The sequence below is a fragment of the Heterodontus francisci genome, chromosome 35 (assembly GCF_036365525.1).
Source record: "Heterodontus francisci isolate sHetFra1 chromosome 35, sHetFra1.hap1, whole genome shotgun sequence".
Classification (NCBI taxonomy): Eukaryota; Metazoa; Chordata; class Chondrichthyes; order Heterodontiformes; family Heterodontidae; genus Heterodontus; species Heterodontus francisci.
The window spans coordinates 16904383-16966979 of record NC_090405.1 but is presented as its reverse complement, the minus strand read 5'-3'; the positions used below and the strand labels follow the sequence as shown (position 1 = coordinate 16966979).

General features: G+C 46.0%; 1 protein-coding gene and 4 non-coding genes across 5 annotated transcripts; 2 read left to right on the top strand and 3 right to left on the bottom strand.

Moving 5' to 3' along the window:
- Positions 1 to 7199: 7199 nt before the first annotated feature.
- On the top strand, positions 7200 to 7288 carry trnar-ucg (transfer RNA arginine (anticodon UCG)). The gene is given in 2 exon segments: positions 7200 to 7236; positions 7253 to 7288. It is a non-coding gene; the product is annotated as a tRNA-Arg (tRNA).
- A 17427-nt stretch (positions 7289 to 24715) lies between these two features.
- On the bottom strand, positions 24716 to 24789 carry trnat-agu (transfer RNA threonine (anticodon AGU)). The gene has a single exon. It is a non-coding gene; the product is annotated as a tRNA-Thr (tRNA).
- Positions 24790 to 56854: 32065 nt separating this feature from the next.
- trnal-cag (transfer RNA leucine (anticodon CAG)) lies at positions 56855 to 56937 on the bottom strand. The gene has a single exon. It is a non-coding gene; the product is annotated as a tRNA-Leu (tRNA).
- Positions 56938 to 57008: 71 nt separating this feature from the next.
- LOC137350516 (histone H2A-like) lies at positions 57009 to 57398 on the top strand. Its single transcript, XM_068015178.1, has one exon. The coding sequence runs from the start codon at positions 57009 to 57011 to the stop codon at positions 57396 to 57398; it is 390 nt and encodes a 129-aa protein (XP_067871279.1).
- Positions 57399 to 61319: 3921 nt separating this feature from the next.
- trnal-uaa (transfer RNA leucine (anticodon UAA)) lies at positions 61320 to 61402 on the bottom strand. Its single transcript has one exon. It is a non-coding gene; the product is annotated as a tRNA-Leu (tRNA).
- Positions 61403 to 62597: the final 1195 nt, after the last annotated feature.

Sequence of the window (62597 nt, the reverse complement as noted above, 5' to 3'; positions counted from 1 at the left end):
GCCGCGGAACGCACCATGCTGTTGGGCGGCGCCGTACCACCTATCCTTCGTGGAGCAGTTTCTGCGGAAAAACACCTTTGACCACCGGTCCATCAGGCAGTGGTCTGCACGGAATGTCCTCAAGGCCCTACGGGAAAAGGAAACGGTGGATCATGTCGGATCGTTCCCCGAGCAGACCGTCAAAGTCATTTGGCGGAATGCCTCATCACCAGAACTTTCAAACAAGCACCAAGACGTAGCTTGGCTGGTGGTGAGAATTGCCCTCCCCATCAGATCCTTCATGCACACCCGAAGTCTCGCCCCCTCCGCACAGTGCCCCCGCGTTGGCTGTGGTGGGGAAGAGACGGTCGCCCACCTCCACCTGGAATGTGCCTTTGCAAAGCAGGTGTGGAAAGAGATGCAGTGGTTTTTGTCAAGGTTCATCCCAAGCAGCTCTGTAACACAGGAGTCTGTGCTCTACGGGCTGTTCCCAGGGACGCACACCGAGACAAACATCAACTGCTGCTGGAGGACTATCAATTCGGTGAAAGACGCCCTTTGGTCTGCCCGAAACTTGCTGGTCTTCCAGCGCAAAGAGTTGTCCACCACCGAATGTTGCAGACTGGCACATTCCAAGGTCCAGGACTACGTGCTGAGGGACGCACTAAAGCTTGGGGCAGCCGCAGCAAAGGCTCAATGGGGAAAGACCACAGTGTAAGGTTCCCCCACCAAGATGGACTGAGGGGCTGGATCCATGGGAAACCCCTCGAACTGTATCGTTAATATTCTGAATTGCTGTAAATGTAAAACTGTAATTGACATGACAATTGTGAAACAGAAGGGTTGGGAAGAAACTCATGACAGTATTAAAGGAAACTGATCTCCCTTGCAATGTTTGTATTTTTTGGTGCTGTTTGGAAACTGTTTGGCAATGTAATTTTTACAGATGTTTATGAATAAAGTATATTTTGGAAATAAAAAAAAAGGTGTTCAGAAGGCGAGAGAGAGAGACAGAGGGAAGTGTCCCGACTCCAGAAAATTATGCAAATTCTACTCCGGTTGCAGTCAATGGGGGTCGAGGTCAAGGAGGACCTCCAAGAGGTGAAGAGCCAGCAGGCCTCGCTCTTTGCCAAGGAGGCCTCCAAGATCATCTTCCGTTCCAGAGTCCGCTCCATCGAGCAGGATGAGACGTGCTCGCGTTACTTCTTCCAAAAGGTACACAGAGAGAGCTCTGTTATCAGCAGCCTGAAGGAAGAAGATGGCTCGGTAACGTCTTCGCAGCCCGACATACTCAGGATCAGCAAATCCTTTTATGCTGGGCTGTATGACGCGAAGCCCACAGACAGCAGAGCCTCCCAGTCCTTCCTGTCATCTATCACAGAGGTCTTAGATGACAGCAGGAGGGAGGGACTGGACAAGCCGCTAACTCTGGACGAGCTGACAAAGGCCGTCGAGTCTTTCGAGACGAGTAAAACTCCCGGGAGCGACGGCTTACCGGTCGAGTTGTACTCGGCCCTGTGGGACTGGGTCGGCCCGGACCTGCTGGAAGTATACGAGAGTATGCTCCTGGCCGGCAGCATGTCAGAATCCATGAGAAAAGGCATCATCACCCTCATTTACAAGCAGAAGGGGGAGAGGGCAGAAATCAGAAATTGGCGGCCCATCTCACTGCTTAATGTTGATTACAAGATTCTGTCCAAAGTCATAGCCAGTCGAGTCAAGTCTGCTCTGGAGTTGGTGATTCACCCCGATCAGACCTGTACTGTACCAGGCAGGAAGATCTCTGATAGTCTCGCGCTTCTCAGGGATACGATCGCCTACGTACGGGACAGGAGGGTGGACACCTGCCTCATCAGCCTGGACCAGGAGAAGGCTTTTGACAGGATATCGCACACCTACATGATGGACGTGCTTTCCAAAATGGGGTTTGGGGAGGGAATCTGCAATTGGATCCAACCGCTCTACACAAACATCAGTAGCGCAGTGTCAATCAACGGGTGGGAATCGGAAAGTTTCCCGATCAAATCTGGAGTCAGACAGGGCTGCCCTCTGTCCCCGGTCTTGTTTGTTTGCTGTATTGAACCCTTTGCTGAGTCTATTAGGAAGGATGCGAGCATAAGAGGGGTGACAATCCCAGGCAGCGGAGGCACTCAGGTGAAAACCTCCCTGTACATTGATGACGTCGCCGTTTTCTGCTCGGATCTGCTGTCCGTGCGCAGACTGATGAGCATCTGCGACCAGTTCGAACTGGCCTCGGGAGCCAAAGTTAACCACGGCAAGAGCGAGGCCATGTTCTTTGGCAACTGGGCTGACCGATCCTTTGTCCCCTTCACTGTCAGGTCAGACTACCTGGAGGTGCTGGGGATATGGTTCGGAAGGGCCGGGGCGTGCACCAAAACATGGGAGGAGCGAGTAGCCAAGGTACGACAAAAGTTGGGCATGTGGGGGCAGCGATCTCTCTCCATTGTGGGTAAGAACCTGGTCATCAGGTGCGAGGTGCTCACGTTGTTGCTCTACGTGGCGCAGGTCTGGCCCATACCCCACTCCTCTGCTGTGGCGATCACCCGAGCCATTTCCCGCTTTATCTGAAGACGCAAAATGGACAGGGTCCGGAGGGACACGATGTTCAAACCTCTGGATAAAGGCGAAAAAATGTACTCAACATCGCCCTCAACCTGATGGCCACCTTAGTATGTGGCTGCATCAAGCTGTGCGTCGAGCCCCAGTATGCAAACACCAAGTGTCACTACGTGCTGAGGTTCTATCTGACCCCGGTGTTGCGAAGGATGGATCTGGCACATTGCCACGGAACGCTCCATCCAGTTGGACTGTGCGTTCGTGGAAATGTTTGTGTGGAAAAACACCTTTGACCACCAATCCATCAGGCAGTGGTCTGCACAGAATGTCTTCAAGTATATTTTTGGAAAAGAAAAGTCTGGAAGAGGAAAGACCGGCGGGAAAGATCGGTCCAAGGCCAAGTCTCGCTCCTCCCGGGCTGGACTGCAGTTCCCGGTGGGCCATGTTCACAGGCTCCTGAGAAAGGGCAACTATGCTGAGCGTGTGGGTGCCGGAGCCCCGGTGTATCTGGCTGCTGTGCTCGAGTATCTGACCGCTGAAATCCTCGAGCTGGCTGGCAACGTGGCCCAGGACAACAAGAAGACCCGCAACATCCTCAGACACCTACAGCTGGCTGTCCAGAATGACAAGGAGCTCACCAAGCTGCTGGGAGGGGTGACCATCACTCAGGGCAGGGTGCTGCCTAATATCTAGGCCATGCTGCTGCCCAGGAAAACCAGCGCTCCGGGCACCAAAACCAAGGCAATCTGCCAGGATTTTATCAAATACCCAAAGGTTCTTTTCAGAGCCACCCACAGTATCATTCTTGTAAATCTCCTCTGTACTCTCTACACAACAATTATGTCCTTTCTGTAATGTGATGACCAGAACTGTACGCAATACTCCAGCTGTGGCCAAACCACCATTTTAAACAGTTCTCTTTTTTTTTATTTCCAAAATATACTTTATTCATAAAAATCTGTGAAAATTACATTGCCAAACAGTTTCCAAACAGCACCAAAAAATACAAACATTGCAAGGGAGATCAGTTTCCTTCAATACTGTCATGAGTTTCTTCCCAACCCTTCTGTTTCACAATTGTCATGTCAATTACAGTTTTACATTTACAGCAATTGAGAATATTAATGATACAGTTCGAGGGGTTTCCCATTGATCCAGCCCCTCAGTCCAGCTTGGTGGGGGAACCTTACACTGTGGTCTTTCCCCATTGAGCCTTTGCTGCGGCTGCCCCAAGCTTTAGTGCGTCCCTCAGCACGTAGTCCTGGACCTTGGAATGTGCCAGTCTGCAACATTCGGTGGTGGACAACTCTTTGCGTTGGAAGACCAGCAAGTTTCGGGCAGACCAAAGGGCGTCTTTCACCGAATTGATAGTCCTCCAGCAGCAGTTGATGTTTGTCTCGGTGTGCGTCCCTGGGAACAGCCCGCAGAGCACAGACTCCTGTGTTACAGAGCTGCTTGGGATGAACCTTGACAAAAACCACTGCATCTCTTTCCACACCTGCTTTGCAAAGGCACATTCCAGGAGGAGGTGGGCGACCGTCTCTTCCCCACCACAGCCAACGCGGGGGCACTGTGCGGAGGAGGCGAGACTTCAGGTGTGCATGAAGGATCTGACGGGGAGGGCACAGTTCTCGCATTACATCCCTGCTTTTGTCGACCAAGAAAGGAAAGCATTCCATATGCCTTCTTCACCACTCTATCTACCTATCCTGTCACTTTCAGGGACTTGTGGACATGCACTCCAAAGTCTCTCACTTCTTCTCCCCATCTCAATATCTTCCCGTTTATTGTGTATTCCCTTGTTTTGTTTGCCCTCCCCAAATGCATTACCTCACACTTCTCCAGATTGAATTCCATTTGCCACTTTTCCGCCCACTCAATTAATCCATTCATATCATTCTTAAGTCGACAGCCATCCTCCTCACTATCAATTACACGGCCAATTTTTGTGTCATCAGCAAATTTCCCAATCATAGCTCCCACATTTAATTCCAAAGAATTAATTTTTTTTTAAAGAGATACAGCACTGAAACAGGCCCTTCGGCCCACCGAGTCTGTGCCGACCATCAACCATCCATGTTATACTAATCCGACACTAATTCCATATTCCTACCACATCCCCACCTGTCCCTATATTTCCCTACCACCTACCTATACTAGGGACAATTTTTAATGGCCAATTAACCTATCAACCAGCAAGTCTTTGGCATGTGGGAGGAAACTGGAGCACCCGGAGGAAACACACGCAGACACAGGGAGAAGTTGCATACTCCACACAGGCAGTACCCAGAATTGAACCCGGGTCGCTGGAGCTGTGAGGCTGCGGTGCTAACCGCTGTACCACTGTGCCGCCCGTGTGGTAACACACACCACAAACAGCAAGGGACCCAACACTGAGCCCTGTGGAACGCCACTGAAAACTGCTTTCCATTCGCAAAAACATCCGTTGACTACTATCCTTTGTTTCCTGCCACTGAGTCAATTTTGGATCCAACCTGCCACATTCCCCTGTATCCCATGTGCTTTCATTTTACTGACCAGACTGCCATGTGGGACCTTATCAAATGCCTTACTAAAATCCATGTAAACCACATCCACCGCACTATCCTCATCAATGCTCCTTGTTACTTCCTCAAAAAACTCAATCAAGTCAGTGAGACATGACCTTCCCTTAACAAATCCATGCTGACTATCCCTGATTAATCCATGACTTTCCAAGTGGTAGTTTATCCTGTCCCTCAGAATTGATTCGAATAATTTACCCACCACTGAGGTCAGACTTACCACATCCTTTTAAAATAATAGTACAACGTTCGCAGACCTCCAATCCTCCGGCACCTCCCCCATATCCAGTGAGGATTTGAAGATGATCCTCAGCGCATCCACTATTTACTCCTTGGCTTCCTTTAACAACCTCAGATGCAAACCATCTGGCCCTGGTGATTTATTCATTTTCAAGGATGTCAGACCCTCTAGTACTTCCACTCTCATTATGCTTATCGTATCTAATATTTCACACTCCTCTTCTTTTACTACAATGTCTGCATCATCCCTCTCCTTTGTGAAGGCAGAGACAAAAAACTCATTAAGAACCCCGCCCACATCTTCTGGATCCACACAGAAGTTCCCTTGTACATCTCTGATAGGCCATACCCTTTCCTTAGTTATCCGCTTGCTCTTAATGGACTGATAAAACATCTTTGGGGTTTCCTTCAAGTAGTTGTATCCAGTCCACATCCACCAAATCACCTCTCAGTTTTGTAAAATTTGCCTTCCCCCAATTTCGAACTTTTACTTTTCGAGCTGCCCTGCCATTACTTAGCTTTACAAACTCATTATTGCTCGTGTAATAATTGTAATAAGTAGAATAATTTACCAGTTACTCACCGATCAGCTTCTTCCCCTGTACCATGGAGGCTGAAAAGGCAGAAAAGAAAAGAGAGACCAAAGAGCACCTCCTTCCCCGAGTCAGTGAAGTCCCTCACACATCAACTCACAGCTTTACACTCTGTCCAAACAGCACTTTCTAATTAGTAATTATTCATAAATTACACTAACTAAAACATTAGTAACCTGACCAATTACAAGGTAGCTATATGAGGGTTTTTAAACAAAGAGCTTTTTTCCCTATCCCAAAGGCTCTTTTCAGATCCACCCACAGTATCTGAAAGGGCTGATTACTGTCTGAAGTCTGCTGTACCCACACCTCTGTCTATCCCTCTTCATCTAGAACAACCAGCGTCATCTTCCATTCCTTTCACCATCATGTGTTTAACTCGCTTCTCCTTATAGACAGTCAGATATCAATGGAATAATGAAATGATCTGTGTCAGTGCTGGCCATTTCCCTGTCCTGATTTCAGACCCCACTCTGGACACTTGTTTCCCATTCCAGGACCTTCTTGTATTAATATTCAGCACCACCTGTCACTCAGAAACTTGTCTCAATGAACCGATCCTTTTACTGAACTTCCAACTGCTGCTGTCTATTTCTCGAGGGAAAGAGCTGCTCACTGTGTAAGGATGTGAGGGGAATGTAACCCGGCTGCTGGTGAGAAGGTCCCGTCTTCTCAATCAAAAGCCTTTTATTTTACTACAGTGATTCCCAGATTCCCAGCTGGTCCGTTGAGGATTTTGTTTTCACAGAAATAACTTGTTAAATACAAATCTGATTCCAACATGTCAGTAACAGGACAGAATGGGAACCTTTTAAAAGGATGAAGCAACTATTTCAGTGGCTTCTCACTGTCCCCCTGAAGCCTGTGTGAAGGGGAATTACCAATAGTCTGTAATTTATTACTTCCACACTGAGTTTGAGTTATTTGTCGTGTGAAAGATTGCTGAACGGAGTCTTTTACTGTCAGTTACGGATGAGAAGTTGACAAAAATTGGCAAAATAAAGCTGTTCATAAAATAGCACCAGCAATTTGAGTCGGTAAAAGCAAAATTGTGTTTTAAAAGTTTATTTAAACCGCTACGGGAAAATAGATTTTTATGTACTTTTCCAGTCGATCACTTCTTTTCCAAAGTGAAATTGGCGGCTTTCACAAATTCAAATATTCTGCCAGGTTGACAGGTTCAACCAATGATTTTTTGTATTTTGTGCTTCGAGATTCTCTGATTGAATCATTCCTGAGAACTAATGGCTGTGTGGCCTAATGGATAAGGCGTCTGACTTCGGTGTATTCTATGATGTTATCAGAAGATTGCAGGTTCGAGTCCTGCCACGGTTATTTTGACCCAAAGGGATTATGCAGGGATTTGGGGATCAAGTCGGGGACTGAACAGATTGGAAACCCGACATGGACTTGATGGGGCGAATGGCCTCCTCATGTTCTGTCACTGACTTCATGAGAAGAGGGTGACCAATCAGAAGTGGGCTGGGGTGACAGTGGGCTCAAACTGCAGGAATTCCAGGTCCCTGAATGACTGAGCTGAAACTGATCAGTTTCACTGCAGGAAACACCGTCTCGGGGGAAATAACTTCACAAATAATTCCATTTTGCTAATTATTCAATTATAAAACAATGGGCAGATGTGAAGGTGTGATGTTACTTTTCACTGTGAGGGGAGAATCCGCCATCTGGGTAAATCAGCAACTTTATAACATCGTCTGTACGTTTAGAAAAGAAACGATGAAAACTCTCCCCATAACCCTGGTGCGGTGGAAAGGCTCAATTCAGAGATTGGAATATAACGAGAGCACAACATAAATCATTAACTGATATTTCCGGCATAAAACACACCCCAGCTCCCGTTCCCATGTCACTGCTGTCCCTATGAGGCGGTGGGTGACTCTGAAAAGAGACTTTGTTTTGTGTTTCTGCAGGAAAACCACAAAGATCCTCCCAGGCAGTGAAACTTATCTTCCCAGAATCTCCATACCAGATTGAAACAGAAAACACAAAGACAGTGAGAAAGTTCCAGAGAGTTACTGAGCATTAAAACCAATGAAATAAACCAATTCCAGAGAGATGTTGGTGCAGCTTTTTCAGAGAGATTGTGGGTGACTCTAAAAAGAGCCGTTGTGTTTCGAGTGTTTTCACTACATGGTGGAGTTTTACTTGGAGTTGATGTACTTGGTCACTCACTTTGTCCCTTCTCACATTCCGAGCGCTTTATTGGGTGGAAATATTTATTTAGGCAGTTTCAACAGCTCAGAGCCGACATTGAGTCAGAAACCAGAAATGGGAGTACGGGACACAGACAAGGAATTGAGGCTGAACCTTTATAAATCTCACTGGTTATAGGCCTCAGCTAGAGCATTGTGTCTAATTCCATGATCCACACTTTAGCAGGAATGTCAAGGCCTCAGAGAGGGCGCAGAGGAGATTTACTAGAATGTATCAGAGATGCAAGAATTCAGCTAATGTGGAAAGAATAGGGGTCTGGGGTGTGTGAAGCTGGGGTCCTTCTTCTTCGAGCAGAGATGTTAATGAGGTAGTTAATAGTTGTGTTCAACATTGTGAAGAGTTTTTATAAGAATAAAGAAGTTTGACTGCAATTAGACAGAGCCTTGGTGAGATCACACCTGGAGCACTGTGTACAGTTTTGGTTCCCCTTACCTAAGGAAGGATATACTTGCCTTAAAGGAAGTGTATCAAAGTGTCACTCGATTGCTTCCTGGGATGAGGGGATTGTCCTATGAGAAGAGATTGAGTCGACGAGGCCGATATTCCTCAGAATCAACGGGTGGAAATCGGAAAGTTTCCCGATCCAATCTGGAGTCAGACAGGGCTGCCCTCTCTCCCCTGTCTTGTTTGTTTGCTGTATTGAACCCTTTGCTGAGTCTATAAGGAAGGATGCGAGCATAAGAGGGGTAACAATCCCAGGCAGCAGAGGCACTCAGGTTAAAACCTCCCTGCACATGGATGACGTCGCCGTCTTCTGTTCGGATCCGCTGTCCGTGCGCAGACTGATGAGCATCTGCGACCAGTTCGAACTGGCCTTGGGAGCCAAAGTTAACCACGGCAAGAGCGAGGCCATGTTCTTTGGGAACTGGGCTGACCGATCCTTTGTCCCCTTCACCGTCAGGTCAGATTACCTGAAGGTGCTGGGGATATGGTTCGGAAGGGCCGGGGCGTGCACCAAAACCTGGGAGGAGCGAGTAGCCAAGGTACGACAAATATTGGGCATGTGGGGGCAGCGATCTGTCTCCATTGTGGGTAAGAACCTGGTCATCAGCTGCGAGGCGCTCACGTTGTTGCTCTACGTGACGCAGGTCTGGCCCATACCCCACTCCTGCGCTGTGGCAGTCACCCGAGCCATTTTCTGCTTCATCTGGGGATCTAAAATGGACCGGGTCCGGAGGGACACGATGTTCAAATCTCTGGACAAGGGCAGGAAAAATGTACCCAAGTGGCCCTCATCCTGATGACCATCTTCGTGTGCGGCTGCATCAAGCTGTGTGTGGACCTCCAGTACACAAACTCCAAGTGTCACTGCGTGCTGAGATTCTATCTGTCCCCGGTGTTGCGAAGAATGGGCCTGGTCACATTGCCGCGGAACGCTCCATGCAGTTGGGCCGTGCCATACCACCTGTCCTTTGTGGAGCAGTTTCTGCGGGAAAACACCTTTGACCACCGGTCCATCAGGCAGTGGTCTGCACGGAATGTCCTCAAGGCCCTACGGGAAAAGGAGATGGTGGATCCTGTTGGATGGGTCCCCGAGCAGACCGTCAAAGTCATTTGGCAGAATGCCTCATCACCAGAACTTTCAAACAAGCACCAAGACGTAGCTTGGCTGGTGGTGAGAAGGGCCCTCCCCGTCAGATCTTTCATGCACACCCGAAGTCTCGCCCCCTCCGCACAGTGCCCCCGCGTTGGCTGTGGTGGGGAAGAGACGGTCGCCCACCTCCTCCTGGAATGTGCCTTTGCAAAGCACGTGTGGAAAGAGATGCAGTGGTTTTTGTCAAGGTTCATCCCAAGCAGCTCTGTAACACAGGAGTCTGTGCTCTACAGGCTGTTCCCAGGGACGCACACCGAGACAAACATCAGCTGCTGCTGGAGGACTATCAATTCGGTGAAAGACGCCCTTTTGTCTGCCCGAAACTTGCTGGTCTTCCAGCGCAAAGAGTTGTCCACCACCGAATGTTGCAGACTGGCACATTCCAAGGTCCAGGACGACGTGCTGAGGGACGCACTGAAGCTTGGGGCAGCCGCAGCAAAGGCTCAATGGGGAAAGACCACAGTGTAAGGTCCCCCCACCAAGCTGGACTGAGGGGCTGGATCCATGGGAAACCCCTCGAACTGTATCGTTAATATTCTCAATTGATGTAAAAATAAAACTGTAATTGGCATGACAATTGTGAAACGGAAGGGTTGTGAAGAAACTCATGACAGTATTGAAGGAAACTGATCTCCCTTGCAATGTTTGTATTTTTTGGTGCTGTTTTGAAACTGTTTGGCAATGTAATTTTTACAGATTTTTATGAATAAAGTATATTTTGGAAATTAAAAAAAAATATTCCTCAGAATTTAGAAGAGTGAGAGGTAATCTTACTGGCACCTAAAAATCTTAAGGGATTTAACAGGGTAAATGCTGGGAGGATGTTTCCTCTGGCTGGGGAGTCTAGAACTAGGGATCACAGTCTCAGTATAAATGGCTCAATCATTTAGGACTGAGAAGAGGAGAATTTTTTTTCACTCAAAGCATTATGAATCTTTGGAATTCTCTACGCACAGTGGTTAGCACCGCAGCCTCACAGCTCCTGTGACCTCGGTTCCGTTCAGGGTATTGCCTGTGCGGAGTTTGCAAGTTCTCTCTGTGACCGCGTGAGTTTCCGCCGGGTGCTCCAGTTTCCTCCCACAGCCAAAGTCTTGCAGATTGATAGGTAAATTGGCCATTGTAAATTGCCCCTAGTGTAGATAGGTGGTAGGAGAATGGTGGGAATGTGGTAGGGAATATGGGATGAATGGAGGATTAGTATAAATGGGTGGTTGTTGGTCGGCACAGACTCGGTGGGCTGAAGGGCCTGTTTCAGTGCTGTATCTCTCTGTGACTGTAGAGCTGTGGATGCTCAATCATTGGGTATATCCAAGAGAGAGATCGATAGGTTTTTGGATACTAAGGGAATCAAGGGATCTGTGCTAGTGTGGTAAGATGGAGTTGATGAAGGAGATCAGCTGTGATCTTATTGAATGGCAGAGCTATTTCGATGGGCCGAATGGCCTACTCCTATTTTTTATGTAAAGTTCCATTCCTCTCAGGGAATATTTTATTTTCAAAAAGAGAAATACTGCACACACTGGAAATCTGAATAATAACAGAAGATTCTGGAAACACTCAGCAGTTCCAGTAGTATCTGTGGAGAGAGGAAGGTAGGAGCAATGTTTCAGGTCTATAGAAGGGTCACAGAACTGGACCACTAACCCGAGCTTCTCTTCTCCACAGTTGTTTCCGGACTGGCTGAGTGTTTTCAGTATTTTAGGCTTTTTCTTTCTGTATTTCATCCTTTTCCCATTTGACTATTTGCTGTGAAACTTTCAGCGTTGTGCTCAATTCTTTGTGTCGTTGTGTTTTCTTTATTTGAAGTAATGTAAATAGTATCCTGAAATGAATTTGACAAATGGTTGGGCAAATTGTTACAACCAGTTTTTGAGCAAGTTCTCCACATGCACAGTGAAGGATTCCTTCACATTTGCGAAGACCATACAGGACTTGCATATCGATAGCAATGCCGTGTCCATGTGTTCATTTGACATTGCTAGCCTATTCACCAATGTACCACTTCAGGAAGCCATAGATATTTGCACTGCAGTGCTATATCATGGTGATCTAGACCCGTCACCATTGTGTGAATCCGTATTCATTGAACTTATGAACTCGGCAACTTGCACAGTTCAGTTCAGTTTTATTGACACCATGTATCGCTGGTGTTGCCATGGGATCCCCTCTAGGCCCAGCTCTCACAAACATCTTTGTTGGATTCCATGACAAACCTGTTTTTAAGGGAATGACACCTAACCTCCGACCTCTTGCATATTTCCAATATGGAGATGATACGTTTGCTATATTTGAATCCGCAGCTGCATGAAATAATTTCCTTGCACGTCTTCATGGGCTCCATCCTACACTCAAATTCACCTTTAGAATGGAGCAGTCAAATGAGCTCCCTTTCCTTGATGTACTAATTGAGAAATCTGCTAAGTGGTTTTCTACCACGGTCTACCGCAAACCTACCTTCACTGGTCAATACACACGTTGGGATTATTACAGTTCCACGCGCTATAAGATTGGTCTTATCGACAACCTCATAAATAGGGCTGAGCCATTTGCTCACCATGCAAGCTTGATGCTGAAATAGGGCGAATCAAAGACATCCTGCATTACAATGGCTACACTGATCAGATCATTTCTCACTGTATATCACACAAACTTATAAACGGGCTGAAGGACGTCATTTTGAGCCCTGAAAAGTGCCCAGTCTCCCTCAAATTACCCTGGAAGGGTAATATATCCCCAGTATTTGAGTAACAGGTGAAGCGAGCTGTTTCCTACTGTTCCTATGCAGGAGCAACAAGTGTGGTGTTCGCCACTAACAGGATGCTGCTGTCAAGCAAAAGAGACGTCCTGCCTATCACACAAATAAGTAACGTGATATATGAATTTCAATACCAGTGTGATGCTAGGTTTCTAGACCGTACATCCCAAAACTGGCGGATTGTATCAAATAACATGTCCCTTCTGCTGTTCGCAATGGGCCCTACCCAACCAACCCGTGCTTGCAAAACTCAAAACACAGTATCCAACATGAGATGTGATTCCACAATAGGACAACATTTGATAAATAATTCTCAGTGTGCTAAGAATTACACTGACAACCGATTTAAGACTGTCAGTAGGGCTCGCAGTGTGGTGCATTGGTGTGTACTGTAAACTACATGTATTAATACACAGGGCCCTGTTCTTTGCAGACAGAAAGAACATGCACACACATTGTGCCAGTTTCAGCTAAACAAAATAAGTGACAGCCATTCACTGGCTCATTCCACAGGGCAATGCCTTGACCAATCAGAGTCAAGCTGCCTGGTTTAAATTTCAAACAAAGCTGGGCAGTTATCTGTCAGTTACCATAAACTGATGCATTCTGAATGGCAATGCCTCGACCAATCAGAGCTCATTTGCCAACCAATCAGCACTCTCTTCTCATACAGAAGAAAGTTGTTGTTTTCCTTTAAATTGGTATTCTTGTGGATAGCCCTGCTGAGTGCAAGACGAAAACAACTGGCTACCAAAGTCTGGACAACATGTCACTATTTTCTCGAAATGATTACTTTTATTTTCAATATAAAAATAAAAAGCAATATGAGTGTAACATTTACAGACAAATTCTATTACCTCAAATTGCCTGATTCTTTCACACTGACAGACTATGTGAACTACTGTCCCGATTTTGCAGTTCTCACTTCCAGTTAGCAAATGTCAGCAATCTGTGATACAGTGCAGTTTACAGACCAGACCGTCAATCACAACATGCAATAATTGTTCAGCTTCTGTTGGACTGGTGGGATTTAGAAATACTAGGAATGAGATGAGCTGTTATTGTATTTAATTATTTCTTTCATGGGATGTGGACGTCGCCAGCCAGGCCAGCATTTATTGTCCATCCCTAATTGCCCATGAGAAGGTGGTGGTGAGCTTCCTTCTTGAACCACTGCAGTCCATGTGGGGTAGGTACATCCACAGTGCTATTAGGAAGGGAGTTCCAGGATTTTGACCCAGCGACAGTGAAGGAATGGCGATATAGTTCCAAGTCAGGATGATGTGTAGCTTGGAGGAGAACTTTCAGGTGGTGGTGTTCCCATGCATCTGCTGCCCTTGTCCTTCTAGGCAATAGAGGATGCAGGTTTGGAAGGTGCTGCCTGAGTAGCCTTGGTGCATTGTTGCAGTGCATCTTGTAGATGGTACACACTGCTGCCACTGTACGTCAGTGGTGGAGGGAGTGAATGTTGTGGATGGGGTGCCAATCAAGCGTGTTGCTTTGTCCTGGATGGTGTCGAGCTTCTTGAATGTTGTTGGAGCTGCACCCATCCAGGCAAGTGGAGAGTATTCCATCACACTCCAGACTTGTGCCTTGTAAATGGTGGACAGGCTTTGGGGAGTCAGGAGGTGAGTTACTCACCGCATGGTTCCTATCCTCTGACCAGCTCATGTAGTCACACTATTTATAAGGCTACTCCAGTTCAGTTTCTGGTCAATGGGAACCCCCAGGAAGTTGATAGTGGGGGATTCAGCGATCGTAATGCCGTTGAATGTCAATGGGAGATCGTTAGATTCTCTTTTGTTCGAGATGGCCATTGCCTGGCACTTGTGTGGCGCGAATGTTACTTGCCACTTATCAGCCCAAGCCTGGATATTGTCCAGGTCTTGCTGCATTTCTACATGGACTGCTTCAGTATCTGAGGAGTCGCGAATGGTGCTCAATTTTGCAATCATCAGTGAACATCCCCATTTCTGACCTTATGATTGAAGGAAGGTCACTGATGAAGTAGTGAAGAAGGTTGGGCCGAGGATACTACCCTGAGGAACTCCAGCAGTATGTCCTGGAGCTGAGATGATTGACCTCCAACAATCACAACCATTTTCTTTTGTGCTAGGTACGATTCCAACCAGTGGAGAGTTTTCCTCTTGATTCCCATTGACTCCAGTTTTACTCTGGCTCCTTGATGCCATACTCAGTCAAATGCTACCTTGATGTCAAGGGCAGACACTCTCACCTCACCTCTTGAGTTCAGCTCTTTTGTCCTTGTTTGAACCAAGGCTGTAATCAGGTCAGGAGCTGAATGGCCCTGGCGGAACCCAACTGAGCATCACTGAACAGGTTATTGCAAAGCAAGTGCTCCGTCGATGACATCTTCCATCACTATACTGATGATTGAGAGTAGACTGATGAGGCAGCAATTGGCTGGGTTGGATTTGTCCCGCTATTTGTGTACAGGCCATACCTGGGCAATTTTCCACATTGCCGGGTAGATGCCAGTGTTGTAGCTGTACTGGAACAGCTTGGCTAGGGGCACGGCAAGTTCTGGAGCACAGGTCTTCAGTACTATTACCGGAATATTGTCAGGGCCTGTAGCCTTTGCTGTATCCAGTGCCTTCGGTCGTTTCTTGATATCACGTTGAGTGAATCGAATTGGCTGAAGACTGGCATCTGTGATGCTGGGGACTTCAGAAGGAGGCCGAGATGGATCATCAACCTGGCACTTCTGGCTGCAGATTGTTTCAAATTCTTCATCCTTATCTTTTGCACTGATGTGCTGGGCTCCCCCAGCATTGAGGTTGGGGATATTTGTGGAGCCACCTCCTCCTGTTGGTTGTTTAATTGTCCACCACCATTCATCATTGGATGTGGCAGGGTGTAGATCTGATCCGTTGGTTGTGGGATCACTTAGCCCTGTCTATTACATGCTGCTTCTGCTGTTTGGCATGAAAGTAGTCCTGGGCTGTAGCTTCATCAGGCTGATGCCTCATTTCAAGGTATGCCTGGTGCTACTCCTGGCATGCCCTCCTGCACTCTTCATTGAATTAGGGTTGATCCCCCAGCTTGTTGGTAATGTTAGAGTGGGGGAATATGCCGGGCCATGAGGTTATAGAATGTGGTTGAGTACAATTCTGCTGCTGCTAATGGTCCACAGCACCTCATGGATGCCCAGTTATACATTGCTAGATCTGTTCAAAATCTATCCCATTTAGCACAGTGGTAGTGGCACACAACACAATGCAGGGTATCCTCAATGTGAAGACGGGACATCATCTCCACAAGGACTGTGCAGTGGTCACTCCAACCAATACTGTCATGGACTGATGCATCTGCGGCAGGCAGATTGGTGAGGATGAGGTCAAGTATGTTTTTCCCTCTTGTTAGTTCCCTCACCACCTCCCGCAGACACAATCGAGCAGCTATGTCCGTTAGGACTCGGCCAGCATGGTCAGTAGTGGTGCTACCGAGCCACTCATGGTGATGGACATTGAAATCCCTCAGCCAGACTACATTCTGTGCCGTTGCCACCCTCAGTGCTCCCTCCAAGTGGTGTTCATCAGTCTCTCGCTGTCTCTTGCTGGTTTGCTCAGTGACTTTGTCTGTTCATTTCTGGGTCCTGATAATCTCTTCCTGGTTTTCTGTGTGTCTTTCTCTGTCTGCCTCATTGTCGGTGCTGTTACTCCGTGTCCTTGTGTCATTGTGCAGTGAGGGCGAGTCCGTCAGCACGTGTGTTGCTGAGTCCGGGATTCTTGAGAAATCCGACTACAATCCTATTTTGATAAAAACATTGGGGAAATGAACATATTTAACTAACAGGCAGCTGAAATCCAACATAGCAGTTAGCAAAGTGGCGCAGCGGAATTGTGCTGGGCCCATAACCCAGAGGTCGATGGATCAAAACCATTTTCTGCTATTTATGTTTGGTAATAACACAAACAGTTCACTTTCAAAACATCAAGTATTTCCCCATAATAACACGATGCTTCCAAAGGCACTCTATTGCAATCAGCTTCTTCCTTCTAGTGAACACATCAATCATCAACAAATCGCTTTTGCTCACACGAACACAAGCTGCAAACACGGACCAGCCGAGTCTCTCCCTCTTTGTCAACCCCTTCCTGCAGAGCCTCCTCTCCACCACCAGATGGTGATGTTGGCCACAATAAAACCAGGACAAATGGTCACAGTGAGGAGACGGTCAGTAACAGAAAATAAAACAATAACAGGGAAAACCTTTACACAACAACAGGGTACATCTTTACACAACAGAAAACATATTTACACACCAGGAAATACCTTTGGACAACGGAGAATACAATCATACAAATGCCTTGTGTTTCCATCTCAGTCTCGTTGTCTCTCTCTCTGTCCCTCACTTTTGCTTCCTCACAGTCTATTCTTGGTTTTCTGTGTGTTTTTCTCTCTGTCCCGTTGTCGATGGTGTTACTCAGCGTCCTTGTAACATTGTGTAGCCAGGCTGAGCCTCCCAACACCTGTGTTGCTGTAATAAAGACAGAAAATGCTGGAAATGCTCAGCAGGTCTGGCAGCATCTGTGCAGAGAGAAACAGTTAACAGTTCAGATCTGTTTCCTTAGCTCACATTAACTTTGTTTCTTTCTCCACAGATGCTGCCAAACCTGCTGAGCATTTCAAGCATTTTCTGTTTATATTTCAGATTTCCAGCATCCGCAGTATTTTGCTTTTGTATGTGTGTTGCTATGTCTGGGACTGTTTGAGTGCAATGCTATTGCTTTATAAACAGCGTTGAAACAAACATTTATCTAGTTAACACACAACACCAAAACACAGCTGGATATAAACAGCAGCCTGCAGCAGAGGGCGCAGTGGAAGTTTATTAACACAAATAATTCACCAACAATATATTTACTGCTATCCACAATCACACCACGCTTCATCTTAACACGTTTTACTCTTTATTTACATCAACTTCTTGCTTCCAATAAACACTTCAATTTGGAACACAGCTTCCAAATCACCTTTATTCACAAACCCGAACACAAGCTGCAAATGCTGCAAACACACACCAGCCCAGACTTTCCCCTTTCTGTCAACCCATTCCTGCATCACTGCCTCTCCACCAACAGTTGTTGCTCGAATCATACAATCATAGAATGGCTAAAGCACAGAAGGAGGCCATTCGGCCTGACGAACCCATGCTGGCTCTCTGCTAAAGCAACTCACCTCGTCTCACTCCCCAGTCAGTTCAATTTCGGTGGTGGGAAAACTTCTCGAAAGAATAATTCGGGACAAAATTAATAGTCCCATGGACAAATGTGGGTTAATTCAGGAAAGACAGCATGGATTTCTTCAGGGAAAATCATGTTTAACTGTCCTGCTGGAGTTTTTTGATGAGGTAACAGAGAGGGATGATGAGGGCAATGCTGTTGATGTGGTGTACATGGACTTTCAAAAGGTCTGGCAGCATCTGAAAGGTCACTGACCTGAAACATTAACTCTGTTTCTCTCTCTACAGATGCTGCCAGACCTGCTGAGTATTTCCAGCACTTTTTGTTTATATTTCAGATTTCTAGCATCTGCAGTATTTTGCTTTTATTGACTTTCAAAAGGAGTTTGATACAGTGCAACACAACAGACTTGTGAGCAAAGTTATAACTCATGGAATAAAAGGGACAGTAGTAACATGGATATGGAATTGGCTGAGTGACAGGAAACAAAGAGTAGTGAGCAATGGATGTTCTTCGGGCTAGAGGAAGGTTTGTAGTGGAGTTCCCCAGGAGTCAGTGTTGGGACCCTTGCCTTTCCTGATATATATTAATGACCTAGACCTTGGTGTACAGGGCAGAATTTCAAAGTTTATGGATGATACGAAAATTGGAAGCATTGTGAACTGTAAGGATGATAGTGTAGAACTTCAAAAGGACATAGACAAGTTGGTGGAATGGGAGGACAGATGACAGGTGAAGTTCAATGCTGAGAAATGTGAATTGATTCATTTCGGTAGGAAGAACATGGAGAGACAATATAGAATAAAGGGTACAATTCTAAAGGGGGTGCAGGAGCAGTGGGACTGGGGTTATATGTCATTGGTTGAGAGAGTGGTTAATAAAGCATACAGTATCCTCGGCTTTAGTAATAGAGGCATAGAGTACAAGAACAAGGAGGTCATGTTGAACTTGTATAAGACACTAGCCTCAGCTGAAGTACTGCATCCAGTTCTGGGTGCCACACTTTAGGAAAGATGTGAAGGCATTGGAGAGATTATGGAAAAGATTCACGGGAATGGTTCCAGGGATGAGGGACTTCAGTTATGAAGATAGATTGGAGAAGTTAGGACTGTTTTCCTTGGAGAAAAGAAGGCTAAGAGGAGATTTCATAGTGGTATTCAAAATGATGAGGGGTGTGGACAGAGTGGATAGGGAGAAACTGTTCCCACTTGTGAAAGGATCGAGAATGAGAGGGCACAGATTTAAAGTAATTGGTAAAAGAAGCAAAAGCGACATGAGGAAAAACTTTTTCACACAGCGAGTGGTTAAAGTATGAACTGCCTGAAAATTTGATGGAGGCAGGTTTAATTGAAGAATTCAAAGGGGAATTAGACTGTTATCTGAAAAGGAAGAATGTGCAGGATTATGGGGAGAAGACGGGGAAGTGACATGAGGTGAATTGCTCATTTGGAGAGTCAGTGCAGAGACGATGGGCCAAATGGCCTCCTTCTGGGCAGTAACAATTCTGTGATTTTGTGATTCCACTATTCAAGTCATTTCTATATTTGGTGGTCCTGACACTGACCCTTGTGGACATCACTGTTCACCATCTTCCATTCTGAAAAACAACCAAATACCACAACTCGCTTTTCTTGATATTTCATCCATTTTTAAATCCAAGCAGATATTGACCCTCCTATTCCAGGAGCCTCAGTTTTGTTACCCAACCTTTTATGTGGTAGTTTGTCAAACGCTTTCTGAAAATCCATATAGACAACATCCATTGCTTTTCCTTCATCAACCTTTTCTGTTACTTCATCAAAAAAATCAGTTATATTAGTGAAGAAGTGGAAAGGTGCTGAACCTCTCAGTTTTCGGTCCACCCAAACCAAGTTCAAGGCCTGAATAATGAACCGATTGCCTCATTAGTTCTGTGAATAATACAATGATTTAATAGACAAAGTTTTGAAACATTCCTGCCCATAAATCTTGGTAACAGAGAGTGTGTGGATCTCCTGACTCAGAATGTTTAATGGATACAGTCCTCAGATCCGACAAGGAACCCCGGAACATCCACAGTAAAGACAGTGTGGATGAGGAAATGTAAGAGCTGGGAGCTGAAACTCAGGGACGGCCGAGCTCTCCTGTCATTGAGCTTGTGTGTCTGCTCTGCTCGCCGCACTTCCGGCTCTACTTTGTTTCCAATGAAAAGATGAAAAGGGCCGTTCGGTTTCCCTCTCACTGACAGCGTGTTTCACTCGGGTTAATATAACCCGGGACTTTTGCTGCTGAAATGAATTCTGCAAGGTCCCAGCAAACACACCGGCTCCCTCCTTTCTCCCCTCCTTCTATCGGATTGTTTTACCAGGAGGGGCTCAATAATAACAAACCCCCTGCAGGGAATGACCGCAAATTGAGCATCTAAATGGGGCAAGTGGGCAGCTTTCTGGGTTCTAGGTTCCCCCTACCCCGCCCCTCCCTCCCTCCAGTCCAAGCCCCTCTTCACTTTCTTTGGGACTTTGATGAGGGTGAAATGGGGAAAGTTCCCATTGATGTTTGAATGCTGAATTGCTGCAGGGATCTGCGCACGCGCGACATAGCCCCGCCCCCCAGTGTGACGTCACAATGAGGAGTGGAGCGCATGCGCAGTCTTTCCCCAACCCAGTCTGTGAGGCCATTCACTCAATCAGGGGAAGATGCTTGAAATCAGCTGCTAGTGGAGACTTCCCGGGCCCGGGGGAAGGGAACAAACAGCATCTGCTTCCAGCAGCCACTGCTTTGGGAGCGTGTCCGCAGATGTGCTCAGAGATTAGCATTGAGTGGTGGGAAGTTGAGGGGGAGTCGGGGAGTGTTTGTAACAGACACTGTGGAGCAGGAGCTGCTCCCGGAACATGGAGTGAGCCGGGGACACGGGGAAGGGAGAGTTCATTCTCGGACAGTGTCTGTACAGGCTCAGGGAGACACAATGGGAAGAAATCACTATTGAAAATCACTGACAATTTCACCACCCAAAGGAGAGGGAATTTTCCTGCTTTAGTTCCAGTCTCTCACTGTTTGTTGGATCGTGAACAGTGGGGGGAAAATAGCCGCAAAATAACGATGTGGACAGTTAGACAAAGAGCATTTATTGCAGACACCAGGTGAGAAGTGTGAAAGGCACATTTTAAATAGTGGCTGCTTGTTTTCCGTTGAAATAGAAATGTGACTGTGTAAAGGTCACTGCTCTATCGGACAGTCCCAGTCATTGAGCAGTGCAGGGCTTGTGTTGTTTCTGAATGTCACAAACTTGTTGTAAAACCACTGCCAACACCTGGTAAACAGAAGCTGAATACTGCAGTACTGCAGTGGACTCAGACACTGACACTGTTTGTGTTCCTGGTTTTCATTTTGTGATTGTTCATAATGATTATTATTGGGACAATTACATTGATCGCTTTTGTATCTTCTACCTCACCAGTTCTTTCATTCCTGCAGGAAAATACATGAAGGAACCTGAATGGATGTGGTGATTCTGGGACGCAAGGAAAAGTGCAGTGATCTCGTTCCAACACACAGTCGGTACAGGATCACTCCCAAAGCACAGAGATACTGCCAGCTCATCAGTTCCACTGGAACAAACAAAAGAAGTAGTCAGACAGACACTGATCCCAAAGTCAAGAGACACATTTTCAATCCAACAGTCAAACAACAGCATGAGAGACAGAAGTTGTTTCTATTTCACTCCAATTCAATACAACTGACAGGTTGATACATCAATCACAGTCCAAAAACAAACTCACTATCAGATCTAAATAAACTCTGTCACCATGGTCACATTTTAACTATAAAATCTGAAATAGAACAGACAAAATTTACAGAATTGAAAGGTACAGAATGAATGGGTGGCACAGTGGTGCAGCGGTTAGCACCGCAGCCTCACAGCTCCAGGGACCTGGGTTCAATTCTGGGTACCGCCTGTGTGGAATTTGCAAGTTCTCCCTGTGACCGCATGGGTTTTCGCCGGGTGCTCCAGTTTCCTCCCACTGCCAAAGACTTGCAGGTGATAGGTAAATTGGCCATTGTAAATTGCCCCTAGTGCAGGCAGCTGGTAGGGAATATGGGATTACTGTAGGGTTAGTATAAATGGGTGGTTGTTGGTCGGCACAGACTTGGTGGGCCAAAGGGCCTGTTTCAGTGCTGTATCTCGAAATAAAACATAAATAGAATGCAAGGAGGCTTCAAGGGGATTTGGACAGGTTAAATGAATGGGCAAGAACATGGCAGATGGAATATAATGTAAATAAGTGTGAAGTTCTCCACTTTGGTAGAATAAACAGAAAGATAGAGTATTTCTTAAATGGTGAGAGGCTGGGAAGTGTCGATGTCCAAAGGGACCTTGGTGTCCTTGTTCATGAGACACTAAAAGCTAGTATGCAGGTGCAGCAAGCAATTAGGAAGGCAAATGGTATGTTGTCTTCTTTGAAAGCGTATTTGAGTACATGAGTAAAGATGTATGAAGTCCAGATGAGACCGCACCTGGAGTATTCTGTACAATTTTGGTTTCCTTATCTAAGGAAGGATAGACTTGTCATAGAGGGAGTGCAACAGAGATTCACCGGTCTCATCCCCTAGGATGGTGGGATTGTCTTATGATGAGAGACTGCAAAAACTGGGCCAAAATTCTCTAGAGTTTTGAAGAATGAGAGGTGATCTCATTGAAACAGACAAAGTTCTTACAGAGTGTCACAGGGTAGATATGGATAGGATGTTTCCTCTGTCTAGTGAGTGTAGAACAAGGGGACACAGACTCAGAATAAGGACAGGCCATTTGAGACTGAGATGAGCAGGAATTTCTTTACTCAGAGGGTGAGAAATCTGTGGAATTCTTTATCCCCGAGGGCTGTGGAAGATCAATCATTGAACATATTCAAGACAGAAATCGATAGATTTCTAAATACTAACAAGATCAAGGGATATGGAGATAGCAGGGAAAAATGGCGTAGAGGTAGATGATCAGTCACGATCTGTTTGAATGTTGGAGCAGGCTCGATGGGCTGAATGGCCTAATGCCCCTATTTCCTATGATCCTATTAATCCCAATAATGTACATCAGACGTTAGACCAAGTTATGGAGTTTTGAAGAATGAGAGGTGATCTCATTGAAACCTACAAAATATTTAAAGGACAGTCAGGGTAGATGCAGCTAAGAGGTTTCCCCTGGTTGGGGAGTCGAGAACCAGGGGACGCAATTTCAAAATAAGGGGCAAGCCACTTAGGACAGAGATGAGGAGAAATGTTGTTACTCAGAGGGTTGTGAATCTTTGGAATTCTGTAACCCAGAGGGCTGTGGAAGCTCAGTCATTGAGTATGTTTAAAGCAGAGATTGATAGATTTCTAAATACAAATGACATAAGGGTATATGAGGAAGGTGTGGGGAAAAGGGCATTAAAGTGGACGATCAGCCATGATCATATTGAATGGTGGGGCAGGCTCGATGGGCTGAATGGCCGACTCCTGCTCCTATGTTCCTCACTCCACATTATCGATGAGACACAGCCTCAGGCCGACTTGTCGGGTGTTGCAAACAGATAACACTGCTTCTGATCTTCACCAGAACAGAGAGTGAGATGTAACATTGATCATCAAACAGACTGTGAGAGAATACAACAGGATAAAACACATGGAGAGACACTGTGGAATAACAAATAGATTTGATTGGAATGTTGAATTTTGATTGGAATGGATAAAACAGCAGAAACAGCAGATTATATCGGGACAGAAAAGAGAAACTGATGGGAAGAAGGAAGAAAAGAAAGGATGGATCTGTTCACTTTTTTCAGTTTTTTCACTGGTCCATCAAAGCTGGATTAAAAAAAGATGCAAAAAACAGAGAATTTCACCAAAAAGGGAGATTAAATGCTGCCGAAACCTTGGATCGAAGGATGCCCCAACAGATCACCTGTTTAACTGTCTCCTCACTGGGGGATTTCAATCAATGAGCAATATTATTTTCTACTTTTCTTTTGTTAAATGAAACCACTACTGTCACTTGGAGTTAATATCCCTGTGTTCCAACTCCTGAATAATAAAATTGTGAGTTTCGCGATATTTTCTGGACACATTTCCTGCTGAAAGAACTGAGAACTCTTTTCTAATTTACACAATACTAGATGCACACTCATCAAGCCTCCGAAACTAGCATCCTTGGTGGTGCTCTCTCTTCTCCCAAACCTCATCTCATGTGACTGTTACATCATCACTCTGATTGTGGGAGGGGTTAATCCCACTGTTTTCAGCATTAACCCTTTACATCCTCATACTGCACTGTCTGTCCAAAAAAATTGGTGGAGGGAACTTGAATTATCAAAACTGCAACAGCTGCCAGTTGAAAATCAACTCAACCCATCAGAGAGAGACTGTCAGAGAACTTCCTGCATCCAGTCCTGACCCTGTCACATTAAGCAGCTGCTCACCCAGACCCCACTTTCATCAACACTGAACATTTTTACTGAAACCCTTCAAATACTGCTTATAAAAGGCCGCAAAGATCAAAGTTCACACAGTTATATTAAATACAACAAAGTTTAATATCTTCTCACCGTTTCTCGGTAACCACATGAGACATAGGTTTTCTTATTTGGTTCCTTTGATTTTTCTTGTTCCTGACTGACAAATATTCCAAACCTCACATAAACCCTCCCACTTGCGTCATGTCCCAGTCTCGGTTAAAAGCAACACATAATGACACAAACACTCTCCTTCAGTGAGATTAATATCAAGCTGTTTTCCAGGTTGAATGTAATTGTGAACAAATTTATGTCAAGGAAGTTACCTTTGATGTATCAGCACTGAAATTCTGTCCAAGGAGGAACAGCCATTCCAAACTCAGATCCTTCACAAAGGCTGTTTTTTTATGTGATTGAAATTCATCATGTATTTTGAATTAAAGTTCACAAGACACAGATGTTAATATTGACAATGAAACTTTTCAAACATGTTGCTACTGTGAAATAAGGCTCTGCTGGGAGTTGAACCCAGGATCTCCTGTTTACTAGACAGGTGCTTTAACCAACTAAGCTACAGAGCCAGATCACAAATGGGTATACAATTGAAATCAGAGGAAGGCCTTGTAGATGGTGGGCAGGCTTTGGCAAGTCAAGAGCTGAGTTCGTCACGGCAGAGTTCCCAGCCTCTGACTCGCTCTTGTAGTTGTAGCTGTGGTTGTAATTGTAATAGGCAACCGTCCGTCTCGGAAGACGATGGGCTACACTCGGTGTGTACGTCACTTCTGTGTGAAACATCGTTTGTTGTGGCTGTAGAGGATGACTCGTGAGTGACGATCCCTTCCGCAGCTGGTACAGATGAATATCATTGGCCCGAGGTCGACTGATAATTTTTCCTTCCTCTGAGCTCTCTTTCCCACCATCTGGTCATTTCTTTTGTCCTCTGCTTTTCCCATGGTCTTCCTGAATGCCTTTCTCCAGGAATTCCAGTCAGCAGGAAGGACTTCCCATGCATCGACTCCAATCCCAGTCTGCTTGAGATCTCGCTTTGCAGATGTCCTTGTATCACAGACGTGGGTGACCTGTTGGTCTCGTGCTGATAGCAAGCTCGCCAAAGAGCATGTCTTTGGCAAAGCGACCGTCATCCATTCAGCACACATGACCCAGTCAACAGAGTCACTGCTGACTCAAGAGGGCAAACATGCTGCAGATCCCTGCACGCTGGTGTACTTCTGCATTCGGCACTCTGTCCTGCCAGGAGATGCCCAATATCCATCTGAGACAGCGGAGGTGGAAGCTGTTCAGCTGCTTTTCTTGGCTTGCATAAGTTGTTGATGCTTCTCTACTATAAAGGAGGGTGCTGAGAATACAAGCCTGTTACACGCGGAGTTTTGTATTTTCGATCAGTTTGCTGTCGGTTCACACTCGTCTTCTCAACTTTGACATGACAGCTGCAGCATTGACAATCCTGGTGCTGATTTCAGTATCAAGGGACAGATTGCTGGTGATTGTTGATCCAAGGTATGTGAAGCTGTTGATGGAAGGTGGAGTCTCTACGTCCTGGCCCATAACTTTGATCTTTCTGATGCTGATCGTCAGTCCAAACTCCTTGCAGGCCAGGGAGAACCGATATACAAACTGCTGTTAATGAACTTCATTATGGGATGTCAGCACAGCGTCATCAGCAAACAGCAACTCACAGACCAAGAACTGATTCATGTTGGTCTTGGTGCGCAGTCTTGCCAAGATGAACAGCTTGTCATCAGTTCTGGTATGCAGGTGGACACCCCCATCTGAGTCACTGAAAGTTTAAAATAGCAGCATGGAGAAGAATATGCCAATTGTAAAGGATGTGAGCTGTGAGGAGGTTACAAGGAGGCTTCCAGGGGACTTGGACAGGATAAGTGAATGAAATGACAGATGGAATATAATGTGAATAAGTGTGAAGTTATCCACTTTGGTAGAATAAACAGAAAGACAGAATATTTCTTAAATGGTGAGAGTTTGGGAAGTGTTGATGTCCAAAGGGACCTGGGTGTCCTTGTTCATGAGACACTAAAAGCTCGCATGCAGGTGCAGCAATCAATTAGGAAGGCAAATGGTATGTTGGCCTTCACACAAAGGGTCTTGAGTACAGGAATAAAGATGTCTTGCTGCAATTGTATAGAGCCTTGGTGAGATCGTGCTGGAGTATTGTGTACAGTTTTGATTTCCTTATCTAAGGAAGGATATACTTGCCACAGAGGGAGTGCAACGGAGGGTCACCAGACTAATCCCTGGGATGGTGGGATTGTCTTATGAGGAAACTGGGCTTGTATTCCTTAAAGTTTCATTTAAAAGGCCATTTAAAACTGAGATAGGGTGGAATTTCTTCACTCAGAGGGTGGTGAATCTTTGGAATTCTCTACCTCAGGGGTTTGTGAAAGTTCAATCATTGAGCATGTTCAGGACAGAAATTGATAGAAATCTTGATACTCATGACATCAAGGGATATGGGGAGAGCGCGGGAAAGTGGTGTTGAGGTAGATGATCAGCAAGGATGTAATTGAATGACAGATCAGGCTCGACAGGTTAAACTGCCTCCTCCAACGTTCCGAAGAGAGTTTGCACCAAGACACAGCCCTGTTTTACCCCACTGCTGATCGTGAAAGTGTCTGATGTTGCTCCATTGTAACTGACGGAACTGTGCATGTTCTCGTGGAAAGAAGAGATGACGCCCAAGAGTTCAGGAGGGCAGCCTAGTTTCCACAGCAGTTTGAAGAGTCTGTCTCTGCTAACAAGATCGAAGGCCTTGGTGATGTCTGTAAAGACAATGTAGAGTGCTCTGTACTGTTCACAGTACTTCTCCTGTAACTGCCGAAGTGAGAAAATCATGTCGACTGTCGATCTACCAGCTCTGAAGCTGCACTGAGACTCAGGATAGATGTGTGATGTCAGGGTCTGCAATCTGGTCAGAGCAATGTGAGCAAAGACCTTCCCCACAATACTTAGCAAGGAGATGCCTCGGTAATTGCTGCAGTCACTGCGATCGCCTTTATTGTTGTACAAGGTGACAACGTTTGCATCACGCATGTTTAGAGGCGCAGATCTCCCCTTCCAACAGAGACACAGAAGTTCATGGAGATGCTGCAGCAGAGCTGCTTTTCCATTTTTGATGATTCCAGGTGGAATACCATCATTTCCTAGGGCTTTACCACTGGCAAGACGGTCAATGGCCTTGTTGAGCTCTATTATAGTGGACTCACTGTCCAGCTCCTGCATGACAGGGAAGTCTGGAATGGTGCTGAGAGCTACTTCAATGACAATGTTCTCCGTTATGTAGAGTTCAAGGTAATGCTCCACTCACCTTTCCATCTGCTTGTTAGGTTCAGTGATGATCGTCCCTGTCTTTGTCTTCAAAGGTGCTGATTTAGTTACTGCTGGGCCGGTTGCTTTCATTATTTTTTTTTTTATTCATTCATGTGATGTGGTCATCACTGGCTAAGCCAGCATTTATTGCCCATCCCTCATTTCCCTTGAGAATGTGGTGGTGAGCTGCCTTCTTGAACCGCTGCAGTCTATGTGAGGTAGGTACACCCACAGTGCTGTTAGGAAGGGAGTTCCAGGATTTTGACCCAGCAACAGTGAAGGAAAGGCGATATAGTTCCAAGTCACGATAGTGTGTGGCTTGGAGGGGAACTTGCAGGTGGTGATGTTCCCATGAATTTGCTGCCCTTGTCCTTCTAGTTGGTAGAGGTTGCGGGTATGGAAGGTGCTGTCTAAGGAACCTTGGTGTGTTGAATTCCTTCATATGTCCCTCTAGCATCCCCCAGATTCAGCGGCAGATTGAATACTGTTGCAGTGTTTTAACCAGTATTGATTGGTGCAGTGCCGAGCAGTCTGCAGAGACTTGTTTCTGGCAGCTCTGAGAACACCTAGAGTTTGTTTGCTGGGGACTTGTTTGTAGTTCATGAGGGCTCTCTTCTTAGTTGCAGTAACTGACTCCATTTCAGTCCAATAAGCCTCAAACCAGTCAGCATTCCTCCCATTTCTTTTCCCATACGCAGTGAGTGTAGAGTTATAGATGGTGGCGTGCAGATGATTCCACTTTGACACCGCACTGAGGCCTTGGGTGTTTTCTGAAAGAGCCTGATCGAGGATGTTGAGGAACTCCTGGGTCCTTTCTGGGTCAGTGGTTCGGCAAGTGTTGATCTGAGAACGACCTTTCTTCTTGGATGGGTGAAGCTTCCTTGGCTGAAGCCTGACCTTGCTACACACCAGGGAGTGATCAGTGTCACAGTCAGCGTTGTGATAGCTGCGTGTGATGAGGATACTGCTGAGGGTGGTATGTCTGGTGATGATAAGGTCTAGCTGGTGCCAGTGGCATGATCTCGGACGTCTCCAGGACACCTTGTGGCACAGCTTGACCTGGAAGTAGCTGTTCGTCACACAGAGTCCATGGTGACAGCATAGCTCCAGAAACCTCTGTCCATTTTTGTTCATCTTGCTAATCCCCTGGTGCTCTATGCTCATTGGCCAAGCTGTAGTCAGTACCCAAGCTTGCGTTGAAATCCCCGAGAAGATACAGTCCCTCGGTGCTGGGAATTCTACTGATGGCAGTGTCAAGTGTCTCATAGAATTGATCCTTGACATCTGGGGTGGAGGTGAGTGTCGGGACATAGATGCACATGAGATTAACTGGGCCCGCGCTTGTTGACAAGTGAAGGGTAAGAAGTCTGTCTGAGCCAACTGTGGGGGGTTCACTCATTGCAAGTAGCGTGTTTTTTACTGTGAAACCCACTCCATGCTCACGAGTTGCCTCTTGGGCTTTCCCCTGCCAGAAGAAGGTGTAGTGTTTCTCTTTGAGGGATCCACTTTGAATGAGTCTAGTTTCATGCAGCACAGCAATGTCCACATTGAGCCTTGTGAGTTCCTTGTCAATCACAGCTGTCTTGTGTGTGTCATCAACCTGCAGAAGGGTGTCATCAAGGCCAGGACACATGGTCCTTACATTCCAGCTTGTGATGCGAAGCACTGGTGTCTTTTTTGTTGAGTTTGTCTTGCCTGGTGCATAGATTATCAATCCGCCAGTTGAGAGATATCTCTCTAAGCTGCAAGCACCCATTGAAGCAAGTAGGTCGTGGCAGGCCAGCACCTAACTGACTGGGGGCTGCACAGCTTGGAGTAGGTGGTAGTTATCCAATGAGACGCGATGATCTCTCCCACTGTCAAAAGTAACCCCTGGTGCTCATACTCTACACCAATTGAGTGAGAGCTTATAATCGGTAACTGTTTCTTCCCATGTTTTGCTAATGTTTAACCACGAAGCTGGAGTGTCCTCTCCAGGGCACAGGCCTGGGCAAATAGTATGGAGACACTGAGCATCAGGACCCCCTCTCAGCATTGCTAGTATTGCCCAAAGGAAAGGTAAAAAACAGTACTGTTTGGTACCAGCTCTGCTGTAGGAGTTGCTGGAAAACCAGCTGATAAGTAACAGGTAACCGCCTCCAGGACTCCACTCCGGATTTACTGTCCAGGTTTACTCCCTAAGCCTTCTTCTCGCTCAAGACACCCACAGGGAAGTGAGACTTTTTGCCCATCGATGGGGCTCTGTTTCTTGGCATCAGGATGGAACCACACGCCAGTGGGCCTGCATGACATGCACAAGGATATCACACACTGCCCCATCCCTGGGACAGCTCAGGGAGATACCCTAATGATAATACACCCCACAGGAACATCACAAACAGCCCCCTACCTAGGACAGCTCAGGGTCAGACACTGCACACACTGCAACAACAGTGACATTACTGGATTAGTCCCTCCATTCTGAATCACCCTACTTTATGCTTTCCGTCTCTCAGCCAATTTTGTATCCACGCTGCCACTGCCTCTTTAATCCCATCTGCTCAAATTTTGTTAACAAGTCTATTTTATCGTACTATTTCAAACACAATTTTGAAGTGCAGACACACACCATCAACCTCACCACCCTGGTCAACTCTCTGTGAAACTTCATCAAATAAATTAATTCATTAATTAATTCATACACAATCTTCTGTTGACCAATCTGTCCTGGCTGTCATTTATTAGCCCATGTTCTACCAAGTGACAGTTAATTTTCTCCTGGATAATTGTCTCTAAAAGTTTCCCCACCACTGACATTAGACTAATTGGTCTGTAATTCCTGGGTTTATCTCTCTTTTTAAACAGGGCTGTAAAATTAGCAATCCTTGCAGACGTATCTTTCAGTTCTGGAAAGTCTATTGTGGACAATCTCTTTGGGCATGACTTTAACCAATTAAAGCAACAGGATACTTGATTAATTAGTCCAGAACTTTTATTGAGAGTAAAATAGTACTTAATAATTGGAAGTAAAATTATCTTGAACAAACTTGGGGAATATAACTTTACAGCTCTAGCAGGTATGTGTACTGGTCGAGCTTGGTCTCAGAGTGTCACGGTCCTCTTTGTCCAGCCTAGATCCCTCATCAGGTGGAGAACTTGGTTGATGATCTGAGCCTTTACCCCTGAGATCTTCTAGTGTTCCTGCACACTGAAACCTTACAAGATCCCTACTTTTAACCCCTGGATGGCCATCACACCACCATGTAAAATAATAATTGGTCTGTGCTGTTGCTAGGTACATTTAATTAATGATGTCTTCCACTAACAGCCAACTGTCCTCAGAATCTCAGACATGAGTGCAATGGAGTGGTTTCACACTGTCTCCCAATCTGATCTGAAACAAGTTTCCTATTCATTAAATCGAGACTCTTGAAAATGCTGGAAATACTCAGCAGGTCTGACAGCATCTGTGGAGAGAGAAACAGAGTTAACGTTTCAGATCTGTGATCTTTCATCAGAACTGGGCTGAAATTGTCTTAGGGACTGAGATTGTGGAATCAATTTCAGAGTCAAAGACATTGTACTTGGTAAGGATAGGAAGATGGAGATTATTAAGTATCGTGCAAGAATATAGATGCTTTTACATTATTTGAATCAACATTGATTTAAACTTTGTGCTCACGAAACCTATCTTTTGATCAAAATGACACTGATAACAATGGAAAAAGCAACACATGCATTTCACGACCACAGGACTTTGTAAAGCCTTTTACAGCCAATGAAGGACTTTCCAAGTGTCGTCACTGTACAGTACAATACAATACCCTACAATAAGGATATTTCACATTCGAGTCACGCAAGTGCCAGGCAATGACCATCTCAAACAAGAGAGAATCTAACCATCTCCCCTTGACATTCAACAGCATTACGATTGCTGAATCTCCCACTATCAACATCCTGGGGGTTACCATTGACCAGAAACTGAACTGCAGTAGCCATATAAATATCATGGCTACAAGAGCAGGTCAGACACTAGGAATCCTGCGGCAAGTAACTCACCTCCTGACTCCCCAAAGCCTGTCCCCTATCTACAAGGCACAAGTCAGGAGTGTGATGCAATACTCTCCATTGCCTGGATAGGTGCAGCTCCAACAACACTTAAGAAGCTCAACGTCATCCAGGACAAAGCAGCCCACTTGATTGGCGCCTCATTCACTATATTCACTCTCTCCATCACCAACGCACAGTGGTAGCAGTGTGTACCATCCACAAGATGCACTGCAGCAACGCAGCAAGCCTCCTTACACAGCACCTTCCAAACCCGTGACTTCTATCACCTAGAAGGACAAGGGCAGCAGATGCATGGGAACACCACCACCTGCAATTTCCCCTCTGAGCCACACACCATCCTGGAATTGGAACTATATCACCGTTCCTTCACTGTGGCTGGGTCAAAATCCTGGAACTCCCTTCCTAACAGCACCACATCGACTGCAGTGGTTCAAGAAGGCAGCTCACCACCACCTTCTCGAGGGAATTAGGGATGGGCAATAAATGCAATAAATAAAAATAAAATCAATAAAAAATGACAATATCCTGTAATCCCCAAAAGTAGAAAATACATATGAAAATGAAAATATAATAAAGCACAGTCAGCATGGATTTCACAAAGAAAGTCTTGATTAACCTTATCTTTGAAGAATCAACAGCAAGAGTAATACAGCAGATGTAGAAGAGTTTAAGTTAATAAAGCCTCATCCTTTTAAGTGCTTGAACCAACAAATTGTGGGTTAGCAAACAAGCACACTAACTGACAGAGCTGGGTGTTGTGCTTTCCAGATTCCCCTAAAGCAGGGTGTTAATGAGTTAAATCTTCAGGTTGCTGCAACCAGAATAGCCATTGTCCACGATCAGTTTTACTGTTGCAAATAAAGGGTGGAACATTCATTGTGAATCTATAGAAACAGTCTGGTCCTGCACACTGCAGACACATCCACGTCATCACCAACCAGCTCTCCTATAATTGATGCAGTTATTTGACTTTTCCCCATTAGCTCCATGGAATTAATTTTGAAAGATTTTAAATTCCAAGAAGTTTTGTTAATATTCAGCCCTTGAGAAGAAATCATTCCCTGGCCACAGTGGAGAGAGCATTGAATATAAAACAGTAGACTACCAGGTAACACAGAGAAAGCTCATCAGCTAATCTATAATGACTTACTTTTCTTATTTTTGCTTTTGCTATTCGGTTTTTCATCCTTTTCAGTTCCTGACTCCGAATATTATTGTGATTAAATGTGAAAAGATGCACTGTGTCTCAGCCCCGGTATATTGGCTCTTTCTCTGAACAGTGCTGTACACACTCAGATACTGACAGTGTCTCTCCCTCCCTCAATTTTCCAGCCCTGACATTGCAGAAAGTGCTGTTCAAAGTTACACATTCTGACTGTTTGCAGTTGATTAGTGAGAGAGTATTAACGTATCCTTCTGCAGCGCTGTCTCGGTTAATAACAGCAGATCTAAGTCACATTTCAGATACAGAAACAGACGCATCAATTATTCACTCTTTCCCAGAGTGAGTGAGGCCGGGACAAGCAGCAATATTCCAGCCCCACACTCTGCAATTACCCAGCACCAGCGGAAAGTAGTGAATACAGATTCAATCAGTGGGTTAATGTCCATTACAGGGATGCAAGACTCCACGGCCCAGGACAAACATCCCCATACACCGAGAACAAGCTCAGGAAAACCCGGGGAGTTAATATTCCCAATCACTGAGCATTCCAGTAACATTGAACAAGTTCCTGAACTGAGTGAACCTTTCAAAGTACAGAAGTGAGGACGAGGTCAAAAAGGTCTGAACAGTTGAGGTGACTGAGCGGTTTCAGCTTCTCTGTTCAGGTTGCAGCTTTCACTGGAGGCATGTGTTTAAATCCCACTTCTGACAACTTGATTTTCAGTTACTTTGCAGAGCTTCCTTGAAGGTTTGAGGTAGAGTAAATACTGAGGAACTGTTTCTAACTGCTGAACGGTCAATAACCGAAGGTTATAGATTTAAAGTGACTCACAAAACCAGAAGGAACATGAGGAAAAATTCCTTTCTGCAACATGTGGTTAGCATTTCAGTTATGTGGATAGATTGGAGAAGCTGGGGTTGTTCTCCTTAGAGAGGAGATTTGATAGAGGTGTTCACAATCATGAGGGGTCGTGACAGACCCGATAGAGAGAAACTGTTGGTAGAAGGATTGAGACTCAGGTAAAAGCTGTGGCTCAGTTGGTCACACTCACCTCGAAATCACAAGCTTCTGGGTTCAGATTTCACAGCTGACACTCCAGTACAGCACTGAGGGTGTTGAAGGTGCTGCCTTTCAGGTGTGATGTTAAACCAAGACCTGGTCTGCATGTTTGGGTGAATGTAAAAGATCCCATGCTGCAATTTCAAACAAGTGAGCAATTCTCCCTGGTGTTGTGATCAATATTTGCCCCTCAATCAGATCAGTTGGTCATTATCACATTACTGTTTGTGAATATCAGCTGCTGCATTTCTGACATTACAACAGTGATTACACTTCAAAAGTATTTCATTGTCTACAAAGTGCTTTGATATGTCCAGTGGTCTTGAAAGGTGCTATATAAATGCAAGTCTTTTCTTTCTTTATCACAACACATTGCTGTGTAAACAATGGTTCCTCATGTCACCTCTGGTTCTTCTGCCAATCACCTGATATCTGTGTCCTCTGCTTACTGACCCTTTTACCACTGGAAACAGTTTCTCCTTATTTAAACTATTGAAAACCTCCATGATTTTGAACAAGTGTGTCAAATCCCTTCTGAATTTTCTCTGCTGCAAGGATAACAACCCCAGCTTCTCCAATCTCTCCACATAACTGAAATCCCTCACCCTGCTACCATTGTGGTAAATCTCTTTTTTATTCTTTCCTGCGTTGTGGGCACTGCTGACACAATGTGACTCCTGTCAATGGCGCGGCCTGGTGACATCATCGGAGAGCGCCAAGCTGTGCATAGGCACAGCTACATCTTGCCAGGGTTAAGTGGCACATGCACAGGATGATGTCATGGCTCAGCACCAACATCATTGCATATCCGCCCATGGTCCATCTTCGCACATTCACGCTAAAGCGTCATCGGGTATCTAGCCTCTCACTCAGCTGGAGGAAGCCATTTCAACACTCCCCCCTGCTCTCATGCTCACATCTCTGTCCTGGGATTGCTGCAGTGTTCCAGTGAACATCAACGCAAGCTCGAGGAACAGCATCTCATCTTCCGATTAGGCACACTACAGCCTGCCGGACTGAACATTGAGTTCAATAATTTCAGAGCATGGCAGCCCCCCATTTTACTTTCACTTTTAGTTGTTTTTTCTTTTTTCTTCTTTTTTGCTTTTTTACATTTTTTACAACCTTTTATATAGCATTTATTTCATTTCATCTTAATTTATTCAGTTTGCTTACCCACTGTTTTTTTTCAGGTTTGCACTTGCTGCTGTTCAATATTCAGTCCGTTCACACCTATTCTGTACTAATGCTTTGTCTTTCAACACACCATTAACATATTGTTTGCCTTTGCTCCATGACCTTTTGGTCAGCTATGTGGCCTTGTCCAACCTGCACCTTCTCCTTTGTTATCTCTTGCCCCACCCACACCTCACTTGCTTATAACCTGTGACATTTTTAATATTTGTCAGTTCCGAAGAAGGGTCAGTGACCCGAAACGTTAACTCTGCTTCTCTTTCCACAGATGCTGCCAGACCTGCTGAGTGGTTCCAGTATTTCTTGTTTTTATTCCAGAAAATATTTGTTTGCTGCAAAAAGTACATGGCAGGTAAAATGAAATGGAAGGGTTGTGAGGCAATTCACTCCTGTACTGAAGGAAACTGATCTCCTTTGCAATCTTTGTATTGTTGACTTGGTGCTGTTTTTGAACTGTTTTGTAATGTATCTTTTTATAGTTTATTTAACGAATAAAGTATATTTTGGAAATTAAAAAAAAGTTCAGAGAAGGTTCACTGGATTTATTCCTGTGATGAAGGGGTTGTCTTGTGAGGAGGATTGAGCAGGTTGGACCGATAGTCATTGGAGTTTAGAAACATGAGAGGTGATCGTATTGAGACATATAAGATTCTGAAGGGTCTTGACAGGGTAGATGCTGAGAGGATGTTTCCCCTCGTGGTGGAATCTAGAACTAGGGGACACAGTTTCAGAATTAGGGATTTTCCATTTAAGAAGGAAATGAGGAGGAATTTCTTCTCTCAGACGGTCGTTCATCTTTGGATTTTTATCTACAAGGAAGTCAAGGGTTATGGGGGGTAGGCAAGAAAGTGGGGTTGATGCCATGATCAGATCTGCCATGGTCCTATTGAATGGCGGAGAAGGCTCGAGGGGCCAAATGGCCTCCTCCTGCTACTATTTCTGTTCTTATGATCTCAATGCAGCTTGTTCCAAATAGAGACAAAAGAGTGGAATTCCAGAGGAGAGGTGAGAGTAATTACCCTTGAGTGAGTGTGGCATCAAGGATCCCTAGCAAAATTGAAATCAATGGGAATCAGGGGAAAATTGTCCACTTGTTGGAGTCATACCTAGCACAAAGCAAGATGATTATGGTTGGTGGAGGCCGATCATCTCAATCCAGGACATTGCCTCAAGAGTTTCTCAGGGTAGTGTCCTAGGCTCAACCATCCTCAGCTGTTTTATTAATGAGTTTCCCCTCAACTTAAGTCAGAAGTGGGAATGTTAGGTGATGATTCACAACTCCTCAGATACTGAAGCAGTCCATGTCCGCAAGGGCGAGACCTGAACAACATTCAGGCTTGAGCTGATAAGTGACAAGTGACTTGGTTGCCACAAAAGTGCCACGCAGTGAACATCTCCAATGAGAGAGAATCAAACCATCTACCTTTTAATACTCAGCAGCATTATCATCACTGAATCCCTCACCAACAACATCTTGGGGGTTACCATTGACCAGAAACTAAACTGGACCAGTCACATCTATGCTGCGGCTTTTAGCGTAGGTCAGAAATTGGGAATTCAGCAGCAAGTATCTCACCTCCTGACATGCCAAAGCCTGTCCATTATCTACAAGGCACAAGTCAGGAGTGTGATGGAATACTCTCCACTTTTCTGGATAGCTGCAGCTCCAACAACACATAAAAAGCTCAATACCACCCAGGACAAAGCAGTCCTCTTCATCGGTACCTCACCCACCACTTTAAACATTCACTCCCTCCACCACCAGAGCACAGTGGCAGCAGTGTGTACCACCTACAAGATGCACTGCAGTAACTCGCTAAGTAACGTTCGACAGCACCATCCAAACCCGTGATCACTACCACCTCGAAGGACAAGGGCAGCAGATGCATGGGAACACCACCACCTGCAGGTTCACCTCCAAGTCACTCACCATCATGACTTGGAACTATATCACCATTTCTTCACTGTTGCTGGGTCAAAATCCTGGAACTCCCTTCGCAATAGCACTGTGGGTGTTCCTACACCACATTGACTGCAGCAGTTCAAGAAGGCAGCTCCCCACCACATTCTCAAGGGCAATTAGGGATGGGCAATAAATGCCAGCCTTGCCAGCGATACTCACATCCAAGAATGAATAAAAAACAAATCATTCTCCACAGATTCCCCACAATCCAGGCTTGGACATTTACTTCACGAGCACAGAGCTTTATATAACTACAACATGAGTTCCAATCTTCAGATTCCATTAGCCTTTCACATTATTTTCTACCAGTCCACTAGCTTTTAGTGATTCAGCACTCGGGTCTCTGCTTCTCCAGTTTCTAACATCTCACCACTTATAAAAAACACTCTGATCTATCTTTCGTAGGTACTAGATGACCCCACATGTTAAACTCCATCTGCCAAAGCATTGCTCACTCACTTAATCTATCAAGAAGATTTGAAAATAAATTTCTTGCCAAAGGATAATGTTCTGCTTCTGCTCCCTCGCCATTTGCTTTTCCCGTTAGTCTTTCATTTGGTGTAAATCCAGAGAAAGTAAAGATGGAAGGAAGGAGGGAGGGAAAAATCTTGCTCCTTTTCGTGATCCCTATTTGATCTTCATTCCAGTCCAATTTGGGTGAAGAATTCCGATTGTCTGTCTCAATTTAAATAAAGTATAAACAATTCTGGAATCACCAGCGAGATATTGACAAGAACATGTTTCCAGGCCAACTTTCCACAAAAGCTCCCCCACAACAATGTACCAGACACTTCATAAACTAATGACAAAATTGGGATCCGAACCCACACATGCAAAGCAAAATGCATTAGCACGCCACCATCTTAACCTCTCGACCACCTTGTCAGCTGTTTGGACAGTACAGATCCTGGCTGTGCAGCCAGATGTGCAATGATGGAAATGCAGCTTCTGTAAGTAAATGCAATTTCCATCACATCAGGTCATGGCCTGTTGGGAATGGAGCGGTGTGAAACATTTCCAGACCATGTCCAACACGTTTCTACTCAGTGTGAAAATCCACCATGGAAAAACTGGAACATACAATCATTTCATCACATCATGATTAACATCACTCAGACACCTGAACCATGAGGTCACTGACGAAGTCATGATGACCGAATTTCTCATGAAATGACAACTGAACTAACTGACTGGAAGAATTGTTTTAATTCCACACGATCAGAGAGGCACAGCCTCAGACCGACTTGGCAGATGAGTATTGATTGAATAATTTCTGTGTGAGGAATGTTCCAGCATCATAAACCAGGGGAACGTGCTGACTGAGCTGTGTCTTCATCTCTTCTGAGCAGTCAGACAGTTCACCCTTCATTCTGCTCTGATTCACTTTCCCAAAGCGGATCTACAGATTCTCAAATCTGTGGACTGGGTTTTCTTATTTTGTTCCTGTTGATTTTTCTTGCTCCTGACTGAATAATATATTCTAAACCTCGGATCAACCCTCCCCTTTGCGTCGTGTTATAGTCTTGGTTAAAAAAGACACAAAACGGCACGAACAGTCTGAAACATACAACACGGTCACACTTTCCTTCAGTGAGATTAATGTTGTGCTGTTTTCCAGGTTAAATGCAACTGCAAACACATTGCTCTCAAAGAAATTGTAGGGGATTAAGTTGCCGTTGAAATATTAGCATTGAACATTTGTACAAGGAGGAACAGCCATTCCAAACTGACATCCTTCACAAAGGCAACCACTGAGCTGTTTTCTTGTGTGAATAAAATTCATAAGAAAAGTTAAAGTTCACAAGAAAACAGATGTAAACGATTGATAGCTAAACTTTTGAAGCAAGGATATGAATCCACGATTTTCTGATTATTGGACAAACACTCGAGCCAACGAAGCTACTGAGCCAGATCACAAATGCTGTGACAACTAAGGGCAGAGGAGGGCACTCTTTATTCTCATCCCACTTCTCCACAGGTCACAACATCTATTTCAACTTTTCCCACTTACTGAAACAGTCAATCATATACTCTATTTTTCCCAGAATAGAAGACACTGACCAGATTTCTTTAATGAACAACAAAATGATTCATTTATTGTATAACAAGTTTTAACTAGTCATGAAGTAAAGCATAAACACACAGGTGGAAATTTTAAAAGTTCCCTTTTCACCTTTACTTTTAAAGTCTTTTTAAAAAATCTTCGAGCCACATGCGCACACACACATACACCGGTTAACAGAAAAGATAAAAGGGATGTTTTTTAAAAAATTTTTAAATTTTGTTACAAACACAAAAAAAACACTCTTGGGCTGTTTACTTGCTCATTTTTGAAGAAAACATCAGATGAGATACGTTGCTCCAAAATTGGAATACAGTCTAACTTCTGAGTATACGTAGACAGGTCACTAGGGTATTTTAGAATAGTTCTTTTCAGAAGGCACTGAGAATTAATTTTAGCAGGCCTTCTTCAAAGAAATGCGACAAGATGAATTAACACACTGGACTTCTCAGGAACTTTTAAAGATTATCTGGAAAACAAGCTGGGTTGTGGTCTTCTCTCCTTCCTTGACACTTCTTCAGGCTAACTTTATCAGCTGCTCACTCCAGCAGGTAAAACACACTGACTCTACAACCAAAAGCTTGTGAGTTTTCTGCTGTCTTAGGTGTACGTTGCTGCTGCCGAGCTTGTCCAATCAAGGGGCGCAAATGACTTCACTAACCACATCTCCCTGTTACCATGGTTTCTGTTCTATTTTTAACTTGAATTATGTGAAAAACAGTAAACATAGTTGCCAAATTGGCTCTTTTGGTGCTCTCTTGAAAAAGAACTGGTCCTACATTTATTCAGTTTGATTATGACTTCTTCAAAAAATATTTTAACAGAAGAAACAGAATCACTTCCATAATATCATGTACTTTCCCTGAGCTACAGGTTATTGAAAGACTCTCTGGCTGTGTTTATTTTAGGTGATTTTGTACTCAGGTTCTTTTGGAATCCATGTGTTTGCAGATCTTTGTGAGTGAGAGATGTGGAGATATGCTTAACAAATTTCCCTATAAATTATTCATATCTCAGTCTTTCCCCGAACTTTGTGCAAACACATTAATGAGGGAATCACACACATCAAGCCGTCAAACCTGTCTGCTAAACATTGAAAGGTGACAGTGTTTATAGTAACGGGGTTCCATTTATTCAGACACATCTTGATGATTCACACATGTAATGTATTTGTATATTATATTCATGACATTATGATGTAAATAAACACTTCCTTGCACTTGCCACGCTTGGTGAACATTTTCTCTGCTGATGCCCCCTGAATATATTAGAGAACATGGTGACGAGGTTGAGATAAAAGTCTGTAAATATAGGCAGCAAACAGCAGCAGGGACTGCAGTGAACAAGATTTACGTGACATATTTGTGCTTATATTGGTGGGTGAAATAAGATACTAAACACACAAAATCCTACATTTGAGCTCGCGGAAGATTGCTCTGTCTATGGAGATAGCATCAAAGAATGCTCAGGAATTTTGTCCGATGCCAGTGATAGTAACACACTTCAGGGGAACTTAAAAAAAACTGGTAAAATCGGCTTTCACATAACAGATGAAATTTTGTACAGAGGAGTGTGAAGTGATACAATTTGGAAGGAAGTATGAGGAGAGGCCATATAAATGAAACATGACAATTCTAAAGTGGGTGCAGGAGCAGAGAGACAATGTACACCAATGTTAGAAGGATTGAAAAGGTAACTAAGAGCAAACAGGACACTTCGATTTATTAATATAGGCATAGAGTAAAAGCATATAAGTTATGCTAAACCTTTACAAAATGCTGGGAATGAATGGCCTCTTCCTGTACCTCCACAGAAAGCTTCCATTCCAGGTTTACACACACTCATCAGGATCACTCTCCACAGATCCTGCCACTCCAGGCTCGGAAACCAACATCAGGATCACTCTCCACAGATCCCGCCATTCCAGGTTCGGACACCCACTTCAGGATCACTCTCCATACATCCCAGCACTACAGGCTCGGAGACCCTCTTCGGAGATCCTAAATCTCCAGACACGGACATCCTTTGAGGACCACTCTCCACAGATCCTGCCACTCCAGGCTCGGACACCCACTTCAGGATCACTCTCCACAGATCCCGCCATTCCAGGTTCGGACACCCACTTCAGGATCACTCTCCATACATCCCAGCACTATGGGCTCGGAGACCCTCTTCAGAGATCCTAAATCTCCAGACACCGTCATCCTTTGAGGACCACTCTCCACAGATTCTTCCCTCCAGGCTCAGACACCCTCTTCAGAGTCACCCTCCATCCATCCCGCCGCTCCACGCACGGTTATCTCCCTCAGGATCAGATCAAAGAATGTTGCTTGTCACTTATCAGCTCAAGCCTGAATGTTGTTCAGGTCTTGCTGCTTGCAGGCACAGACTGCTTCAGTATCTGAGGAGTTGTGAATCATCAGCGAACATGCCCACTTCTGACTTATGTTGAAGAGAAAGCCATCAATGAAACAGCTGAGGATGGTTGGGCCTTGGACACTGCCCTGAGAAACTAAGAATCCAGTCATGAAAGGTGGAGGACAATTAAATAACGAACCAGATGAGGAGGCTCCAAAAACTTCCCTATCCTCAATGTTGGTGGAGCCGAGCACGTCAGTGCAAAAGATGAAGCTGAAGCATTTGAAACCATCTTCAGTCAGAAATTGCTCAGTGGATGATTCATCTCGGCCTCTTGAGGTCCCCAGCATCACAGCTTCCAGTTTTCAGCCAATTCGCTTCACTCCACATGATAGCAAGAAACAGCTGAAGGCACTCAGTACATCAAAGACTATGGGCCCTAAAAACATCCTGGCTCTAGTACTGAAGACTTGTGCTCCAGAACTAGCTGCGCCCTCAGCCAAGCTGTTCCAGTAGAGCGACAACACAGGCATCTACTCAACAATGTGGAAAATTGCCCAGGTGTGCCCTGTCCGTAAAAAAGCAGGACAAATCCAACCTGACCAATTGCCGCCCCATCAGTCTACTATCAATCATCAACAAAGTGATGGAAGATGTCACCAACAGTGCTATCAAGCACCACACACTTAACAATAATCTGCTCATCGATGCTCAGTTTAGGTTCTGCCAGGGTCTCTCAGCTCCAGGAAATAATTTGGCAGATAGAGTATAATGTGGGAAAATGTGAGGTTATCCACTTTGGTAGGAAGAACAGAACAGGAAAATATTATTTAAATTGTGAGAGATTACAGAATGCTGCGGTGTAGAAGGATCTGGGTGTCCTCGTACATGAATCACAAAAAGTTACCATGCAGGTACAGCAAATAATTAGGAAGGCAAATGGAATGTTACCCTTTATTGCAAGGGGAATGGAGTATAAAAGTAGAGAAGTGTTGCTACAAATGTACAGGGTGCTGGTGAAACCACACCTAGAGTACTGTGTACAGTTTTGGTTTCCTTATTTAAGGAGGGATATACTTGCATTGGAGGCAATTCAGAGAAGGCTCACTAGATTTATTCCAGTGATGAAGGGGTTGTCGTATGAGGAAAGTTGAGCAGGTTGGACCGATACTCATTGGAGTTGAGAAAAATGAAAGGTGAACGTATTGAGACATATAAGATTCTGAGGGGACTTGACAGGGTAGATGCTGAGAGGAAGTTTCCCCTCGTGGTGGAATCTAGAACGAGGGGACACAGTTTCAGATTTAGGGGTTTTTCATTTAAGAAGGAATTTCTTCTCTCAGAGCGTCATTAATCTTTGGAATTCTCTACCGCAGAGAGCAGTGGAGGCTGGGTCATTGAATGTCTTCACGATTTTTATCTACAAGAGAGCCAAGGGTTATGTGGGCAGGCAGGAAAGTGGGGTTGAGGTCATGATCAGGTCAGCCATGATCCTATTGAATGGCGGAGCAAGCTCGAGGGGCCAAATGGCCTACTCCTGCTACTAGTTGTTCTGATCTTATGTTGTTATGATCTCATTGCAGCTTGGTCCAAACAGAGATGAAAGAGTGGAATTCCAGAGGAGAGGTGAGAGTGATTTCCCTTGAGTGAGTGTGGCATCAAGCATCCCTAGCAAAATTGAAGTCAATGGGAATCAGGGGGAAAACTCTCCACTTGCTGGAGTTGTACCTCACACAAAACAAGATGGTTGTGGTTCGTGGAGGCCAATCATCTCAGCCCAGGACATTGCTTCAGTAGTTTCTCAGGGTAGTGTCGTAGACCCAAACATCCTCAGCTGTTTCATTGACGACTTTCCCTTCAAAATAAGTCAGAAGTGGGAATGTTAGGTGATGATTCACAACTCCTCAGTTGAAGCAGTCTGTGCCTACAAGCAGCAAGACCTGAACAATATTCAGGCTTGAGCTGATAAGTGACAAGCAACCTTCTGGCCACACAAGTGCCAACAGTGAACATCTCCAATGAGAGAGAGAAAAAAATCTACCTTTTGATATTCAGAGCATTATCATCGCTGAATCCCCCACCATCAATATGTTGGGGGTTACCATTGACCAGAAACTAAACTGGACCAGTCAGATCTATGCTGCGGCTATAAGCGCAGGTCAGAGATTAGGAATTCTGCAGCAAGTGGGAAAGATTAGGAATTCTGGGGGCGGCACAATGGCGCAGTGGTTAGCACCGCAGCCTCACAGCTCCAGCAACCCGGGTTCAATTCTGGGTACTGCCTGTGTGGAGTTTGCAAGTTCTCCCTGTGTCTGTGTGGGTTTTCTCCGGGTGCTCCGGTTTCCTCACACAAGCCAAAAGACTTGCAGGTTGGTAGGTAAATTGGCCATTATAAATTGTCCTATAGTATAGGTAGGTGGTAGGGAAATATAGGGACAGGTGGGGATGTGGTAGGAATATGGGATTAGTGTAGGATTAATATAAATGGGTGGTTGATGGTCGGCACAGACTCGGTGGGCCGAAGGGCCTGTTTCAGTGCTGTATCTCTAAACTAAACTAAGTATCTCACCTCCTGATACACCAAAACCTGTCCACCATCTACAAGGCACAAGTCAGGAGTGTGATGGAATATATCCCACTCAACAACACTCAAGAAGCTCAATACCATCCAGGACAAAGCAGCCCACTTAATCGCCACCTAACCCACCACCTTAAACATTCACTCTCTCCACCACCAGTACACAGAGTCTGCAGTGTGTACCATCTCTATATGCACTGCAGTAACTCGCCAAGTATCCTTCAACAGCACCTTTCAAACCCGTGACCTCTACCACCTCGAAGGACAAGGGCAGCAGATGCATGGGAACTCGCCATCTGCAGGTTCCCCTCCAAATCACTCACCATCCTGACTTGGAACTATATCGCCATTTCTTCACTGTTGTTGGGTCACAATCCTGGAACTCCCTCCCCAACGGCGGTGTGGGTGTTCCTGCACCACATGGACTGCAGCAGTTCAAGACGGCAGCTCACCACTACATTCTCAAGGGCAATTAGGGATGGGTAATAAATGCTCACCTTATCAGCGATACTCACATCCAAGAATGAATAAAAAACAAATCACTCTCCACAGATTCCCCACAATCTGGGCTTGGACATTCGCTTCAGGAGCACAGAGCTTTACATAACTGCAACATGAGTTCCAAACTTCATATTCCGTTCGCTTTTCACATTATTTTCTCCCAGTCCACTAGCTTTTAGTAATTCTGTATTCGGGTCTCGGCTCCTCCACAGTTTCTAACATCTCACCTCTTACAAAAAAACACTCTGATCTATCTTTCTTCAGTATTACGTGACCCCACATTTTAAACTCCATCTGTCAAAGCATTGCTCACTCACTTAATCTATCAAGAAGATTTGAAAATAAATTTCTTGCCAAAGGATAATATTCTGCTTCTGCTCCCTCGCCGTTTGCTTTTCCCATTAGTCTTTCACTTGGTGTAAATCCAGAGAATATAAAGATGGAAGGAAGGGAGGGAGGGAAAATCTTGCTCCGTTTTGTGATCCCAATTTGATCTTCATTCCAGTCCCAATTGTCTGTCTCAATTTTAATAATATATAAACAATTCTGGAAACACCGTCTGGAAATTGACAAGAACAGGTTTCCAGTCTGACTTTATGCAAAAAGTCCCCCATTAGAAAGAAAGGAACATTTCAGCTCACAAACTAACAACAAGGATGGGATTTGAACCCATACATGAAGAACACAATGCATTAGCAGTCCATCACCTTAACCTTGCAGCCACCTTGTCAGCTGCACAATCATGGCTGTCACCTTCAGCACAGCTCCTGGCTGTGCAGCCAGCTGCAGTGACCCAATGATTCAGGCATCTGAGTGATGTTAATCATGATGTGATCAAATGATTGCATGTTCCACTCTTTCCGTGGTGGGTTTTCACACCGAGTGGAAACGTGTTGGACATGGTCTGGAAATGTTTCACACCGCTCCATTCCCTGTTTCATTTACTTACAGAAGGTATATTTCCATCATTACACAACCCATAAGATGAACTTTTTTCAAAAGACTTCAGTGTATTTAACTCTGTGTCCAACACTGTGAGGCAGCTTTCTGTGTTTATAAAGAGTGCAATTTAATGACTGGTGTCTTGGATCTTGGATCAAACAGGGTGACAGATAGAGGTCTGTGTGCAGAGGGTTTGGAGGTGAGCTCTGATTCCTAACCCTTTCTGGATTGTGAGGAATAAAGAATGAATGAGAGAGAGAGAATGTGGGAGAAGGGATGATGGAAGAATTTGTTTGTGAACCTGATTAAAAGTGGCTCAAACGCAAGATAATATTAAGATATCAAGGGCAGAACATTAACATAATCTGAGTTCTGCGATCTGGTCGGGTCCCATTCCCCTGAAGTGAGGAATGAACGCGTGGGGAAATTCCGCCTGGAGTTATATTTGTCTCCAATGAAGATGAGTTCACAGTGAGGATGGAATAGCTCAGTTGGGAGAACACTAGATTGAAGAACCAGGATACAATCCCTGGTTTCATCAGTTTTAATTTGGTGTCTCCATCAGTTTAAGTAGAGAGAATCAGAGGGGAGATTTTCCACTCTTGACCCCATGGGCTGAATTTTAAACTAACGGTGCGGCTCTCGGCAGAGGCACCGGAAGCGGGTGTCGTCACCACACGAGTGAAATGTGGCCGACCGACTCCGATCACGGAGCAGCCGACCAATTAATGAAGGGGAGGCGTGGGGCCCATGTAAACAAGGACCAGAGGCAGGGAACAAGGCACCGATGTCACCGACATCTGACACAACGGCAGGTGCTGACACCATATTTAAAGGGCTGCCAACCCTGCATTCACTGCTGCCTGGTTTAAAAGAGTGGCTTCCTGAGAGCCCTCTGATGCCCCAGGACCCGGTCTGCTGCCTCTGCTGCCCCAGGATCCGTTCTGCTGTCTCTGCTGCCCCAGGGCCCGTTCTGCTGTCACTGCTGCCCCAGAACTCGTTCTGCTGCCTCTGCTGTCCCAGGACACGTTCTGCTGCTTCTGATGCCCCAGGACCCGTTCTGCTGCCTCTGATGCCCCAGGACCCGTTCTGCTGCCTCTGCTGCCTGCTGAGTAAGGAGCTGAATGCGAGCCTGCAGTGACCATGGTCCCACGGTTTAGCGATGCCTCCCTGCAGGTTCTCCTCCAGGTGGCAAGAGAAAGGTGGAAGATCCTCTTCCCCAGGGATGGGAGGTGGAGACCTGCCCACCTGACCAAGCAAAGCTGGCTGAAGATAGTCGGTGAGGTCAGCAGACGTGGGGTCACCCCCAGAACATGGATCCAGTACAGGAAGTGGGTCAATGACCGGATCCAGGCTGCTCAGGCGAAAACTCAAAACACTTTGGACCCTTTGGACATTGCATGTGGCAGAGTGAGAGGGAGTGTTTGGTGGAAAGGGAGTAACCACCCAGTCATGTGTATTGGGGAAGGGCAGCAGGACATGCTGCCTGAGGCTTGGCTGCATCTCGGTGAGAGGTGCACGTCAGTCATTGTATAAACTCACACAGTCCCTCGAGAGGGGCCACATGCAGGAGGAATACGTGTGTCCCCATCATGGACTGCTGGACTATCACCATCAGAGATGTTGGGCTTGTCCCCGCTGGGAGACTAACTTTGTTCATCATTGTGTCTGCAGGAGAAGACATCCCACAATTGGAAAGAGCGTGTCAAGACCGGCGGTGGATGCCTTATCTCCATGTCCTCATCCCGATGGAGGAGGAGGCCATGGAACAGGCAGGGCAGCAAAGCAGCTGCTCCATAGCTGATGGAGAGACAGGGACACCTACCCAAGAGAGTGAGTGAACATCTCCTGGGGCACAAGGGAGCATCTGCTGCAAAGGAGCCACACTGCTCATCTGTTCACCACTGCATCAATGGAGCTGCACGTTAGGGGTGGTTGGAATGTCATGATGGGAAGACCCTAACCCTTCAATGTCCCTGTTTTCTCATGAAGGCCCGGATGAACGACAAAAGCAAAGAGCTGGAGAGACTGGGGGACAGCCGGACATGTCTGAGGAGGAGGAGGGAGCCTCAGAGGGTGCACCATCACCTCATTCCCCTGCACCCTTCACCAGCACAGAAACTCTCACGTTGGTGGGTATCCGTTCGCGGTTAGATTCTGGCATACAAACTGGTGAGCACATCACAGACAGGCCCAGGCAGCTGGCGGAGGCTGTGACAGCCGAGGCCACTGGGAGTTGGTGGTTTGTGGGAGGCCAGGCCCAATCTGTGCCCCAGGCTGATGACGTGCCTCTTGTGTCACCAGCAACACGGGAAATGCTGCAGCTGCAGTGAGAGGTCAGGCAACATCTGGCAGAGTTGCCAGAGGCTATGTGTACCCAAGCACGGACGATGGAGGAGTCCATCCAGGCCTTGGGTGCTGCACTGTCTCTGATGGGGGTGTGTCTGGCTTCCTCCATTGAGAGATTGGTGACTCTCATGGAGAACCAGATCCAGCCGATCAATCAGTGGCTGCCGGAGATGTGCACAGACCTGCACTCCATCACTTTGTCCATGAGCTCCATCCAGTGGTGACAAGGTGAGAGGGGGGACGAGGCACCTGAACTCTCCACTTGGTCCACGTCCCTCTCAGGTCAGCAGGGAGGTACAAGTGTGTCTTATAAGGGGGAGGAGCAGCTGGCTGCTACATCTGGGGGCCCCTCTCAGGGTGCTCCTGGTGTGGACGGTAATTCCAAAGTCCCTCTGCCAGTGACACCAGTGATGCCAGCACCTCCATCATCCTCGATGACAGAGGGGGTCCCTGTACCTGTGCAGGAGGCCCTCAGTGTGCCAGGGCCCTCCAGGCCTCAGGCAGCAGAGGACGGCCGCCAATGTCATCCCAAGCCATGGAGCAGCAAGGTCAGCAGCCTGTCTCCACCTCAGCTGACAGAGCAGGGGGAGAAGCAGGTAGGAACACCCGGAAGAGATTTAAGAAGAGCACCTAGATTCACTGAGGGGTTCACGGGTGAATGTACATTCCAGATGGATAGGGTTGTGTTTGGTGTCACACAGAATAAAGAAATGATGTTCTCTCACTATGTCTCCTTCCTATTGTTGATGCCCTTTGGGACTTCATTTCAACCCTTCCTCCCAAGGGGCTGGAAGTGAGGGACCAAGCCCTGAGTTCACAAAGCTTCGGCCTTGTCACTGTGCGATGTGTACCTGGGCACTGTAGTGTAGAAGGAAGGAGGTGACAACAGGGCTGTTTAAAGCTAAGACTTTATTGCTGTGGTTCCAGAAGGTGGTAAGGCTCAAAGGAAACGTGAATGTATAAGAGTGTCTCGTGTCTCCCTTGTGTGTATCTCATGGAGGCTTTCCTGCTGTGCCTGAGGTCCTTCATCTGGCACTGCTTGGGCAGCATCCTCCTCCACATCCTCATCATCAGAGGAGACATCACACTCCATGATATCCACACGAGTCAACACCTCACCCCTCTGTCATGCCAGATTGTGCAGAGCACAGCAAGCCACCATGATACGCGAGACCCTCGCCGGGACATACAGAAGGGCTCCACAGGAACAATCTAAGTGCCTGAATCTCATCTTCAGGAGACCAATGGCCTCTTTGATGGTCGCTCGGGTTGACCCGCAGCAGGTGTTGTACCTCTCCTTTGAATCGTTGTGTGGGTTCCTCACAGGCGTCAGTTCTCATGTTCTCACTGGGTTGCCCTTGTCTCCAAGGATCCATCTCAGAAAGCGCATGGGGCCACGGAAAGGTTCTGGCACCTGGGAGTGCCTTGGTATGCAGGCGTTGTGGCTGCTTCCCGGGATTTGTGCACACACCTGTAGGATCCATTTGTGATGGTCACAGACCAGTTACACACTGAGCAAGTGGAAGCCCTTCCTGTTGAAGGCTGCTGGCTGGTCTGCAGGAGCCTTGATGGTCACATGGGTGCAGTCGATGACACCCTACACCTGGGGGAATCCAGCGATGGCCCCGAATCCTATAGCCCTCTCAGCGTGACTGTTTGGATCGATGTGCACATAGTCACCGGCCCTCCTGAACAGGACATTGATGACCTCCTTGATGCACTGATTCACCACAGACTGTGAGATTCCAGACATATCTCCAGTGGATCCCCGCAATGATCTGCTGGTGGAGAAGTTCAGTGGCACGGTGACCTTCAGTGACACTGGCATCAGGTGCCCACCAAGTCCCATGGGGCACAGCTGCATCATGGCAGAGAGATCAGTGACAACCTCCGTGGAGAGGCGCAGTCTGCGGAGACACTGTCACTCGGACATCTGCAGGTAGTTGAACCTCGGCTGACGTGTTCCTCTGCCTCCTTCTCCTGCCTCCTGTTTGAGGCTGGCCCTCCTGTGGGCCCCCAAGCTGCTGTGGTGTCCCTGCTGGTGCCTGCGCCTCCCTCCCTCCCTCTCTACTCCTCCTCCTCTTCAATGGGAGCCTCGAATCCAGGGTGAATGAGGCCCATGACAGGTTGCCCCTCCCTGAGTGCAAGGCCTTCACAGTAAACAACACCCAGCCACATTTACCTCATTTGTCACCCTCAATGAGGTGGCACTGCCCCAATAACACCCTGGTGTGGCTCACCCTGCAGAGCTGGCACATTGGCCCCCACTCCTGACAGTGTTTCCCGATGCCCTTTCCCCCTCCACCCTTGCTGCCAAGTTACGCTGCCTCACCCGACAGCTTCCCAGTGAAGCCAACACTCAGCTCCCACCTCCCAGTCACCTCCTTTAACCAGGCGAGGCTCTGAAGCCCCGTGGTTCCCGTGTGCTATTAGTTCAATTGGATCCAGTGAATAAAATTGCTGACAATTGGACTCATAAATACTTTAAATGCCTTCTTGCCGAGTGGATGTGCGAAGTCTGCCCTCCATGTCAGCCGCCGACAGAAATATCCGGTCCGACGTCTTCCATCCCTATTTTATTCACCCCCCCTCCCCCTCCCCAGCCTCCATTCCCATCTCCAACGGTCCCTTAAAATTCTGGCCCATGTCTCTAAGACTAAAGGGAGTGAAACTACAGCTGCTCCTCAGACTGAACAGGGAGAGCTGCTCTCTCTGTGTTTAAAGTGAATGAATCTGCTCTTTACCTTGTCTTACTGGAACGTTCACTGTCTGGAAATGTCTGTTTGAAAATGTTTTCCTGTTATATTAATGGAGCAGAGGAGCAGATGTGAGGTACTGTTCAACAGAGAGGTTTGGAAGTGGGTGAAGGGGTGGAGTGACGGTGGGAGTGAGAGGCGCAGTGAGTTGGCCATTCTCAATAGAGTGTCAGGAATGAAGGTCAGAGGAACAGACCAGGCAGGAAACACAGAAAGAGTGAGGAGAAGCTGGTGTGAAAAACAGAGATTAAACAACAGGCTTGTTCAGTCAGTTCCGAAGAAGGGTCACTGACCCGAAACGTTAACTCTGCTTCTCTTTCCACAGATGCTGCCAGACCTGCTGAGTGAATCCAGCATTTCTTGTTTTTGTTTCAGTTGGTTTGGGTCCGGTGTTTAGAATACCCGGAATCTGGGTTCACTTCACTTCCAACTCAGCAATTGTACCAACATTATGTTCATAAAACCATAGAATGATACACAAAGAAGGAGACCATTTGGTCCATTGTGTCAATGCTGTCTCTTTGGTTGTGTTATCCAATTAGTTCTGATGCTCAGCTTTTTCCTGTAATCTGTACATTTTCCTTCCAGTATTTATCCCTATTGCTTTTCAAAGTTACTACTGAATCTGCTTTCAAGTCCTGATCAGACAGTGCATTCCAAATCACAACACATCACCGTATAAATCCCGACCTCATTTCGCCTCTGGTTCTTTTCTCAATCACCTGATAAATACATCCTCTGGTTACTGACCCTTTTGCCACTGGAAACAATTTCTCCTTATTTAACTTATTGAAAACCTTCTTGATGATGTCACATACGAGACTGCCAGTAAAACTGAAGCCCATGTAATAAAAGGGACAATGACAGCATGGATATGAAATTAGCAGACTGATAGGAACATAGGAGCAGGAGTAGGCCATTCAGCCCGTCGAGCCAACCCCGCCATTCAATATGATGATGACTGATCATCCACTTCAATGCCTTTTTCCCACACTATCTCCATATCCCCTATGTCATTTGCATTTAGAAATCTGTCAATCTCTGCTTTAAACATACTCAATGACTGAGCTTCCACAGCCCTCTGGGGTAGAGAATTCCAAAGATTCACAACCCTCTGAGTAAAGAAATTTCTCCTGGTCTCTGTCCTAAGTGGCTTTCCCCTTATGTTGAAATTGTGTCCCCTGGTTCTAGATTCCTCAACCGGAGGAATTAGCTTCATCTACCTGTCTATCCCTTTAAATATATGGTAAGTTTCAATGAGATCACCTCTCATTCTTCGAAACTCTAGAGAATACAGTCCCAGTTTCCCCAAAATCTCTTCATAGGACAGTCCCGTCACCCCGGGAACAAGTCTGGTGAACCTTCGTTGTACTCCCTCTATGGCAATGATATCCTTCCGAAGGTAAGGGGACCAAAACTGCACACAGTATTCCAAAGTGCAGTCCAACCAAGGTTATATACAATTGAAGCAAGACTTCACTACTCCTGTACTCAAATCCTCTTGTGATAGAGTCTAACATGTCATTCGCCTTCCTAATTGCTTGCTGCACCTGCATGTTAGCTTTCAGTCACTTACTGACAAGGACACCCAGGCCCCTTTGTCCATCTACACTTTCTAATCTCTTACCATTTAAGAAATGATCTGCACATCTGTTTTTCCTACCAAAGTGGACAACCTCACATCTTTGCACATTATATTCCATGTGCCACTTTCTAGTCCACTCACTAAGTCTGTCCAAATCCCCTTGAAGCCGCTTTGCATCTTCCTCACAACACACATTCCCACCTAGTTTTGTGTCATCTGCGAACTTGGAAATAGTACATTTGGTCCCCACATCCGAATCATTGATATATATTGTGAACAGCTGGGTCACAGTGTGGTGGTGAACAGTTGTATTTCTGTCTGGAGGAAGGTTTACAGTGGGTTCCCCATGGTTCCTCATAACTTCAGTTATGTGCAGACACTGGAAAAGCTGGGGTTGTTCTCCTTGGAGCAGAGCAAGTTCAGAACAACTTTGACAGAGTTAGAATCAAGGAATCAAATGGTTACAGTACAGAAGGAGACCATTCAGTCCATCATGTCCATGACAGCTCTTTGCAAGAGCAAATCAGCTAATTCCACTCCTCTGCCCTTTCATTGTAACCCTGCAAATTTTCTCTATTCAGGTGTTTATCCAATTCCCTTTTGAAAGCCACGATTGAATCTGCCTCCATCACCCTCATCTACAAGCGGAAGGGGGAGGGGGCAGAAATCAGAAATTGGCGGCCCATCTCACTGCTTAACATCGACTACAAGATTCTGTCAAAAGTCAAAGCCAGTCGAGTCAAGTCTGCTCTGGAGTTGGTGATTGACCCTGATCAGACCTGTACTATATCAGGCAGGAAGATCTCTGATAGTCTCGCGCTACTCAGGGATACAATCACCTATGTATGGGACAGGAGGGTGGACACCTGCCTCATCAGCCTGGACCAGGAGAAGGCTTTTGATAGGATATCGCACACCTACATGATGGACATACTTTCCAAAATGGGGTTTGGGGAGGGAATCTGCAATTGGTTCAAACTGCTTTACACAAACATCAGTAGTGCAGTCTCAATCAATGGGTGGGAATCATAAAGTTTCCTGATCCAATCTGGAGTCAGACAGGGCTGTCCTCTCTCCCCTGTCTTGTCTGATTGCTGTATCGAACCTTTTGCAGAGTCCATTAGGAAGGATGCAGGCATAAGAGGGGTGACAATCTCAGTCAGTGGACGCACTCAGGTAAAAGCCTCCCTGTACATGGACAATGTCGCTGTCTTCTGCTCGGATCCACCATCCCCTCGCAGACAGATGACACTTGAAGTTTGCAAACTGGGGATCTACACACAGCTTGATGCAGCCGCACACAAAGGTAGCCATAAGGATGAAGGCGACGTTGGGTACATTTTTCCCGCCCTTATCCAGAGGTTTGAACATCGTGTCCCTCCGGACTCGGATCATTTTGGATCCCCAGATGAAGCGGAAAATGGCTCAGGTGATCGCCACAACACAGGAATGCGGTATGGGCCAGACCTGCACCACGTACAGCAATGTGAGCACCTCGCCCTTGATGACCAGGTTCTTACCCATAATGGAGAGAGATCGCTGCTCCCACATGCTCAGCTTATGTTGTACCCTGGCTACTCGCTACTTCCAGGTTTTGGTGCACGTCTCAGCCCTTCCAAACCATATCCCCAGCACCTTCAGGTAATCTGACCGAACGGTGAAGGGGACAAAGGATCGGTCAGCCGAGTTCCCAAAGAACATGGCCTCGCTCTTGCCGTGTTTAACATTGGCTCCCAAGGCCAGTTCGAGCTGGTCGCAGATGCTCATCACTCTGCGCACAGACAGTGGATCCGAGCATAAAATGGCGATGTCATCCATGTACAGGGAAGTTTTAACCTGAGTGCCTCCGCTGCCTGGGATTGTCACCCCTCTGATGCTCGCATTCTTCCTAATAGACTCAGCAAAGGGTTCAATACTGCAAACAAACAAGACAGGGGAGAGAGGACAGCCCTGTCTGACTCCGGATTGGATCGGGAAACTTTCTGATTCCCACCCATTGATTGAGACTGCACTACTGATGTTTGTGTAGAGTAGTTTGATCCAATTGCAGATTCCCTCCCCAAACCCCATTTTGGAATGCACATCCATCATGGAAGTGTGCGATATCCTGTCAAAAGCCTTCTCCTGGTCCAGGCTGATGAGGCAGGTGTCCACCCTCCTGTCCCGTACATAGGTGATCATATCCCTGAGTAGCGCAAAGCTATCAGAGATTGTCCTGCCTGGTATAGTATAGGTCTGATCAGGGTGAATCACCAACTCCAGAGCAGACTTGAATCGACTGGCTATGTCTTTTGACAGAATCTTGTAGTCAGCATTAAGCAGAAATTGGGCCACCAATTTCTGATTTCTGTCCTCTCCCCCTTCTGCTTGTCGATGAGGGTGATGATGCCTTTCCTCATGGATTCTAACATGCTGCCAGCCTGGAGCATACTCTTGTTTACTGGCAGACATGTTGATTCTTTCCTCAAATCAGTGCACAATAAAAGAGACTGATTCTGTCAGGCTCCTTTTTATACAGGCCACCTGGACCTGGCTGAGAAAGGCAGAGTGAGAGCAGGGAGGGGAGGAGACAAGAGTGAAGATTAAACAGAGAGCTAGATGGAGGAGACACCCAGAGTGACAGACAGAGAGAGAACGGCCCCTCATCTTTCAGCTCCACCTCCAGTTTCCTCCGGGCTGCCAATTTCAAACCCTTTATTAACAGGAGAACCAAAACCCAGCTCTCCACACAAACCCTTCCAGACTCGGCCTTCATAGTCAAGGCTTTCCAGAAAGCCGGAGCTTTTAAATATGGTCCCGATGCAATTAACACTCAGTAATATTCCCACCTAAACACAGTCCATTCTATACTAAGAAACCTCCTCAGTAACATCACCATTTCCTCACACATCCGCTTCCAGCAGTTCACAGCACCTTACTGCAGCTGTTTGGGGAATCTCCTGTGTTAAGATTGGAGTTGGAAAGCGGCCTTTACCCGGCAGTGTTATTGTCTCACAGTGAATCTGCCAGACATCCTGTTCTCTTTATTGCGAGAGAGAAAGCACGGATTTAGGAAATGTTCATTTGAAATGATCTCTATTGAGAACGAGCCCGGCTGTGGGACAGGTATTCCAGTGCAAAGAGCTGTCCATGACCGAGTGTTGCAGACTGGCACATTGCAACGTCCAAGACTATGTGCTGTGGGACGGCATTAAAGCTTGGGGAAGCCACCATGGAGACTCAATGGGGAAAGGCTGCAGTCTGAGGCCCTAGTAGGCCATAGTACAGTGAGGGGCTGGAATCTGTGTAAAACCCCTCGGGCTGTTTGCACCAGAGAATGTTTGATGTGTAATGTAGATACTGTAAATATAACCTGTGCAGGCAGGGATAGTGAGATACATCATGTACATTACTGAAGGAAACTGATCTGTATTGTACCTTATGTAATATTAAATTTGAACTGCTTTGCAATGTAATTGCACAAATTATATGAATAAAATACATATTGTGCAAAAGAAAGCAGCTTTCCTGTCAACACACACCTTGTCTCAGGGCACAACTTTCCTGTGATCTTGTCATACCCAACTTCGCTCTATATCTTCTGACACACACACTTTACAGTCTGTCATTTCCAAAAACAAGCATTCTAAAATCAAAAGACCTTTTGTTTATTTCTCCTTTCTTTTCATTTCTCCTCTATTCTTCTCAATCACTCCCTTCAACAGTCCTATTCAGATCAAGGTGGAATGTGAATAGTGTCACAACTCACCTCAGACACTATTATTACCCTTCTTTTCTCTTGTCTCATTCAATGGGAATGTTTTATTCACCAGTCTGTTGCTGTTTTACACTCTTGCCATCCCATCTGGTATTGCATCCATCTGAATTCTGTGCTTTCATGGCCTTACATATCTTTTCCTCTTCTGGATGATTTGTTTGCTTCAGTTCCATTCAACCAGGCTGGACCACAGGGAAGCTTAGAACCTTTGCCTTGGACGGGTCCACGTTGATCCATTACATTCAGAATCACCTCCTTGAAATAACTCCATAGTACAACTACAGTAACCACACAGAATCTGCTTCAAACACTCCTCCACATTTTATCTGTTCTGACCGTCAACACCTCCAGCTCTTTTGTTTAAGTGGAACCCATCAGGTTTGTATAGGCTCCTTCTATTCTGAAAGCTGTAGCACTGGTTCAGGGAATTCAGCCCTGTTTCTCTACTCGAAAGGATCAGCCATGCTTGATCTGCCTCGTATTTTGCTTTTATTGCAACGTTACAAGACCTCCAATCCTCTGGCACCACACCTGTATCCAGTGAGGGATTGGAAAATGATGGTCAGACCTTCCACTATTTCTTCCCTGGCTTCATTCAACAGCCTGGGGTACATTTCATCTGGTCCTGGTGATTTATCCACATTCAAGGATGCTCATCCCATTAAGACCTCCTCTCTCCTTAAGTTATCACGTCCAATACTTCACACTCCTCCTCCTTCATAACAATATCTGCATCACCCTCTCATTTGAGAAGACAGTAATGTATTCATTAAGGATATTGGCAACATCTTGCACCCCGATACAAAGGTTACATTTTTGATCTTTTATGTGCCCTGCTGTTTGCTTAGTTGCCTCTTTCTCTAATGATTTGTTGCAGCATCTTTGGGTCCATTGTTATTTTGTTCGTCCATGTTCTTTCCTGCTTTTTCTTTGCTTTTTACCGCTGCTCCCAAACTCCTCCAGTTCAGTCAAAACACAACGTGTCAGAAGTGGGATTCGAACCCACGCCTCCAATGGAGACTGCGACCTGAACGCAGCGCCTTAGACCGCTCGGCCATCCTGACCGCCTACAGGATATTATTAATGCGAAGGAAATTATTCATTCTTTGTGGAAAGTATTTGTGAGATTGTGGAAATGTCTGGAAGAGGAAAGACCAGCGGGAAAGCTCGGTCCAAGGCCAAGTCTCGCTCCTCCCGGGCTGGACTGCAGTTCCCGGTGGGCCGTGTTCACAGGCTCCTGAGAAAGGGCAACTATGCTGAGCGTGTGGGTGCCGGAGCCCCGGTCTGTCTGGCTACTGTGCTCGAGTATCTGACCGCTGAAATCCTCGAGCTAGCCGGTAACGCGGCCCGGGACAACAAGAAGAGCCGCATCATCCCCAGACACCTGCAGCTGGCTGTCCGCAACGACGAGGAGCTCAACAAGTTGCTGGGAGGAGTGATCATCGCACAGGGCGGGGTGCTGCCTAATATCCAGGCCGTGCTGCTGCCCAAGAAAACCAGCGTTCAGAGCTCCCAGAAAAAGTAAAGCGGCCAAAATGTCATCTAATAACCCAAAGGCTCTTTTCAGAGCCACCCACAGTCTCTGTGAAAGGGCTGGTTACTGTCAGGAGGGAGTCAGAGATGGAGTTATTGGAACAGTGGATTGACCTGTTTCACATCTGTCCAGGTGTGTTTTCAGTGGGGAAGAGACGGCCGCCCACCTCCTCCTGGAATGTGCCTTTGCAAAGCAGGTGTGGAAAGAGATGCAGTGGGTTTTGTCAAGGTTCATCCCAAGCAGCTCTGTAACACAGGAGTCTGTGCTCTACGGGCTGTTCCCAGGGACGCACACCGAGACAAACATCAACTGCTGCTGGAGGACTATCAATTCGGTGAAAGACGCCCTTTGGTCTGCCCGAAACTTGCTGGTCTTCCAGCGCAAAGAGTTGTCCACCACCGAATGTTGCAGACTGGCACATTCCAAGGTCCAGGACTACGTGCTGAGGGACGCACTAAAGCTTGGGGCAGCCGCAGCAAAGGCTCAATGGGGAAAGACCACAGTGTAAGGTTCCCCCACCAAGCTGGACTGAGGGGCTGGATCAATGGGAAACCCCTCGAACTGTATCGTTAATATTCTCAATTGCTGTAAATGTAAAACTGTAATTGACATGACAATTGTGAAACGGAAGGGCTGGGAAGAAACTCATGAGAGTATTGAAGGAAACTGATCTCCCTTGCAATGTTTGTATTTTTTGGTGCTGTTTGGAAACTGTTTGGCAATGTAATTTTTACAGATTTTTATGAATAAAGTATATTTTGGAAATAAAAAAAAAGTTTTCAGTTCCCTCTCTGGATTTCGCTCTGTTTCTCTGCTCACACATCTCCCCCTCCAGTTAAGTGAAGACGTGAACTACAGGGTGTCAGAATCAACAATTTAATAAATCCCGCTGCCTTCGATTTGATAAATCCCGAGATTATCCCGGTACATTAACGGGAACTGGTTCGGAGCTGATGAATTAATTTAATAATGGAAGTGTCCGGGTTAATTCTCTGTTTTTCATTTGGACAGTTTGAATTGTGTTTTTTTTTCTCTCTGGTGATCTGAGCGCCGCTTCTCAATGAGAATCTGCTCCCGGAACAGAGTAAATGCAGGAAGGAAGAGGCCATTCTCGGGCTGTGTGTTTCTCTCCTAACCTGATCTGTTTAGACCGCACTGTTCCCAGAGGACGGAATCAGTGAGAGTTGTGCACACACAGGAGCTGAGTCCATTGCAGCGCTTTAATATGTGCCTTCCCCCCGGCCCTCCCTATTCTCCGGACACAGAGCTGTCTGTTTCCCCCGGCGGCGGGATAGAGTCGGGGATTCTCTCCCCGCAGTGTCAGGGTCTGCAGCCCCGGGGAACTGGCGGTTTCAGTCAGAGTGACCGAGCTGCCTTACATATCCTGTGTACTGATCTCCAATGGATTCAAATATTAGTGAACTCATTGGGTAATGTTTGTAAATAACCCTCATGTGAACGGACCCGGCTCCATTAATGCCTTCCAAATAAAACTGGGATCCATTTCTTTTCCCCAATGCCAGCTAACGGATCCCAGGAGCGGGGTTGAGATTGTGCTGAGCAGCAATGAGTCTCCGGTAATGCTGCTTTCTAAATTCCAGATTAGCTCTCAGTCCTACAGGCCTTTCGGGAAAGTGATGTGACAAAACAGAAACCATGTGACCGCCCCTCCAATCTAATGGGTTTGATGATGAACAGAGATGGCAGCTCTTTCCTTTGCTGATTTGGTGGCTCTGAAAAGAGCCCTTGTTACACTTGTTACTGAAGCTGGGTTTTAGGTGCGTTCCCCGCGGATGCGGCGGGCCAGCTGGATGTCTTTGGCCATGATGGACCGGGATCATTCTGGTGAATCTGCTCATTTTCCGGCAGAAGCATCAGTCGCTGTTTGAACTGTTTAAAGTCAGTGGTTTATTAGCAGCCAGAAAGTGAAGGGCAGTTCATTGCTCCCTGCAGCATTATCCGCCTCTTTCAGGAAAAAAGATCAGAAACCGCTCGTTTCTGTCAGTCCCCGAGAAGCCTGTGAGAAGCGGTTAGTCGCTAATTTGTTCCTTTTACAGAGAGGAAGCTGATATTTGTCCCGTGTTAAATTGCTGAACCGGACCTTCCTCCCGCCGCTTACAGTTGACAGATTGAAAAATGAAAACGATTCCTAAAATCGCGTCAGGATTTTGTGACGGTAAATACAGTAATACAGAACATAAAATGAGAGGTTTTAAAATTGTTGCCTGAAAATTGAAATTTTCCATCACTTCAATTCCTTCCTGCTCTGGAATTGCCGGGCTTTTTCCAATTGGAAAATTTCAGCCAATGAGAACTTCTATTTAATTTATGTGACACTCCGATTGGTTAAGAATTGGATTGAGAAGCGGGTGAGCAATCAGAGACAGAGTCAAACTGTTGGAATTTCAGGCCCCCAGGAACTGAGCTGAAACTGTTCAGATTGACAAACCCTGGCAGTAGCTTCACACATTGGACACTTCACACTGAGTCATTCAAGGGCTGGTGTGAGAGAAGCTTCAGATCCTGTCATTACTCTCTGACTCATTATTCATCTCGAACCAAACAATTAGTAAATGTGAAGCAGTGCAGAGACTTTTCACTCTCACTGCAGAATGTGTCATCTGGGGAAATAAGGAACTATTATATTTGGAGATTCCAGGTACATTCCTCCCTGAACAAATCCATTCCTAACATTCCCGATCACAGCCTATCCCAGCTCCTGTTGTCACCCGACTCCAGCTGAATTGGAGAAACTCATGTGTTGGGGTTTGAGTTGTGAGGTGGGGTTTCTCCGCCAGTGTTACTGTCTTACAGACTCTCCCCCTGAATTTGTGAACTGAGACTGCACCGAACACATCCCCAGTTAGAGTGAGGGCCGGATATCCCTCTGTTTTATTACAGAGAGTGGGGAAAAGGCTGGGTGGAGGGGAGTCACCAGGGATCCTGGATTTACTCCAAATCATTTCCATGTGGAATCTGCAGGCGGGGCCGGGACAGGGATCATTTGATCAGGGGATCAGCTCTTTCCTGAGAGATGTGGGTGGCTCTGAGAAGAGCCTTTGTGTTCAGATGTTTACAAGTTTCCCGCGCTTTCACTTCTTTCCAGACCCTGCTTTCTGAGACTTCGCTGCTTTCGGCTTGACCTTGCTCTTCCATGTCTGCACTTTCTTCAGCGCCTTTCCGCCCGCCGCACTCTTGCCTTTTTTGACCTTCTTCGCAGGAGACTTTTTCTGAAGCACTGCTTTCTTCACCGCCTTATTTAGCGTTGCCGCCGCCTTGCTGCTCGTTTTCTTGGCTGTTACTTTCTTTGTTGTCACTTTCTTGTCTGCTGGTTTCTTCACTAAAGATTTCTTGTCTGCTGGTTTCTTCACTGAAGATTTCTTGTCTGCTGGTTTCTTCACTAAAGATTTCTTGTCTGCTGGTTTCTTCACCTTCTTTCCCACTTTTCCCTGGGTTTTCCTTCTTGCTGATTTTGAAGGAGCCGGAGGCTCCCTGTCCCTTGCTCTGCACCAGGGAGCCTTTGTTCACATTCCTCTTGATACTTCGCTTGATCTGGGTCTTGAGCTTCTCCTGAGTGGTGGCAGACCTGCAAGGAATCAACTACCAGCTAGCGTATAAAGCAAGACCAAGGCTCAGGGCCTTCAGTTACCTGGAGGGGAGTCGGAGAGGCAGCGGATCCTGTGAGGAACCACAATCCAGGAAGGATGAGAAGGTCATTGTCAGGGTACAGAGGAGATTAAGTTAAAGATTTACCAGTTTATAAGCAAGCGCAGAGCCAAGGAACGGTGCTGGGGCAGATCAAATAATAGGAAGTTGTGATCAGTTGGAAGGCAAGAGTGATTAAATGACAGAAGAGATGATGGTGCAAGGCAAAAGTCAGGGAAAGAATAAGTAACATTTTGTAAGCACAGATACCAGGAGTGGGGTTTGAACCCACACAGACACATGTCTATTGGACCTTAAGTCCAACGCCTTAACCACTCAGCCATCCTGGTACTTTAACCCACCACTGAAAATGATATTTAATGTGATCCGGGTGCCATCTGGCCTTTTCCAATATAAAGTTATGACTCCTCTCCCATGCTGAATTGGACCCTTCATTATTTATGAACCTCAATCGGATCACCCCTCAGTCTAGGTTTCTCTAAGGTGTAGGGTCCCAACTCTTTTAGTCTAACTTGATAACCAAGATGTCTTATACTGGGAATTCGTCGAATGTCTCTCCTCTGTACCCTTTCCAAAGCCTCAATATCACCCATCATGTGAGGAGACCAAGACTGGATACAATATTCCAAGTGAGTCCTGACCAAGGTTTCATAAAAGGACAAATTCGGGACATCTCAGATACTGAAGGAGTCCGTGTCCAGAAGCAGCAAGACCTGGACAACATTCAGACTTGGGCTGCTAAGTGGCAAGTAACATTCACACCACATAAGTACCAGGCAATGACCATCTCCAACAAGAGAGAATGTAACCATCTCCCCTTGACGTTCAACAGCATTACCATCGCTGAATCCCCCCACCATCAACATCCTGGGGGTTACCATTGACAAAAGCTTAACTGGACCATTCATATACATACTCTGGCTACAAGAGTAAATCAGATAGTGGGAATTCTGTGATGAGTAACTCAGCTCAAGGCACGTGGTGAAATGCTCATTAGGAGAGCTGGAGAAATGGACTGGTCAGGTGGGCAAAAAAGTGGCAAATGGAACTCAACTTGGAGAAGTGTGAGGTGATGCCTTTGGTGAGGTCAAACACAGCAAAGGAATACACAATTAATGGGTGAATGCTGAGAGGTGTAGAGGAAGTGAGGGACCTTGAAGTGAATGTCCACAAATCCCTGAAAGTAGCAGGATAGGTTGATAAGTTGGTTGAGAAGGCTTATGGAATCCTTTCCTTTATTAGCCGATGTATAGAATATCAGAGCAGGGAGGTTATGCTGGAACTGTATATATCATTAGTTAGGCCACAACTTGAGTTCTGTGTGCAGTTCTGGTCACCTCATTCCAGAAAGGATGTAATTGCACCAGAGAGGTTACAGAGGAGATTTACGAGGATGTTGCCAGGACTGGGAAAATGCAGCTATGAGGAAAGATTGGATAGACTGGGGTTGTTCTCCTTGGAATAGAAGAGGCTGAGGGGAGATTTGATTGAAATGTACAAAATTGTGAGGGGTCTGGATAGAAT

What these genes read in the sequence shown, in the direction of transcription:
- LOC137350516 (XM_068015178.1), top strand. Translation starts at nt 57,009, where the DNA reads ATGTCTGGAAGAGGAAAGACCAGCGGGAAAGCTCGGTCCAAGGCCAAG.